At 35.9% G+C, this 71,050-nt stretch overlaps 7 protein-coding genes and 2 long non-coding RNA genes across 16 annotated transcripts in view; 5 read left to right on the forward strand and 4 right to left on the reverse strand.

Moving 5' to 3' along the window:
• The first annotated feature begins 5,578 nt into the window (after positions 1-5,578).
• On the forward strand, positions 5,579-18,949 carry LOC148174285 (nose resistant to fluoxetine protein 6-like). The gene is made up of 9 exons (XM_088037699.1): positions 5,579-5,863; positions 8,904-9,065; positions 9,118-9,341; positions 11,815-12,023; positions 12,073-12,331; positions 17,585-17,914; positions 17,961-18,154; positions 18,222-18,348; positions 18,397-18,949. Exons 1-9 carry the CDS (start codon positions 5,587-5,589, stop codon positions 18,877-18,879), a joined length of 2,265 nt encoding a protein of 754 aa, XP_087893825.1. The 5' UTR covers positions 5,579-5,586; the 3' UTR covers positions 18,880-18,949.
• Positions 18,950-19,131: 182 nt separating this feature from the next.
• On the reverse strand, positions 19,132-23,128 carry LOC148174286 (tumor protein D52). Its single transcript, XM_088037700.1, has 5 exons — positions 22,443-23,128; positions 19,827-20,079; positions 19,705-19,764; positions 19,388-19,517; positions 19,132-19,343 (listed from the first exon to the last, which is right to left on the reverse strand). The coding sequence occupies exons 1-5, from the start codon at positions 22,816-22,818 to the stop codon at positions 19,230-19,232; spliced, it is 933 nt and encodes a 310-aa protein (XP_087893826.1). The 5' UTR covers positions 22,819-23,128; the 3' UTR covers positions 19,132-19,229.
• Positions 20,142-23,634, reverse strand: Coq3 (ubiquinone biosynthesis protein COQ3, mitochondrial). 2 transcript variants are annotated; one of them, XM_088037702.1, is made up of 2 exons: positions 23,258-23,634; positions 20,142-21,049 (listed from the first exon to the last, which is right to left on the reverse strand). In XM_088037702.1, the coding sequence occupies exon 2, from the start codon at positions 20,966-20,968 to the stop codon at positions 20,183-20,185; it is 786 nt and encodes a 261-aa protein (XP_087893828.1). In that variant the 5' UTR covers positions 20,969-21,049; positions 23,258-23,634; the 3' UTR covers positions 20,142-20,182. The 2 variants fall into 2 exon arrangements, with proteins under 2 accessions (XP_087893828.1, XP_087893827.1); XM_088037701.1 differs by lacking the exon at positions 23,258-23,634 and adding an exon at positions 22,443-22,534.
• A 1,169-nt stretch (positions 23,635-24,803) lies between these two features.
• On the forward strand, positions 24,804-25,597 carry LOC148174288 (uncharacterized). The gene is made up of 2 exons (XM_088037704.1): positions 24,804-25,036; positions 25,090-25,597. The coding sequence occupies exons 1-2, from the start codon at positions 24,862-24,864 to the stop codon at positions 25,515-25,517; spliced, it is 603 nt and encodes a 200-aa protein (XP_087893830.1). The 5' UTR covers positions 24,804-24,861; the 3' UTR covers positions 25,518-25,597.
• mRpS26 (mitochondrial ribosomal protein S26) lies at positions 25,491-26,293 on the reverse strand. Its single transcript, XM_088037703.1, has one exon. The coding sequence runs from the start codon at positions 26,183-26,185 to the stop codon at positions 25,541-25,543; it is 645 nt and encodes a 214-aa protein (XP_087893829.1). The 5' UTR covers positions 26,186-26,293; the 3' UTR covers positions 25,491-25,540.
• Positions 26,294-27,482: 1,189 nt separating this feature from the next.
• On the forward strand, positions 27,483-46,028 carry Rim (Rab3 interacting molecule). 7 transcript variants are annotated; one of them, XM_088035318.1, is made up of 16 exons: positions 27,483-27,831; positions 35,355-35,559; positions 35,970-36,250; positions 36,327-36,601; positions 37,209-37,447; positions 38,908-39,121; positions 39,225-39,398; positions 39,750-40,046; positions 40,117-40,538; positions 40,585-41,129; positions 41,762-41,988; positions 42,099-42,269; positions 42,467-42,614; positions 43,992-44,206; positions 45,539-45,678; positions 45,730-46,028. In XM_088035318.1, the coding sequence occupies exons 1-16, from the start codon at positions 27,722-27,724 to the stop codon at positions 45,934-45,936; spliced, it is 3,870 nt and encodes a 1,289-aa protein (XP_087891444.1). In that variant the 5' UTR covers positions 27,483-27,721; the 3' UTR covers positions 45,937-46,028. The 7 variants fall into 7 exon arrangements, with proteins under 7 accessions (XP_087891444.1, XP_087891445.1, XP_087891448.1 ...); XM_088035319.1 differs by lacking the exon at positions 42,467-42,614 and adding an exon at positions 43,193-43,337; XM_088035320.1 differs by lacking the exon at positions 37,209-37,447 and adding an exon at positions 36,821-36,900 and having other exon boundaries at positions 27,484-27,831; positions 42,081-42,269.
• Positions 31,208-32,284, reverse strand: LOC148174291 (uncharacterized). Its single transcript, XR_015770190.1, has 2 exons — positions 31,758-32,284; positions 31,208-31,705 (listed from the first exon to the last, which is right to left on the reverse strand). It is a non-coding gene; the product is annotated as an uncharacterized LOC148174291 (long non-coding RNA).
• LOC148174292 (uncharacterized) lies at positions 45,920-47,875 on the forward strand. Its single transcript, XR_015770094.1, has 2 exons — positions 45,920-46,084; positions 46,179-47,875. It is a non-coding gene; the product is annotated as an uncharacterized LOC148174292 (long non-coding RNA).
• A 13,563-nt stretch (positions 47,876-61,438) lies between these two features.
• The window catches only part of Glut4EF (Glucose transporter 4 enhancer factor), a 16,958-nt gene continuing 7,346 nt past the window's right edge, over positions 61,439-71,050 (forward strand). Inside the window, exons 1-4 of the mRNA XM_088035588.1 lie at positions 61,439-62,079; positions 65,708-65,880; positions 66,724-66,848; positions 67,240-67,424. Coding sequence (XP_087891714.1) covers positions 61,690-62,079; positions 65,708-65,880; positions 66,724-66,848; positions 67,240-67,424 — 873 coding nt within the window. The 5' untranslated portion in view covers positions 61,439-61,689. The remainder of the gene's footprint in view (positions 62,080-65,707; positions 65,881-66,723; positions 66,849-67,239; positions 67,425-71,050) is intronic.

Here is a 71,050-nt window from a genome sequence, read left to right on the forward strand (position 1 = left end):
GTATTCAATTTATTGTTAGAAAGAACGAAATCAGTTTACGAAAAAAGTACCTTAGCAATATTTTTTTTAAGTCTTATTGACGAAATTGAAGAAAAAAATGTTTGATACACGTGAATAAACAAATTGTTTAGCTTACTCATACCGTAAATAACAACTCCAATGAAAAAATAAAAAGTCAGATGCGAAAGTCTGTTATGTTTCAAAGCTTGTCAATATAAGATTAATTAGAAATTGGCTATAAAATTTAAAAGAAAGTGGACATTGTTCTAAATTCACGAAAATGTTACCATAAGCAACATGCATATTTATCATTAAGAAATACTCAAATGCACCTGTAGCCAATTATGAAGTATCATAAATATCTCGATGGTAAAACGGAAACATTTTCCAATAGGTGAACTTGTTTAAAATTCCCATATTGTGAAACAATGAAATAATGAAGTGCAACAACTGCATGTAGATTTTTATCATTGTTCAAAAGGAGAAACTAATTGTAAGATTAACTACACTGCCGGAATTCCTTTTATCTACCATAAATTAAAAGTTTAAATGTTAGATAATCGATGCAGTTCTCAAGATTCGAGTTGGTGGACTAATCATAAAATCTCCAATGCAAAATTTCATTAATCTTTACCTTACAGATATAAATTTTATAATATTGTAATAGCATGAAAGTAGTCATCTTCATATGATTTCCTCATATCGTGTTTTCAGCGTTACAAACAGCGAAGTCAACAACCTTCAGTAGCCGAATTTTTGAACACCAAACATTGATTCTTATTTAACAAAAAAACAAAAAATTTACAAACGTGGAGGTCAAAACTAATGTGATTTTCTTATTGTCGACAGGCATGAATTTCAGCACCTTCTGTTGTTCCATTCAACAATTGTCACTCATGCAAATTAAGACCCATTAACACTGTGATAATGCGTCCAAACAAGCTAACAAACATCTTATTTTGTTAGTTTGATCACACCTACAATAGTGTGGTAATTTGAACAGGTTGAAAGTAAAGTAGTTACGTGATTGGTACGTTTGGCAATGTCCTTAGAATACAGAAACATGCAATTTAAATATCATCGATACATACATTTTCATTAGGTGATCTATCATCGTCATTTTTTTTAACGGGGAAGTTTAAATCAGGAAAAAGCTGCGAGGAAAATACGTTTTTCAAATGTGTAAAAGTCAAGGCAGAATATAAATCACATTTTTGTTGTATTGCTTTTGTTCGAATTTTTAATAACATTAGTTTTCAAATTTTCAGTAGGTTGTTATCTGAAAATCTGAAGAATGCAGGTTGAGTCGTGTTTGTCCACAGTCGCGTCTTATTTAAATATCATGGCTGTTTACATTACGGAAAAACTTGATGTACACAAACAAGTAATTCACAGTTATTTTTTTAAAAACTTCTGACTCATCCGCAGTGCAAAAATCCTGGTATGTGCACAATTATCCTTGATCCAACATATTTTATCTCAATTTGGTTGTAAGAATTATACGACTGTCCTTGGTCTTTGTAAAAATCAATGTTTACTATTCAGGTGTACTGTACTTTACCTGCTAATGACTTCAGCACGTGTGAATCGTTGACCTCTACCTTGCCCGTTAAAGTACTTTCAATTTCCATCCGATACAAGAAGAGACGACAGGAAATGACGTCTGATGATTATAAAAATTCAGGGCATTTGATGTTACAAGGCTGATTTGCTTCAGACATTCCAAAGTATTGCGACAAAGAATCTGACGTCTGACTAATTTTAACTGAAGAACTTTTAGGCGAGACCGTGCGTTCAACTTTTTTGGTCAAGGTGAGGTTCTTCTATTCTGACTCTACGGATCACTAAGTTAATTGATATCGGTTTATTTATAGATTATTAGTTATTTACGCATAGAGGACCGAAAGAGATAGATCACGCAAACAGAAGAAAGTTGAAGCCCGACGAAAAAAGCGTGATCGCTCTTTTGGTCAGAGGTGCGTACAACGTTTTATGCACAAAAACAATATTTTTCGAATCTGTGACACTTTGGACAGATGGGTCTAATTTGACAGTTATCAAGCGCTTTTCCTTATTGTTTTACGGTCCAGCCGGTTTTCGGTAGCTACCTCTTTATCTTCTTTCTCTCAAATTAACACACATCTGATTATCCAAGGTTGAAATCTGCCAAATATACTCTAAGAGTACAGTTTATGCTAATTTTTTAATTGTGTGTTGCGTGCCCATACTATTATTATATCTGTTAAATCTAACGGAAATCGGTGTAGATGTAAATGTTAATAACTTCGTACTAAACTTGTTAAATTTGGCATTTAAAAATAAGTTTTGACAAAATAAATTGAAATTCTTAGCAACAATTAAAAATGGTCGCCAGATAGGCCAACAATTTTTTTGAGTGTTTTAATGAAATTTGAATTGGATTTGATTGATATTTTCGCAAAAAATTTCTCACTATTTTCCATTGTTGTGACAACCGATTACCCTAATTATTAAAAAATTGAAATAATACGTAACGCAAAAATGTTCCAAGCCTGCATTTACGTAATCTTATTTTTTATTTTTTGAACGCAGCTATGCGTGTACACTTAGGCTACCTATTTTAATGAGCGTAAAACCCTAAAAAAATGTTTTCACTTGACCAAATTTTCGGCAAATTAAGCAATTTGCTCTATCTCTATTTATGTAGACATCCTGTTTGAATCTGAAGCAAGAATTTACTCTCATACTTATCAAAATAATCACGTAGCTAAATTCAAAGAGACAAGTAATTCACTTCACCAGAAACTACATATTCATGAGGAATAAAATAAGCAGATTGAGAGAATGGTATTGAATGGTACATACGCATTTTAGGAAAAAAATAACTAAAAACAAATATCGCACTAGTTCAGTGCCACAATTCAAAGTAACGATCGTTATTGTGACAAGAAATTAAAGAGATAAGATGGGAAAATTTGTGAATGACGTCATGATTAAAATATAGAACATCGATAAAATAGAATGAAATTAAAAGAACTAAGCATTTAGAATAAATTTTCTCGTGTGAAAATGTTTAACAAAATTTGTGCGATCAGGGTAAGTGCGTCATTTGGTTAGACTTGGCTAAACCCAAAAGAAAAATTTTGTTTCCCATTCACGAACTAACTAAAATTTACAATCTCGCCACGTTTACCAATAGGATTTTCTTGCATCCCCTTTATTTATTTATAATCGTAACATGTTTCTATCATTATTGGTAAAAAGATGGATTCACAACTTGTCTGTAGATCTAATCTTTCCTTGAAATAACTATGACAAAAAAAAGAGACAAAGGTCCAGCAAACCGCGACTTCAGCAGCTCCTGGAATTTCCTCTTGCTAACGTCCAACTCATACTGATCTGGGCAACGTGCTTTACATTTTGTGTAGGTACATAATGAGTAATGTACAACAAAAATTCCAAAGTGAAAAAAAGACTTAGAAAAACAAATATTGAAATTGTGTTTTAACGTTCAAAAGCAAGGGTACTTGAAGTATGTACAAACCTACTTATAAATACAAATTATAATTTCTAATTTGTTCTTGCGTGCTTGATCCAAGCTCTTTAATTGCAAGTAGTAATCTGATTTCCTTGAAGGTTCTTTTCCTTCTTTCATCATTTTGTTCAAGTTTTTCTACATATGCTCCTTGCTTTCTGGTTCAATACTTCTTTTTTTTTTTCGCCTTTTTGGTTCATTGAACCAATAGTGCTACTGTTTCCTCTTGATAATTTATCGAACTTTTTCCTGTTCCTGTACTTTTATTGTTTTATAAATTTTTTGTTTATTAAATATATACAACTTGCTGATACAAACATTGTCTGTTCGTAACATTCACGGGAAATAGAAACATAAAAATTTGCCTTATTTACATTTTTTACTGACTTGTTCGAGAAACCGTTTTCGCCATTGATTTTTTCGCGACTTTTTAACTAAGAATTCGTTCTAGATTTTCCGAAACTCAAAAATTTGATTTTGTCGAATAAAACTTTATGACTAAAAGTATGTTAAACTTCATCGGTCGATATCTCGCTTATTTTTGGAGTAATTATAGCTCATTTTACGCAGAATTTTGCGCAGACTTCAAGTCTGGGATTGAAATTCAGATCCAACAACAAATAACTGAGTTATGGCTGTTTGAATTTTTGATTTTCATTCTAATTTTTCCTAATTTTTAAAGTTAAATATGTGGGAAACTATTAGAGATATTGAGATGCGGTTTGCGCCATCGTTTTCCTCGGCTCATTCTACGTTAGAAAAAGTGCCCAAAAGCCCAAAATTCGATAGTCAATTTTTCACGAAAAAAAATTCAAACGATAAAAATTTTTCAATTTTTTAATTTTTGAACATAAGTGATTGAAAATCAACCCAAAATGACCTCTTTAAAACAGTTTTTGACAAATGTCTTGTTTATTTATTAAGCAAACTCAACAAACTTCGGCTTATTTAACACAGAATGTCACGCTCAATCCAAAGCCGCAAGAATTTTTAATTTTTGTCAACAAATAATTGAGTTATGGCCGTTTAAATATTTGGGTTGTCGCCAGAGGTCCACATTTTTGAAGGTTCGAAACAATCTGTATATTCAATCTGTATCTGTAGATATTGGGTATCTTGGAAACTGCGACCGATCGAAAGATACGGTTTTCACAATCGTTTTTCTCGCAATTTTTTAGTTCTTAAGAATTCGTTCTTAAATTTTTTGAAAGTCGAAAATTTTATTTCGTCGAAGAAAACTTGACTAAAAGACTAAAAGTGAACCAGAAAATTTGAGAACGAAGAAGCAAAATTTGAGTATTTTTGAAATTTGAGAAACAGACTGTGGAAGTATAAAAACTTTAAAACTTCAGAAGTTAAATTAAATTTTTGTTCCGAAAATCCTCATGTAACAACGTTCCCTGTCATTTTATCCGCACAAAAATCAAATTAATTTTCCTGCAATTGTCCAAACCATCAACTCGTATTTAAATTAGCACTTTAAGTAAATAACTATTAAAACTAGTCACATTTGAATTTGTTCAGCTCGAAAAAAATGTCTTTTAGTCCACCAGTTGGAAAAATAAGTCATTTTTATTAGCTAAACAATTTCGCTTCAGGATCAGTTAATGGGATTTTCCACAGGACAGTGACAAAGATTTAAGAGTAAATAATAGATAAGTAGCAGTTAACACTTTCAGTTTCATAAGTACTTGTATTCTTTTACTAATTATCGCGTAATTTAACCTTGCAACAAATAGATTGTTCTTAAAAACCACTACTTACATGTTTTAATTAACTGCATACATTAATTCTCTGTTATACGCATAAATTTGATTTCATTTTACTCGTTAGAAAAATTTTTATTTCCAAAGAAAATTGTATTGTAACGTAGAATGTAAAGTTATATCATTTTCTCTAAATTTACAAAGTACAATTATTATACTTTCATGGGAAAAATGGGTAGGATTTATAAATAAAAAATGTGTATAGATTCAACATTTTCATAAAATAAAAAAATCATTGCATTAACAATTAGATGTTGCGGTGTCGCGGTGGGGACCCATTGCCCAACTTCCCCTACCTACCGTCCCATGAAAACTCCTTACCAATTCTCCACACATTCACATGGTGTAGTGCCGCGAACGGGGTGTTCCAAAATGAAAAAATTGTTCGTTTGTCTAATCATCGGACTTCTGACAGTGCATTGTGATGTCAAATTCTACAAAAACAGGACTACCTACCCCAAACCGGGGAGCAATTCAAGCTCGGTGCCTTTTCTATGGAATTTAAACATCGACAAGACTTTGCCCAACACCGACGAAATCGGAAAAATGTGCCTAAATAACGTCGACAAATGCATGGAAGAAGGTAATGACCGGAAAAGTGTGCTGAAAAACTGATGAGCAGCGTAAAATTTGCGGAGTCGGAGTTTTACGTTGCCGGTGCAATTGTGCTTTATTAGTCGTTTGTTTATTTCATGCGTATTTTATGCTGTTATGGGATGAGATTTTCTTCTTTGTTACCATAATTAATATATCACAGGTGTCAATTTAGCATAAAATTAAAATAATTAATGGAGAGTCTTCACAAGGTTGTATTAGCGATTCTTCTCGTGTTTTAATCAATGTTGGTCATTATTTATTTTTTATGTACAACCAGAGATGGGATTACATAGTTCCGTATTTTTTCAAGGATCAAACTCGATGCCATAATTATCCTTGCATACGATCTCGGAAATCCTGAAAAAACTGTTCGGCTAAAAACTTTTACATGTTATTTATTAGATTAATCAAATAATAGCTTCAGGGTATAAATAAAAATATTGTTCTTTAAGTATACATAAGCCAATGAACTTAGCTTCATTATTTATGTAATTCATTTAAATGATTTGCAAATTATTAAGTGATAGGACAATTTAAAAAAACACTTGAAAAATCTCATTTTTTCTTAACAAGCATAAGGTAATCAAAATCTTGACAATTTAATACGTTAGTTTCGAAATTTGTTAACGAGTTACTTGTAGTCAATATCAGGGTTATTCCTATTCAAGGATTTTGTTATTCTTTAGAATGGCTATAATTATAATATAACTGTACTAAGAAGTTCAACACAGCTTTAAATGAGTGGAAAATTCTTGCTAAAAAATACGATATCGATGACACATGATAATTTAAAAAAACTAATTTAAATTTTGGTGGGCGATAGATGTTTGAAAATATTGGAAACTACAACATTAACGAAACTATGCGATTTTAACTAATCTAACTATTATCCATTTTCCAGAAGTTGAAAATTTTATTTTGGCAAAAATGACCAAAAGTATGTCAAAAAGTATCGGTCAATATCTCGCTTATTTTTAGAGTAAACTTTTTAGCTCACTTTTTGCGGAATTTTGCGCAGATTCCAAATCTAGAATTAAAATTCAGATCCGACAACAAATAACTGAATTATGGCCGATTAAAGTTTCGGATAGTTGATTTTCATTTTTCCAAATTTTTATTAATTTTAAAAGCTAAATATCTAGGAAACTGTCGCAGATATTGAAATGCGGTTTGCGCCATCGTTTTCCTCGGTTCATTTTACGTCAGAAAAGTTCTCAAAAGCCCAAAATTCGATAGTTAATTTTTCGCGAAAAAAAATTCCGACTCACACGATGAAAATTTTCAATTTTTTTTTGTTTTTGGTCATAACCGTAAACTATTTGTCCGATTGATTGATTGATTAATTTGACCAGTTAATAGATTTTGAGCTCCTCTTTCGATTCATGTAAACACAAAAATACTAAACAACGTTTTTACCTAGAAAACAGTGATTAAAAATCACCCCAAAAAGACCTCTTCAAAACAGTTTTTGACAAATGCCTTGTTTATTTTTGAAGCAAACTGAACTTATTTAGGCTCATTTAACGCAGAATGTTACGCTGATTCCAAAAACATAAAAAAAAATATTTTTCGTCAACAAATATAATTATAGTTATGGTCGTTTGAATTTTTGGCTTTTCGCCAGAGAGTCAAATTTTTGAAGGTTCGAAACAATCCGTGTTTAATATCTCAAAAACTTTAATAAACAAAAAATTGTTTTTAGATTATCCAAAAGTCGAAAGTTGCAGTTTTTCGCGAAAATGCATAACTAAAACTATGTAAACCTTCTTCGGTAGATTTTTCGCTTATTTTTGGAGCAAACTTTTATTATTGAGACTCATTTTACGCATAATTTCACGCAGATTCCAAATCTGGGGTTAAAATCACATACGACAACAAACAATTCACAATAAGTTATAGCCGAATAAAATTTCGGACAGTAAAGTTTAAGTTCCGAAATTTTTAATGCTCAAAATCTTTGAAACTACAACCGATAAAAAAACGGTTTGCGCAATAGTTTTTCTCGCGTTTCTTTCCTTAAGAATTCGCTCTCAAATATGCAAAATATTCACAATTCAAACTCCACAGTGCATGCAAATAATTGCAGAATTCTGATCTTATATCTTAGGATAGTATTTTACCACTTAGACTAATCATTACGCTTTCTTTAATTGCAAAACCGTAATTAAAACCATGAAAAATTCTTTAAATACTGTCCCGAGCGAAATCCGTTTAGAGAATTTGAACGTTGTTTCTCATTTGATGTTATATAATATTTAAAGGTTGGAATAACCTTTTGCTCTACATACTTGTACGCCTCGATATACATATGTTTGTTTACAAAGTTCTCACTCTATTTGCATTGTTTTCTACGTTTTTTACTAAATTTTCGCCCAAAACAAAATGTAAAGTCAGAAAAAATGAACTTTCGTCGCTCCGGTATAACGAGGTTAATAACATTTCTGCCATTTTCTCTCCACTAGTAAGTATTTCGTCAAAATCTGCTATGGTATAACAAGTTATATTAATAATGACGTAACAAAACCGAAGCCGAGATTCGAAATTTGAAAAATCCTCACGTTTTACGTTTGAAAAATTCAGTCCAATAAATCACTTTTTCGAATTGAAATTCAAATTTTCTTTCGATACAAAAGAAATCCTTGATACAAACTCCTTATCTTTATCAGCAGTATTTGAAATGAGACATGTGCACCGCATTAATTAACGTAAATGTGAACGTTTTATTCATATAAACAGCTCCCGCTCATGAAAGTGATAGTTGCAAGCGAGTAAAAACTAGACGCCATGAAAATAGTAAAAGCTAGACCTTGCATGCACTTGGTCAAGTTCAGATTCACTTACAATTAGTAAGAGTTTGTCAGCCTTGATGAAGTACCGGAACTTATGACATTAATACCGGAACCACACGCACTTTATGCGTTTCACCTTCAATTCAGACTGTAATAATCGAAACTACGAAGGTCATCCATGGCCTTAATTCACAATAATAAATGCTTTTGTTGTCTAATAAAAACTCTTTCTTACAGACTTGAATTACGACACGACGACAAATCGACTGTCGAATTTCATTTTTGGAATGACGCCACCGTTCGATTTAAGTCATGTTAATGGAGTCAGCCCTCTTTGTAAGAAGCAGAGCGAAAAATACGTCGAAGACCTGAAGAGATTCAAGCTGTGGGCGCTGAAAAGTGAGAATGACTTTACTGGGTCAGTTTGCTCTTTCAATGTTACCTTTTTCAGTGTATGACTCTTCAGCCAAGTTGCCATCAGGGATACTCAACGGCAATGTAAACCAGTTCGGCGACTTCGACATGTGCTTGCAGTCAAAAGAAGAAAACTTAAATATTAATGGACAGTACTGTCTAGCTTCCATGCAAGTGGAAACGAAAAAATCTAGTCCGTATATTCTAGCGCTTCACCGATTAACGCAATCGCATTTCCATTTCAAGAACGAAATGGATGACGTAAGTTTTTTGAACGAGGCAGTTATTAATGGTGTTTTCAGTTTTTATTTTATCTTCTTTGCATTATGTTAAAACAACAGGTGCAATCTTAATAAAATATAATATAAATAAATTAACTACAATAACTTTCTCATAATAACACACTAAAAGTTTGGGTGCACCTCATTCGTGTTTTTAAACCTACACGCATCCTTACAACTTAAACTGTTAAATTTGTATCGCAAGGTTGAAATTGTTTTGATCTTTCCCAAGTTGGTCCGAAATCTCTGAGGATTAGTCAAGGTTTTATTGAGCCCCCAGGCTTTGTCACGCTCTCTTATAAAAATTCTGCATAATATCAAATTCTTTATTGTTTTATTTAATTGCATTTTGTAGATGAGAAGTTATTTTGATATAAATAGGTATTATTCATTACATTAATTCATTTTGCAAAATGGTATATTTTATTGCAGAATAGTTTATGTATGAGTCTCTGCAACGAGTTTTAGATTAGACTAAACGTGAAATTATAAATGAAATAAGAACTAGTAACTTAATAATAATAGTAAGACCTAATTCTTGGCTTAAAAATTGCCAGGAAAAAAAGGTGGCGAAAACCGCATTTTTCTATCTGTCATAGTTCCGAAGATATGGACACCGGAAATTCCGGAGCTTAAGCATTTTTGCCGTTTCTACTTGAAATTTAAGTAGCTGTTAATTCGGTTATTTGTTGTACAAAAAAAATTGCCCTGATTTGGATTCTACGTGAAATTCTGTGTGAAATGAGTACCAAATTTGCTTCACAAATAAACTTTTTTGAAATGTTTAAGGTTTTTTTAGACCTTACACGACATTTAATACCTTTGAATTGTACCTATATCAATCGAAAGAGCAGCCCGAGATCATCACACTGCCAAATTTCAGATCGGGAGGTCAAATAGTATACGCGAGGCGGTCAAATAAACAAAATTTCAATATATTATCGTTTGAGTTAAAACATTTTAATTAAAAAAATCAACTTTCAAATGCGGGATATAAAAGACGGGATTCTTAGGAACGAGAGTACGATAAAAACGATGGTGAAAACCGCATCTTTCTATATGTCGTAGTTCCGGAGACATAGACATCGGAAAATCTGGAGCCAAAATTATTTTCCCTTTGATGACTACTCGAAAATTTATTCGCATTTAATTTAATGATATGTTAAAATCCGAAAAAAAATAGTTCAGTTTTGGTTTTGGCGACAGTAAAAAGCGTGCGGAAATGAGCCATTACTGCACGATTTTTAATGACTTCTCATTGCAGCAACATTCTTGGTATCAGAATTATAGTCACAAAATCGTCTGAGAATGAAGCCTGTTTTAATACGCATTAGAATAATATAGAAATAAAATTGAATATAATTTAAAATGCACGAAGAATTTATGTCATATTTGATTAGCATTCATGACATTTCTGAAATGACACTGTAGCCAACATAAAAAAAAAAGTTTTACCAATAGCATGTTATGTAAAGACAACTATTTTCATGTAATTCCAAGAGAAAGACTTCAAAATTGGTTTTTCAAGTGGCACATAAAAGTCATTCATATTTGTCCAAACCCAAAATTCCATGATTGCAGTACAACCGTGCAAAATTATTGGTTTATGAAGTACTTATTATAAATTGCCAATAAACATTTTCCAGTAACCGTTATCAATTTTTTCCGAAACTATGGAAAGTTTTAATCATAGACGTCATGTTGTGGTACATACACTACATGCGAAATGGAATCCTGATCCTAAAATTTCTTTCAAGCCAAAACCACTTTCATAACAACCATTTAGTTGACCCAAAGCTGAAGTCATCGGCTTGCAATACTCTTCAGAGTCGAGTCATCTGTCCTCTAGTTGTATGTATTATATAATTTATACACATGCAGTCAGAAGTAGCTTTTAAGCAAAAATTTCATGCAAGCATCTTCTTAGAAGATCTTTTAACACATTTTCTTGACCTCAAATTTTAAACAAACTCACAAAGTCTGCAAAATTATGGGTTATAATATCGATGGGTCATGGACAAAAATGTTTCTTTCACTTTTTATCTTCGATTATACATATTTTATTCCGTTTTTATTGTTGACATTGAACTTTTGTACACATTTATTTTAGAACCTTACACAAATCGTTTAACAATATTGCACAGTTCGAATTCAATTTTCAAGATAAATATTTGTCTGTTTGTCAAGTTCAGCTCGAGAAATACTTCACATGTTCCATTTGTAATGTCCGGTCTCCTCACACCAGTGCTAAAACAAAATAATAATAACACAATTTAAACTATTAACATTTCTACGAGAAAATTCTCTTCCAAACTAAAAAATATGATGTCCAAGGCCGCAGACATGATAATTTGACCGCATACCAATAGATCATCTTGACCTTTATCATTTTGACACCAGTAATTACGACGTTTTCAAATTTTCTTCATTAAAATTCTCAAATCTTCTTTTAGCCGGGTCATCGCATCCCCCGTTTTGCAACAACTAATTGGGCTGTATGCATCCCAAGCACCTGCACCCCGAACGACGTCCGACTAGGACTAACATCCACAATCGAAAAATTCTCGAAAAACACAGATCTTCAATTCAAAGTTCTGGTACGACCTGAAATGTGTCAATCTTCACAACCTCGGCCAGTTCCCGCATCTACAGTCATAGCTTCGTGAGTTCAACTCATTGTTTTATCTCATAATCTAAGGAAAATATTTCAGATTTACATTTGTCGGCATTGTTGCTCTTGCTATTATGGCAACAATGTACGACTACTATGCTATAGAAAAGAAGAATGAATGGATAATGGCGTTTTCGCTTAGAAGGAATTGGAATTCGTTAAAATCAACGAGGAGGCCACATGATGATTTAGAAGCCATACATGGGATTCGATTTATAAATGCGTTTTTGCTGCTGCTGTCGCATAAAAGTATGGCGATTTTTTTCACGCCGTATGTCAATAGGACGGAAATGGTCGAGGTGAGTTCTTAAAAATAGAATAAGTAAGAATAGTTGAATGTGTAATGTGGACATAGTGGCGAGTTGTGGTTTTACCTATCGGTGACGAAAATGACGAAATATGTGGGTCTAATTTATTATTGAAGATCAATATTTGGGTACTGAATAATCAAGAAAACCCCAAAACGTTTTTCTTAATAAGAATACAATCCCAGATCTAAAAGAACGCCTCTTTTGTGATTTCACTAAATAGCCATCAACAACCAAAGTGACACCTTTTTCCTTGGGAAAACTGCGAGATTTCAAGTTGGTGTGGAAATTATTACAATATTTTCTAGATTTTTTCTCGTTATTTTTTCCCCAACTACTTATGGGAAAATCCTCCACGTTAAGCCATTGGTTAATAATCAAATGCATACTGCTATCTTACACCGTAAAACTCATGTTGAAACATTATCAAGATCAGCACCGTCATAAACCTGTTTTTGGCTGATTTGCATTTTGCATAAAGCAACAAAAGTGACGTATCTTAATTAGGTACCACCTTATTACATAACGTTATGACGGGAAATTTAATTTTATATCAATTATGTATTTAGTACCTAATTTCATTTAAGAAGTACTCACCAGCAAATATTCCAAAGCACATCTGCAACAAGTCTAAAATGTAAACAAAGACGTATTGACAATCAATTAATAAATGCCACAATCGAGCGCATTACGCTTAATCACGACTGCCCGCCCGTTAGAGGAAGTACCGTTTTTCCATTTCATCCCCAAAAAAAAGCTCTTATGCAATTGATGACTACTGAAAGTTTAAGCAATCATACGTAAAAATATTATTAAATTTGATAATTATGGGTGACCCCAATTATTCTTGTTCGCAGACAAGGTCGGATACCATTCCGCATTTTCGAAATAATTGATCTAAATTAACGAAATTCTCTTGGGTGTCTGCAACTGCAACGAACTGTGCTCGAAGACATCACCCACTCCTGATCGTTTCATCAACTATATTTAGCAACTTATTCGCATTATTTCTTTACTGAATTATGAAAATCGTTACAACAATATAGCTATCTGGGTATTTCAATTAAGAAGATTTTTTTATTCACAGAATTTAAATATTTTCGTCACTGTTAATTTCGGTGACCATTTGTATTAAGTAGTAACATTTAACGACTTTCAGACTCGTTTGTGCTTCTTTTTTACATCTTCAATCTCATGAGAAATCAATTTTTTGCAACAGTCCACTTTCTTCGAACTCAAGGACGTCTGATTTTATATTCAAATTAGCATAATTACAAAATATTTTTCTCGACATTTTTACCGTTGATAATTTTTCTGCATGTTTGGTTCAAATAGCGCCTTTCACTGAATCAGTGTGCACTATACTGGAAATTAAACTAGCTTGCTATACCGCTTTAATTTGAATCAGTTATATAACAGTTTGGGTCGCATACAGTGACCTAAATTCGTTCGAATAACATCATTTTCTCAAGAGGTAATAAAACCATGTGTCTGTGACTCGGAAAAAAATAATGCAACTTCACTACATTTTATTGACTCTCTTTTAGTGGACTAGTAGAGCCGTTTATAACGCCTAATTTGTTACTCGATTGCTTGAATTTTTTCGCAACTTATCGAAAGTAATAGCCGGCTTTCGTCGCTGCATTCTTACAAAACAACTTTGTAAATGTAAAACGTAAGGTGGGTCCAATTTGACATTATTTATGTATCGGTATGTTCAAATAATACAACCACATTCCCTGAAGTAATGAAAACCATTGATGGAAACCTGCAGTTTCATCATTTCAAAAAATGGTTTCCGTGAATGCAGGCCACGATTTTCTTACAATACGGCCCTGCCCTTGCTTAGCAAACGGTACTTGTCCTGCTTGCGAGGTCACATCCTCTATCTTATGATGAAATGTAATTTTTAAAATGAAAAGTAATTAATTTACTTGGCCAAACTTGATGTAATCAAACGTGACTTACCTATAACAAGTTACTCAGGGTCTGTCTTACAATGTTGAAATGGAAAATGTAGAACATATTCCATTATGATTGTCGAAAAATCAAATTATTATTGCTCCAACTCAAATACCGTGGTTCCTTCCTCGTAGAAGACCTTGTACACTTAATATTACTGTTATTATGGCATTTCGTTATTTAATTCATTCTAAATGAAGGAATCTAATGACATGACAGTATTACTGATGTGTAAGGTTCCATTTTGATTATTTGCCTAAGGTTATTATTAGCGAAGAACAAGGTTGGGTATTCGGCATTATTTCAGATTTATTATACCACCGCTGAGGAGTTAATTAAACAACTTAAATAAGAGCTTAAATTATTATGTTTAAGTGTAAATATTCTGTAACTAGTGGGACTAACAGGCTAGTTAATACACATTCTTTCTGAATAAAAATAAAGATTGAGTGAGGGTGTATTAACCATGAATATCTCAGGGTGATTTTACATTTAAATTTTGTGTCAACTCTAAAAAACAAAAATATTTAGGATATTCAACAGACTTTTTGTTTTATTTAAAACGCTGTATAATACGTTTATCACAAATTGGTCAAAATGTGGTTCAAAAATTTTTGTTGGATCAAATACTATTAAAAATTAATTAAACCCGTTAAGAAATAATAAATTTGGAACCAGGAAAAGATTTTAATCCGCTCTTAAATCTGATATTCAAGCTGTAAAACATTAAAACACGGCCAGATTAGTTAAAAAAATATCCTTGTGTTTGGATTGAACAGACATTTAAAAAGTTTTACTGTAAAACTAAAAAACATTTCAATTTGATATTTTTTATTTTTCGTATTTGTGGGGATGTCGAAATTTCTTAACCCTGGAGAAAATTTAATGAGTTTAATGTTAATCACACACTGAATTTAAACGCATTTTTACAATTTTAATCTGACATGTGCGGTGGTTATTTGACATTTATTCCATCTTAGGTATGAAGAGTGCTAGACCTTCAAAATATGTTAAATAAAGTTCATTTTATTGTACCTCATTTAATGTCTTTTGCACTTCCTTATTGACGACCAGCGACCACATAAATAAATATTATGCCCATAATAATTTTTAAATGTCGAAATATATAATTTTATAGCCATATTTTGTCTATGAATGTTTGTTTTATACAAGGTGTTTATAAATGTTTCTAGCATCAAGAGTGACTATGAAATGTCAAATAAATTTGCCGCTCGTTACAAATGTGGGTTTAGATTTTTCAACTGACATTTGTAGTTAACCTCAGTCATTAAACAACGTTAGTTTTGAAAACAAACTGTTCAAGTTGTGGTTTGAAGACTGAAAATCTAAATTTTTGACACAAAACCGTAACTGAAAAGTCGTTGGCTTAAGTGACATTTGAAGTAATTGTAAATATAGTTATATTTACTATGCAAAACAAAGCGGCAAAATAGTGCATGACAGGAATTCCAGAGCTCCCCTTGATGGTAGAAACATTTATAAACACCTTGTAGCTGCTACTAAGCTTACGGCATTTTGAGTTCTTTTAAACGTGTGGTCATGCGGTAGGTTTGCTGTAAACCATTTTTATGAATTTATGAATCTTAGTTTGTTGCATAGCATAGGAGGTAGAAGAAGACATAACTACATTAATTCAACGTCTGATTCGATTACAAATTGCGTGTTATTTTTAATATGCACCTAGCTGCCTAGGCATATTGATAACCTTGTAATATTGTAATAAATCATTACAATATTTGACAAATTATGTGTCAACCGAGGCGTTCAACCATTCTTTGGAATTGGTAAATTGCTGCTAACGCATAGAAACACACATCAAAATAACCTCCGTTCTAAAACAGGTTCCCAAAACCAATCCTTAATAATTCCAAACTTTTTGACTAATTTTTAGCTAACGTGAAATGTTGTGAAAAACTATTTGCCCAAAAGAAACTCACTGTCGCTTACCTTACAGAAATGTTACCGTGCAAAACTGGTAACGACAAAGAATCCGGCGATATTCCTGCACTTCACCATCATTTCGACCGCACAAAAACCACTATAATCAGTTACGAATATCAGACAATTAATAGTAAAATTCTCGAGCGAAAGATTGCAATTTACGAAAGATGGTTGCGTAAATTCTGCGAGCAAAAAATCTGAACAAAGAAAACCAAAAAAGTGCTGAATTGAGTAATTTTCTGACCTGCAACACAAGCTAGACTCTTGGCCGAACGTTCATTTTTAATAACAAAAATAATAGTAGTAGACTTAAAGGCTGTAAATATTGTAAAATAGCATGTTGAGCCGTAAAAACTACCGAAAGCCTACTGGACAGTAAAGTAATGATGAAAAGCTCTTAGTAACTGTCAAGAGTCTCAAAAAGCTAGACAATTATATTTTTAGGGTTTTTTCTAGAATAGCGATGTGCATAAAACGTTATACACACCTCTGAGGATAAGATCAATTACGATTTCGGCTCTCTTAACTATTCTTCATGTCAAATATCAATTTTATCCCGAATTTGTTTTCGCAAATTTTTAATTTAATAATTTAATCGAGGATGTTGCAGTATGCAAATTCACGCGGACCAAGTATAAGAAAAAAATTGGAAAATTTTCAGTTTCGTGGTTCAAGTTTTAAAAGTCCTGTTATAACTGAAAACGCGCTGGCTAAAAATATAAACAAAATTAATTTGTTTACAAAATTTAACTAATTAAGAACCTTGAGACAGTTCAACGACTTAATTGATTTACCGTTGCCCATTGCCAAATTCAAATACATAATTTTGTTGCCTGCCAAAACAAATCTTGCACATTTCAATGTCAATGTCGCTACGCAGTCTGACACAGTAAAATTTCTCAACCTTTTCAAATTTCTACATCTCCTGTTCCTTTCACCCGTCTTTCACCAACCACTTGGCGCTTCAGACGCCAATCTCTTGATTTTGCTACCAGGAGCACATAAACACGCAGATAGAAGTTAGAACATGCGCTGATACCTTCCACTATCAATAATGCACCCGTTTACATCACACCTGGAGCACCAAGAACGTCGTGTTCATTGACCTTGGTCATGCGCGGCGTGGGTGATTGATTCCACCGGCCACAAGCGTCGAATTCGAGGGAAATTTCCCTATTTGTTATCAGGAACTTAGAATGTATGTGGAAGTATAACAGGCGGTAGCGCGTTTCTGAATGGAGAACGAATCACCTCTTCACGGAGAGTATCAGGAGCGCAACAAAACCACCATTCATCGAATTCAAATGATTTTTTTTGCAGTTTGTCGCGCGGCCTTGGACTGTTATCGGCCGTGCCGCAAGTCTCTACACCGATCCTTTTATCCTGATTTCTGGGACTTTAACAGCTTATTCGCTCTTCGGAAAATTAAAGAAAAATGGAAGGATTAACATTCTTGAAGAGTATATTTCGAGGCTGGTCCGGATTTTACCCACTTTTGGAGCACTTATTGCCTTTTGTACGCTGGTTCTACCGTGGATTAGCTCCGGGCCTATGTGGAACCAAGTGGTCACCCACCATTCCAATATTTGCAAGAAGTATTGGTGGAGGAACATGTTGTTTATTCACAATTATTTCGGATTCGGCGACATGGTCTGTTACTTGAATTGTCCGACAATGGACTAACTTTTAGTTTCAGTGCTTGACACATACGCATCATGTGGGTATTGATACCCAACTCTTCTTCCTTTCGCCGGTTTTGGTGCTTTTGCTATGGAAGTGGCCAAGGAAAGGAGCATGGGCTCTGGGAGTTTTGGCAGTTCTTTCAACAATCATGCGATATTATGTGACGTACACGATGAAACTGTCTAACTTCATCCACTTTGGAACATCGTAAGTATCGAACAAACCCATTTTTGCTAATGTAAAATCGGGTTAATCCAAGCGTTTTTTTCTTTAGAATTAAACAACTGTTCGCCACCGCCGACAACATGTACATCCTCCCCATCCACAGACTTACAGTTTACATAATGGGAATCTTTCTCGGATACTGCCTTCGGAGCTACGCGCATATTTCTCTATCAAAAGTGAGTGAAATCACGAAACTAAACCAGTTTCATAATTTTTTGTTTCAGCGTGTCTTTCAACTAGTCTCCTCGGTAGCCTTAGTAGGTAGCATCATCGCTTTTGTGGGCCCTGCTTTCATGGGAAGTATAGACTACTCGTACAACCCCACTGATGCAGCTTGGTACGCCGCCTTCTCCCCAATTCTCTGGGCTTTTGGTTGCGCTTGGGTCATTTTTACCACTCATTTGGGCTACAGAGGCCGTTTCCAACGGTTTTTCATGTGGCCACCGTTCGCGTTTTGGACCAAAATCTCGTACACTGTTTATTTGATCCAATTTCCTGTTTTCTTCTATAATGTTGGAGTGAACAGATCAGCCCAACATTATGGGTTCTTTACAATGTTATTGAATTTGCAGGAGCAATTTTGGATCTACCTTTTAGCCATTGTAATGACTCTATTTATAGAGATGCCATCCCAAAATATTAGAAATGTAATATTTAAGAAACAGAGGACGGTTAGCGAACCACCTCCTCATCGAAAGGTCAGTTAATACTCTAGAGCTAGTTATAATTTATTGTATTAGGTGTAATTAATAAAGTATTCCTTAATTATTAATAATATATTTCATGCGTATATTTAGAACCTAGTAAACACTTCAATAGAGCCATCAGTATGGAAAATAGTCTTTCATATAAATTGATTGATTATTAGAACTAAATTCTGTACAAAAACTAACCTAAATCCTTTTCAACCGGCAACGGTTCTCGAAGCTACAGTAAGAAAAGTTACAACCTATAGAACTAGAACGTAACTAACTCAAAAATTAGTAACGACCAATTCAATAGACAAGCAATGAAGGCATTGTTGGCCGGGACAGCATTGAGTTTGATTGTTGTTACACTACACCAAAGGTTTCTCTTCTGGAATCGTGGGACTTGTAACCACCGATCCAGATCGAGATCTACCAGCTTCGTCCAGACTCTGCTGGGAGTTTGAACGGGACACGACCTTTGTCTGAAAGAATATTTAAAAAAAACATCGCGGAAACAACGACCTACCTTCACGTTTTCATAAGCTGAGCCGACTTTCTCTTCTATGGACCGGAACGACTCCGAATGACGCATCTGGCCAATCTTATTTGTTAGATTTCCGGTGAATCCGCCGATGAGAGAAGTGGTCTTTTGATAGCTGAAATATATTAACTTGATCAAAAGATTCTAAATACAAATTAGTAGTTTTAGATTTACATGAATGGTAATCATCCATTGTGGAAAAGCGACTATTAGCCAAGCAATTAACACTGAACACAGTTAATTAAATGTAAGTCTGTTAATTAAAGCAATGGGATTCTCATAATCAACCATGCGATACTTACAGAGGTGCATCCGTAACGGCTTTGGTCACTTGACCAACTTTAGTTTCCACGGTCTGATATCTACTCGAACAAAAATTAAAATGCATTAACATGCAACTACAAAGCGTCAACTACATTCTTACACGTTGCTCTCTTTAACATTCTTGATCCCTTGGTTGATGTCCTCGGAGACTTCCTTCCAAACTGTTATGCCCAAGTTTTTCTTAAGTTCCGCGCTTCTTCTCATTTTTGAAGCCAAAACTGTTCTCAAAGTAGCAATCTCATCTTCGATTTGAGCCAGTTCCTCGTTCCACAAAGCTTGTTGGCGCTCTTTTTCTTCGGCGGATAAGTGGGAAAACTCATTAGCCACGTGGTTTTCGGCTGGGATTGCCTCTTCTAAAACAATTGTAGTTGTAAACTGTGCTAATATCAAAGTCAAGGTGAAGGAAACGCTAAGAGAAACAAAAACGGTCTATTTCATAACACTCAAATACAACGTTTATTTTTCTTTTATTTTAACAGCATGTATTGCGTAATTAATAGAATCATTAGAGCACCAAGACCACTCATTAGTAACAAAGTTGTAGAACATCCCCTGCACCAGCACTGTTCTGCAATTCAAGTCCTCCAACATCTTTTCCAAATGGTGCGGTTTGATAAACTTGTCAAACTGATGAGTGCCTTTGGGGAGGAGCTTCAAAATATTTTCCGCAACTACGACCCCCAAAATATTCGACGCGAGGGTTTTATTGATTGTTGTTACAAAAAGTGAGCCCCCAGGCTTTAAACATTGGACACAGGCCTCCAAGAACTCTTTTTTATAAGTAACATGTTCAAGTATCTCAGACGCTACCACTGCATCATGCTTTTCTTTATTGTTGCATGCGTAATCTTCGATGGACGAACAAACATAATCAACTTGAAGTTTCTTTGCTTTTGCCCGAACTTGTGCTTTGTCTACAATATCGCCATTTGCGTCAACACCTGTAACATTGCTTCCTATTCTCGCCAGAGGTTCGGTTAGAATTCCGCCACCACAACCAACATCGAGAATGGAGATTTCCTTTAATGGGGACGAATTATTTGTACTCTTGCTTTGCACGCTCAAAATACCGTCCCGAATCAAAGGAATTCGAAGTTTGTTGAGAGCATGGAGAGCTCTTAAATGACCAGTTTCATTCCACCAGTCGTCTGTGAACTGTTTGAAATGTTGCAATTCATTAGAGTCGATGGTACTTCCACTGCTTAGATTTCGGAGGGGGAGTTTCTTCAAGTTTCGCCACATTGCAAAATGAGATTCTTGGTCTAGCAATGCGATTAAAAGCTTCTCGACGATGGAGAATGTAACGTGATTATAACAGCAGCACTGAAATAAATAGGAGTGTTTTAACCGGCACTTTTTAAGGAAATTATGACTTTTTATGAAATTATGAAACAAAATCGGTTTTTTTACATGTTTCCTTTTAATCGCAATTGTTTTATAAGAACAATGCGTTCTACAACTCGATTGTTGAGTTAACTGTAATAAATAAGCAAAAAATAACGGGCCGATTAAAAGGTATGTAGTTAGGCGCAAAAGTTACGTTTTCTTTACCTTGAATAGGAACGAATCAAACATATGCAAATTATTATTTTTATTATTATCTATCACTCTTAAGTAATAGATGCAATATGTTTGTGGTAGTAGAAGTATTAAGTGACAGTCATATAACCACAGTTACGTTATCTGTAATCATAGCTTTTTTACGTTATGGTTACCATGTGAAACTGTTGTTGTAGATAAAGTATTGTATTTAATTCGGGTATAATGGCCATATTTCACTTGCTTGATTTTAAAGTTCGTGTAATATGGTTACCATTAAACCCTCATTAAATAATATACTGTTATCTACAATCGTTTAAAAAGTGGGCGTTTTGTAAATTATGCAAAAAACTGTCAAATGTACACTTTTTGCACAGATATGTCAAAGCAACTGCCAACATTTTTTGACATCTAATAGTTGATGATTCCTAATAAAATTTATAAATAGAAAACAATCGTAGATAAAACCTTGTAAAACACACGTGTATAAAGTCTTTTCATGCCATTTGCGATGGCTTTCAAAACACTCGTAAACTATTGTTTTAAATTGGTCACACACGCAATAAGAATAAGTTTTTAAAATTGTATTTTATGTAACTAAAACCTCATCAAAATTCACATAAAAACCATAAAATTTGGATCTTTTGTGAGCATTCACAAATAAAAATAAGTGACTCATATCACACATATTTTTACGTATTTTTTTTTTAAACAGTTCAAATGAAGAAACCTAAGAAATTAAAATATGTTGGTAGCACTGCCAATTATGTCAAAATCTCTCAGAGACAGTTTGTCCCTGTTGACATGGTCTGTCTAGGTATGGAAATATCCCAACGGAGCTGCCAACTTATTTCAGAATCCACAAACTGCTAAATAGAACAAATGAGTGCAAATAACTGAAATTGACACAAAATTGAGTTAAATAATCACCTAAATAACAAATTAATGATAAAAAGCCGAATCGTTAACTTGTCAAAAAACCATCTAATCCAAAACGAAGGTTAATAACCAGTACATCAATTTTATTTATAAAAACTCGTTTAAATTTACAATCGTTACGTGTTCTCCATGCAGAATGAAAGTCCTTGAAAAAGTTCATCACTAACTGTACAAGCACAACAAATAAACATGATAAAGAATAAAAACACTTTCTTGAAATGAACTGGGAAATACTCACCATCACCACTAATATCCAGATATTTTCTAAAATTATTATCTCTGGGCAGTTTGGCCAAGTAAGGCTTAGTCAAATCACAGTAAGTAACTCTCACTTGTCGCTTAAAATCCTTTTTAAAAAACGCTCTAATGATAGCATTCGCTCTTTTAACATTGAAAAATTCCGCTTCAACATTAACAGATTCATCTTGAGGTAAACTAGTGCAATTGGCTTCGTCAAAATCCAACTGTCTCAAATCAAAGAGCTCTAACTCGTTTTCTAGGACATCATAATCAAGAACATCTAAATCATCCAAACTTGGGGTGGCAGTGCTGGTATGAGGGTTGAAATAAGGGTCTTCGATATAATCCAAACTGTGTTCCTCGTCGGCGCTCATTTTCAAAGCTTTCGAGTGGCGTTCTCAGGCGACCAGCTGGAAGCCGTCATACGAGGCGTCGAGACGTTTCTTCCTTTTTGGTTTCACCCTCAGAGGAAGGGAAGTCGTCACTTCACTCAACACTATCATTCGAACTGTTTTTGATTGAAATTTTACGCTTCTTTGAAACGAGATTTACGATAAGTGTGCGTACACAAATAACAAGACTGAGAGGGGCGAAACGTCAAAAACTAACGGAATATTTGACACGTCATTCGAGAGAGAGTTTGTTGAGAGAAAAAACGCCGACATTGTGTACCCGTTACTGCGGTCCTTACATAAAACAATAAGTAATTAAATTAGGAGTTATCGATAAGAGTTGGGAAGTTCGAGGCGTTGAAATAGCTAACCAGCTTTGCTAGTACAGCTCATTGAATTAGCATAATAGTCGAAATCTCACCTGTTGGACTAATACTGGTCATATCTGCGAAACTCTTGCACAATCACTGGGTCCAAATCTAAATATAAAGGGTTTTCTGGAAAATTACCGATGGAAAACAGATTCGGTAAATGGCAATTGACAGATCAGAGCAAACAACACGAATTGGCACCACTGCTAGGTGACAGCAAACAACACGTGCGCCCTCTACGCAACAAGAAATTTGTTTTTTAATGCTTATTAAAAAACGATTTGGGTTTTGACACAACCTGATAAGATCATGGGATGGATCATGCATTGTTTATTGTTAAAACTGGTCGGTTTTTAATCAACAAACTAAAAAAATGATCAACTGAAAATTATAGGAAATTTCATCACAAACGTGCTGAACGTTGGCAACCATTAAATGCAGAGATAACTTCGAGATCGTCAAGTCTTATGGCAGAGTTTATCCCATTTTAAAGCAATCTCGTGTCTCTCTCTGATGCGTATTTTTCCCACTATATCGTACTCTGCCGTTTAGGTGGACTTAATTAATAGATGGCCCTACCATCGTGTTTAGTACCAGCGGATGATATTAGATGGACACCAATCGCTAAACTGTCAAAAGTCAGTCAAACAGGAAACTGTAGTAAAAATTTGCACAAATTTGCAACTAGTTCGCATGCGTATAAAGTTTAAAGAACTAACGGAATTTACAATTAACAACACGTTCTTCAAAATTTTCAAAATGTGGACTTAACGTAAGTTTTCAATTTTAATATCGCTAGTTAGATGTTTGTTTTCCAAGTGATCTTTACGTCTTTATCCTTTTAAAGGATACCATTCTAAAATTATAAGTCAAATTTAGCTGATTGAGGTGACCCCGTATAAAACGTTCTGATTCAGACAACTCAGATTCATTATTTCAGTTTTTATTGTTCACTTCTTGTCATATTTCTAGTTATCAAGATTTGCAAATCGCATTCTGGTTTTATGGCACTACTACTTGTACAAACGATAATTTCCTTCAATTCTCTCCGAGGGGTTCACCGTCAGGACACAAAGCCCCTAAAAACTCTGCCCATAATTCACAGTGAAAAATGCGAATCCCCTGAGTGTTTTTACTACGTAATGAAAATTCCAACCTGCGTACTATATTATTTATGTATATTAGTCTTAAAAATGTTATTACACAATCATATTGTAGTCTTAAGATCTCTAACTGTGTAATATATGATTTTTTATCAACAAGAAAATAGTCTGTACTTCCTTTGAAATTGAAAATAATTATGTAATAAATTATTTGTTAAACCAAAGAGTTTTATTTACATTAATCTGAATGCGAAGTGGTTAGAATTGCATTAAAATTACAATTTATGTTAATTATTATCATTTAGATAATAATCAACATAAATTGTGATTTTAATGTAATTCATAAAAATTACTTTGAATAATGAAACCCCAGTTCAGTTTTTAAATCGAGCGCCTTTTGACAAGTAGCGGCATCTACACGAACCAGGCCGCAAAGTCGACCAGACAAGTTCTCAGGAGTAGAAAAGTGCCCGTACTTGAGCATCTCTAAGTTATCTCTGATTAAATGTCACAAATATCAAGTCAACGAAAACACGTGCTAACCTAAAAAAATGGTCGAAGTAAACACGGAAGAGCCGTCATCTTCCAAAAAGTCTCTGAAAACTCCAAAACGAGGCATAATCTACTTGTCAACTATCCCTCCATATATGAATGTCACCAGAATTCGTGAATTCTTTCAAGATTTCGGAACAGTGGGCCGCGTTTATTTACAACTTGCAGAATCAGGTTTTTTATTTTTTTAATAAAAAGACGTTGAATCTAAAATCTAATTTTTACAGAAACTAAAAATGAAAAGAAATCAAAGAGGAAAGTGGCGAAGAAATTCACTGAAGGGTGGGTGGAGTTTGAGAGAAAATCTGTCGCGAAAAAGGTGGCTCTCTTACTGAACAGTAAACAAGTTAGCACTCGTAAAAAATCTAAACAATATGATTGTTTATGGAGCATAAAATATCTATCAAATTTTAAATGGACCCACTTACATGAACGTTTGGCGTATGAAAAAGCAGCGAGGAGACAAAAACTGAGAGCAGAAATTCAGTTAGCTAAGAAGAAAACCAACTTCTTCACAGCTAATTTGGGTAAACAGAAGAAAGGGAAGACGCAAGTTAACAAAGAACTGGAGAATATTGACACTAGTGAGACTGTAGCAATGGACACAAGTAAAGAAGAGGACAGAACAGAATTTTTGGAATCTTTATTTGCATAATTAAATAATTTTTATATTTAAAATTATTGCTTCACTTTAACTGCATCATCAGGTTTAGTTTCCCTCCCATAATATCTATTTCCTTCTAAGTCAACAGCAAAATTATAATCAACAGGATTATTAATCGCCTTCTCTATGGCCTCATCTAAATTCTCCATTGTAATGAAGTTGGCTACCGCCTCTTTTTCCTGTCGTACAATTTCTTCAGCAAAAGCCAATTCCTCTTCACGTTTCAACAATAATTCTTCTTTCCTTTTTTTGGCCCATTCTATTTCAGCTTCGTTTTCTTTAGCTAATCGTAACTCCCTGTGTCTTCTAATTTCATCATTCCACTCATTGTTTATACTAGAACATCTCGCAAAATCTTCCTCAAACGCCTTTTTCAGTAATGCCGTATCAGATTTAGCTTGCAAAAGCACACTGTAGCGATAGGTCAAAAATCGTCTAATAGACTTGATGGTCGTTCGATAATTATTATACAATCGTTTCATTTCTTCATCTTCTTCAACTGGCAGTTTGGGTCTCTGAGGAACCCTGAAGAGTTTACTTTTTGCAGTGGGCATCCAAAGAGGTTTTCGCGGTTTACGGCTCCATCGGACTGTTTGGTAGTTTTGCAGATGTTCAGAAAGAGTAAATAGCACTTTACTTTGGTGGGCAATTCGTAACATAATTATTTGTTTGAAAGTAGAAAATTCAAGTCACATAACCTACAATTTAAGAGTGAAGCGAAATCGGAGTGAAGTTAGTGTTGGTTTTCTTGCCAACGTCAACTATACCTACCTAAAGTTATTTGATGCTAAATATCCCTGCTAGAAATTTAAAATAATAATCACATCTGCAATGTTCATTTTTTAATAGCAAAAAACATGCTAAATTCTTAATTTTAAATAGACTATATAAATTGCGAACAATAAATTTTCATCATTGATCATTACAGTAAGTAGAAATATAATAGTATTTTAAGTGACGAGGAAAATAAAGAGCATCTTCGCGGCCGCATATTATTTAGCTCGAAACCATTTGCTTGGAAAAAATTAATTAATTGAATTTTGATGAAATACCTGAAGTTATTGAAAGTCTTCCTAGTTTATGAAATTATTGGGATTCTATTCAGATGTTAATTATCGATAGATTTTCTTTAAATTAGATTTGTCTAAAAAAACGACATTGGAAGATTAAATATTTAGCGTGTTTGTCACACTTGAAGCGATAAATAAACCGTTGTTTCATATAGTATTTGTATTTTATTCCTAAAATAAATAAGAATCAATGAGGGCAGAACTTTATAATTATAATAAAAAGATTTTGTGTACAAAGTAGAATTATTCTAACAATTTTGACGTTTTACTGCCAGTCCAAGTTTTTTCAGTTTTCCCAATTTTGTAAAAACTCTCGCAGAAAAATGTCAAATTTATTTGCTTAATAATAATTGGACCATTAAATTCAATTTGTTTCTAAACGGATTAAAAAGTAAGTAAATTAGTAACTTTTTAACTCTAGAAAAATAAAATTATAATAATTAATTTGTAGTCACTTTTAGTTAGATCTAAATGTTCGTACCCACATAAAAGCCGCGAATGCTATAAATAGACATTTTACACGTGTATCTACATTGTTTTATCTACGAATGTTCTCCATTTCTAATTAAAACAAAAAGTTAATAAGAAATCAACTGTCACAAAAAATAAAGTTTGAAAGCCAAATTTGTTCAAAACACGCCTACTTTTAAAAAATCGTAGATAAAAACTAACAGGAATAATCTTGTATTCAGTGGATTGATGCTGAGAAATAAGGATATGTAATCTTGGTGGAGGCGCCGGGCTAGACGTCTAAAATTATCCCAAATTTTTCCAAAAACCCGCTTCACAGAAAGCGCAGGCCCTTCTCCCGTCAACCTAAACAATCCTGCGCATCCTCCCTCATTGGGGCGCTTGTCCCCTGGCCCAAATCAATACCGCAATCTCGTGACGTCACCCGTCCACCGTCCTCCCATTGGCGCACCGTTAACTCATCCTATTATTTATTAAAGGTACATGAATGGGTAATTGCTGTGTGTGATATTTGGCCGGACGACGGCTGATCAAATCGCAAAATCAAATTTGTGAGTGCGGGTGTGAGCGAGTGCATGCTGCTGTTAAGATGAAGAAGCCGCGGCGCGACCGCGACCTAGGATAGTCGGTGCATTATGTCCGGAAAGGGCTAGGATGGAGGAAGGGCCGGATCTGTCTCACCTCACTCCCGAAGAGCGGGCCATCATCGAGTCCGTCATGGTCCGACAGAAGCAGGAGGAGGAACGCGAACAGGAAATCATGAGGTAAAACAGCAAACACGGGGGCACATCTAACATATGGTATGTGGTCGGAATTTAGATCACATGTCTAGGGCTGTGTGCCCCATGCGAGATTTTTTAGTTTCATCTTTTAATTCAAGTTTGGGAAATGTTAGAAATTAGAAATGTGACATGTTTTGAGATCGATAAAAGTAGACAGTAATCTACAACAAGATATATCCGCAAAGACTTTTTTTAGATGACACGAGGTGATTTTTTAAGCAGTTGGGTGACGTTGACGTAGACATTTCTTAAAGGTTTTTGGGACAATTCTAGTTAAAATCACCAAAAAAAATTGCCGGTAAAGTGACAGCTGTCAAAAGATTTTCAAATCAAATCACATACTTGTATTAGTTATTAATGATAAAATGATGCATGAATGCATTAAAAAAATATCATTTTTATTCATTTGTGCATAATTCTTTAGAGGAAGAGATTCTTTTATTACTATAAAATGTATCATGATGATGCAACACTAAATTTACGCTAATTATTGCATTCAAAATCAAATGTCATTCTGTCAGGCTGTAATGTAAACTTCTTGATATTTCTTAAATTAAAATTGTTGCTATGGTTCAAACTGTTGCAACAACAACATTCTCCATCATTTCCGTTCTGATCTTTTGACAACTGACATCTGTGCTAAAAATAGATTCAATAAAATACAGTTCTCTAAACTTATCTGAGCGTACTATAAACTGTAATATTATGATTTATAAACTAGATTATTGTGGTTATTATCCATAATTTTAAATTAAACACAAATTTATTTGCTGTGGGCTAAAATTATTTAAAGGTGGGATGGCGCATCACTGTGAGCCGGCATATTCTATAGTTGTCGGTGGACAAAATAAATACTTTAACCGAATACCATAAATAATAAATAAATTAATGAATAAATACAGGGTGGCCCATCTAAGACTTTCGGGCTCAATATCTTTGTTATTTATGAACGGATTTTTCCAAAATTTAAAATATAATTTCTTGAATAGGTAAGGATGATGTGACATTACCAGCGTCATCCTTGTCTTAAAAATGTTAATTTTACTTGTCTTATTTTAAATTTTAATTAGTTAAAAGTTATGTCATTTTATAAAACAGCAATAATTATACGCGTGTGCCAAAAATCAACCGTCTAGCAAGTCAAGTTGCCGAGAAAAAGACAAAAAAGGACCTCAACATTTCCAAAAGATACTAACTGATAGTCGGCTATGAAACAATTGACTTCTACAGCGAGTTTAGATTTTGGACATCCCTGACTTGTTGATGAATCCGTGACATTCATGACATTTGTGACATTCATTTGAGGTTATGTTTATTTTTGAGCATTATGATGAGGACTATTGATTTAAACATGCACATTCACGATTTTTTATCTCGATCTTTTAGTAACTAATCACAATGCATTGAACCGAGCATCGTTTCTGGACATTTGTGATATTTCTCGTTTGAGGTTATGTTTACTTTTAAGCATGATGATGAATATCATTCATTTAAACTTGCGCAGAACGATTTATCCCGATCTTTTGAAATTGAAAACTAATAACAATGCATCAGACAGCGTTTTGGTGCAAAAATTTCATAGGCACAAGGAAATGTGAGCGAAAAACTTGTTGAAAGTTGGTCGTCACCAGAAAAATGATTGCAGAATGGTTCGTTATGAGGTGCAACTAGTATTTACGACTTCTTTAGCACTGTCACAGGTTTATTGGAAATGGAAATTCAGTGACACGTATGCAGTGAAGCGATTTGACTCATTTATGATTGCATTTGCGTTAAAACAGTAATCTCATTTATGATGAAGACAGAATTAGATGATCACAAGATTTCGTCCTTTTTCAGGAAACTACTTTACTTTGATTAACAAATAATTTGTTACAAGGTATTTTATTGTAAGGTACAAAGTTTTAACAGTGAATAAACTATACCAGTGACAATTATGGCAATGTAACACCATATTTTCTACAATAGTAATGAACGAATGTACAAAAATTTACAAATGTATCAGATATTTACACTGTTACAACATGTGTCTGTACTTTGAACATTTATAACAAGTGCAAATAATGCTGGAATATTGTAAGCGTTTGGTCACTGCCATTTTGCTTGTTGGCGATGCGATGAGATTTGGCTTTTTTTTACTAGCAACTCATTTCTTGAACTTTCTTGTAACGAAATGGACACAAACAATTAGGGGCAGCATAAGTTTTTGGATATGTTCTGTGATGGCGAAGAATGAATTTGAGGCCCCTTGGTCCGAGCAAATCGCTTGTCGCTTTCAACTGGAACAATTGCTTCGATGATACTAGTCATTTTCCTTCGCTGAACACTTACCATATAATGTTGCGGCGACTCTTCATCGAATTCATCAACAAGCAGGGTTTTGCACTTTTAGCAGCTTGGTTACTGTCCGTCAAACATATCCACCCATGTTAGAAGAATCCAAGTGGCATAGTCGTTCATGGTGGTCAACAACACCGTCCAGAACGTTCTGCAATCGTTCTTAATGCTTGCAGCAGGGTACGATAGGGTGTCAATAAGAGTCCTTTACATGTTTGCATCTTTTGGCGGTTCATTGAGAAAAAACAGGTTCAATATTGAAAGTAACAGTCCGTGTTGAAGTATCATTTTCAGTGTGTTGAAAGCAACACTTTTCACTCTTTTTTCACTCGTCCAAGTTATTAATTGGTTGTTTAAAGAATTATCCCATTGAAAGAGTCGACCGACGATACTTTGTTAGAAATATCATGTGTGCAATTTTCATTAGAACGCAATTATAAATGATGTTCATTGTCATTTTGTTTCATTTTTTTCTTGCACTACTTCTTTGACTCGTTATTCTTTCTTAGTGAGAAATTGTCTTGATACCGTGCAAGCACATTTTTCATATGATAATAGAAGGGGTATAGTGGTCCTAGATCGTTAGGTAGTTCGCAAGGTTTGTTGAAGCAACAAATACAACTCGCAACATCATGCACCATATTCAGTTCAAAAACACGAATCTGAAATATCAGATGTAAACAGTGTTCCTACAATTTGCAATAACCTTAGAAAATGTAACTCACTATTATGCGTTTTTGGTGATCCAAAACCGCTTAGTTGTCGGTAAGTACATGTATCTGATTTCCATATTACTTATACGTCTTGGTATCATTAGTTGGTTTCCTATTCAAAGTTTCCTATTCAAATATTAATGGTACTGTACGACCAATTTGGACTTGAAAAAACTTTCATGATAACACCTTTTAGCATGGCGGTCTTGAAAGTGTGCAGAATTGTGCCTACATTTGTCGATTCGACTTTGTTTCTACAAATCATAATTGAAACATACGAATTTATTAGTCGCATAGCCACTAAATACCACAAAACTCCGTTTTGACATGGGTAAGCTTGTCTTTGCCGTTGCTCTTGTAGGTTCTAAGCCACTCAACGATACAGCATTCTTCGTTACTTTTGCATACCAACTATACCGACTGCACCAGCATTTTTCGATAGCAGCACTACGTCCTAGATTTCATACGTATTGTGAACCAATTTTGACTTCTTGACTACGGCAGTTCACATATTGGAGCTTCGAGCTTAATCTACTTTGGATTAATGACATGATTAAACAAAAGAAAAATGTTAAAAGTATCTAGTACCATACATTTTATAAGCGCAGTAAAGAAGTTTACCGAAAAAGGATGAAATCAGTTAATTCTGTCTCCATCATAATTGAAATAACTGTTTTAACGTAAATGCAATCATAAATGAGTCAAATCGCTTCACTGCATACGTGTCACTGAATTTCCATTTCCAATAAACCAGTGACATTTCTAAAGAAGTCGTGAATTCTAGTTGCACCTCATAGCAAACCAATCTGCAATCATTTTTCTGGTGATAACCAACTTTCAACAAGTTTTTTTACTCACATTTCCTTGTGCCTACGCATTTTTTGCACCAAAACGTTGCCTGATGCATTGTGATTAGTTTGCAATTTCAAAAGATCGAGATAAATCGTTCTGCGCAAGTTTAAATCAATGATTTTCATCATCATGCTCAAAAGTAAACATAACCTCAAATGAGAAATATTACAAATGTCAAGAACGTCACTGACGTCAGCGATTATTGACAGACCGAACGCAGGGATGTCCAAAATTGGGCGTGGGAAATTATTTTTTTCATAGCCGACTATGATTTTGCATCTTTTGGAAATGTTGAGGGTCTTTTTTCTCTTTTTCTCAGCAACTTGACTAGCTAGACGGTTGAGTTTTGGCACACTCGGATAATTATTGATGTTTTATAAAATGACATAAATCTTAACTAATTAAAATTTAAAATAAGACAAGTAAAATTAACATTTTTAAGACAAGGATGACGCTGGTAATGTCACATCATCCTTACCTATTCAAGAAATTATATTTTAAATTTTAGAAAAATCCGTTCATAAATGACAAAGATATTGAGCCCGAAAGTCTTAGATGGGCCACCCTGTATAACAAAATTAAAAAATAAAATTATAAAATTTGAAAATAAACATCCTAAATTCGAAACTAAATAACAATGGCAAATAAAAAAAATAATATATGTATAGATTTTCTTTCCAAATATGTGCTATCAAATTAAAAAATTATTAATACTAGTGTTTAACAATTCGTACCTAATAAAAATAATGTATTTGGATCACGCTACAAATTGAATTAGTGAAAAAATATTTCAGTTTTTTAATAAAACGAAAAAGTGAAAAAATTTCGGTGAAGGATAATTTTAATAAAATAGTTTATGTCTTTAATGCGTAAAACGATTCAATTACCCTCAAACTTTTTATTACTTTTAGATAATACTAAATACATTCACAAATGTGTAATATGAAACTAGTTCTATAGAAAACATATTTTCATAGAAAGTTGACAGATAATAAAAAGATAAGCACTTAATTTTTACTGAAAGCTAAGAAATAAATTAATCAACCATTTATCGCGTGAGAACGAATAAATCATAAAACTGTAATTTTTCGGTTTATGAAGTTTATTAAATCTGTTACGCATGATTAAAATTTTATACACAAGAATATATCTTGTAAATATGTAATTTACCCACATCGCCGTTAAAGACAACTTATTATTTTATTAATCAATTTACAGAATAAATACCGGAATGTTTTATTAAAATATTTTGGCATTTTATGACTCTAAATAGAGTTTAAAATGAATTTATTGTAACCAGATTGTAGGGTGTTCTTAACAACATAAACAGTCATTTATGAATGATATTGTCTCATACAGAAAGGAGAAGAAGTGTCAAATACCGCTTTAAATTGTTTGTTTTATGGTTGTCACTTTATCTTTAATTGTGTCTTTACACGAGTTGTGTGTTATGTTATAAAGAACCATCATTGCTCTTTATTGCAGATAGTTTGGCTTCAGGACGCCTAAGAAATGTCTTTCTTAGCAATTGAGTTCTTGTAGAAATTCATTTTTTTTTTCAATATAATCAGTTTATAATCTCAGTTTTCATTTTAAATTATATGCAAATTGTGTTTAAAATTTGAGGAAAAAATGATGTTTTTTAGAATTAGTTTCCAAATTCATGATGTGAAAATTGGAAACTACGTTTATAGAACAAACCTATCAAGAACTTGTGTCAAGAATATTATCTATCCATTAGTTAAGTCTTATTTGGTGAAATAGTCGTTTTTTCGATGTTGATTAACGATTTTTAGTGTCCAAAAACGAAACATTTTGAAAAACCGCAAAGGAAAATTCTAACAAGATCTACCACCAGTTTAATTTAATGTACTCATTTCTGTTACACCCTGTATAGAAGATTTGCTACTAAAAACTGTTCGTAGTTTAGATGTTAAAAAACCTTTGCAAAAACCAATAAATTGATTTCAATCGGGCAGTTTTAATAAAGATGGCATAAATTTGAATTGATTTAAACCAAATTTCTGCAACATGAAGTATAAATAGATAATCACTGATATTGTTCAAAGTGTTTTATCATGAATTACTACCGAAAATATCTAAATTCTAATCGAATAAAAATAAGATTATTCACCTCACTCATAATTCATAAAGCAATGTTTTTTGTTCTTCTTTTGAAAGTTCAAATTCGGTCGTGGCGGCGAGCAATTCATCAAAATATAAACAGGAAAAAAATAAGTTTTAAGAAATGCGGATACAAAAAAAATTATTAAGAAAAATTCACCAGCCGCGACTGCCCACAGGGACATGGATTCTTATGCAGTCTGTTCTTGCCATGCTTTATCAACAAATTAAAAATGATGAAAAATGACGCTCTTTTATTTTGTTTAATGAAACATTTAAAAAACACAGCAAATTAGTTAAATAAATAAGTAAATATTATTGACTTATTCTTCGATATATTAACATCATGTCAAAAAGACAACATGACGATAAAATTATAAATGACAAGAAGTCTGCAACTAACACATTCAGGTGTCACACTTTCTTTTAATAAGAAATTTTGGATTAAAATCCCACAAAGTTCAAGCATTTGTAGTATTTAAATTGCAAGCTTTCTAAGTTGACGAATCACAACAAACTTGCTTGAAATGGAAGAAAAAATGTTGGAGGTCACTTGACAACAAAATATTTACTATTTTTATAGCGGTTTATTAAAAAAATGCACTCTAATAATAATTATTCAACTTAAAAGTGCAGCGTGCGCATTCTGAGATATCTATATGTATTAGAAAGAATACTTTTTAAAGAATTATTTTGAAATAGTTTTTGGAAACTTACTCTGCAATATGTCTGAAATAAAGAGAAAAACTTTGTTATTTTTTAAATTTTAAAGCAGAGGTAAAACCCAAATTCCCGACCAAATCAGGCGCCACTGATTATCTCAAAATTACTTTAGTTACAATTCAGAATAATAGCACATAATTATTACAATTTATTATCATAAAAATTAACGATTTTTTTTTAAATTAAATCCTTAATTTAAGATAAATATGTACAATCATGTTGAAATGGCATGTGAGTTTTTTCCGCCCGCCAAAAAAATGTCAGTTAGCGTCAAATTAATAGCAAGATTAATTTAATTTGAATTATTTATGTAAACTGGCCAAAATCTGCCAAATATTTTGATTTTTTGAACTCGTACCGAAGCAGTTTCACTGAGAATAAAGTAGTACATAATACACAGAAATAAATCAGCCAATTTACTATCTTTGGTTAATAACATTTATTATTATTATTACCACGTTTATCAATAAATTTCGACGATATCATGTTTATCAAAAACATACAAAATATTTGCATGGACTACTTTATGCTCCGCGATTGTTATTTACTAAAGTGGGCAACAACCTTTTGGTAGTGCACGTCGAATGTCATTTGTTTATCAAACTTCAATAAACCGCAGAAGAGCATAAATAAGTAAGCAAATAAATAACAAAGCAATAAAGCTCTAGATTTTTTTGCATCCGCAACCCGGCGCATCCACCATTTTTCAAAAAGTTAGATATTGCCACATGCGCTCATATTCCATTCTTTTCACAGACGAAAAGCTGACGAAGTTCATATCCTTGAGGAGACGATACGCGCCCGCAACGAACAACACAAGAAAGCTGGCATCGAGCTGGACGCCACTTGCCACATCTGCCTCAAGACCAAGTTCGCTGATGGTGTCGGCCACCTGTGTAACTACTGCTCGATCCGGTGCTGTGCCCGATGCGGAGGGAAGGTTACTCTTAGATCGAACAAGGTCAGTTTAGCCTGTTACCGTCTGGACAATGTATTTACACCCATTGACGGAAGACCCGGGCCGGGAACGCGTGGGTAGCCCATTGTGTGGGGGACTTACGTCATGCTTACCGGACGTGACGCGACGTATTGATTCATCCCCACTAAGAAAGAAATTTCGCGCTTTTTCACATGCACATATCAATCGGTTTGGGATTTTTGAATTGTTCAGCGGGAAGAGCAGTGACGCAAAATTAAAAACCTAAACACCTCATTTTACAAAGTTTTATTAATTTATTAATTATTGTCTGTTATCATATAACTGAAATGAACTAAAATTTATGTTTAAAATACGCGCACGAACGTTGCCCGTGGTGCAGATAACAGAATTAATAAAAGATACCACAAGTGAATGCGTCATTATGCTTTTAGGTGGTCTGGGTTTGTATCTTATGTCGGAAAAAACAAGAACTCTTGAGTAAAACAGGCCAATGGATGTTGGGGGGACCTAACGCCGACTCGGATATCGCACCAATTCAGCAAGCACCCTCTGATAAGAGACCTAAGTTGGAGAGGGCACATTCGGCCGCCGAGAAAGAAAACCAACCTTTACAAAGGTCCGGAAGTGTGTTAAGGAGGCAGTATTCCGAGCAAGAACAACGCACCCCATCGTGCGAGCGATACAACCAACAGTACAACGAGGACGATCCTCGGTATAGTCCCTTTTTGTATTTATAGAAACTTGATTGGTGATGTTAATTTGGTACTAAATAATGAGTTTTTGTGCAGATTCTACCAAGGCGAGCTTGAAAGTCTCATGCGAACCCATCCGCATCTGGTACCGCGGCGGTTCCCGGACCCAGAACCCGAACCATTGCCCATGGACATCCCGCAGCGGATGCCATCGACGACAAGTGCCAACAAAAAACACAAACGAAGCGGCTCGACCAAAAAACACCACCAGCACAACCCTCAACCGCAACTGCAACGATCGTTCTCGAGTTCCGAAGAAGATTTGAAATCGACCCCGGAATACGGCAGCGACGACCGGGACAGCGAGAAAGGTAAGAAGTAGGCTCTGTACAAACGAAAACTTGAGGGTCATCGTAAGGTTGTTGCTCCCATGATTTTAGACTCGACAGCTGTTTTCCGATCTTCCTGTAGATGTTTAGTGATTTTATTTAAAATTGTTAGTTAAGGAAGCACTGATGTAAGTTGTGCCGCTGCTGCTACTCGTGTTTGTCTTTGTGTTTTGACAGGATTTCATCTGTTTGCATTTGCAGGCATTGCTGACAGAGATAAAGTCTCAGATAGATTGAGCCGACAAGCGATTCTCGACGAGAAAATCAAAAAATTTTTGGCGGTGAGACATCAGACATCTTCATTCAGAGTTGGTCGATGTTGTTTCTCTGCATGGTCGTGTTCACGCAGCTTGCGCACTTTTCTTCTTGCATCCGACAGTTTTTTATTTTTAAATAGTGAGTCACTGGTCTCGTCGACGCCGATCTGGAGATATCCGAGCCCAAAAATCCGACGAAAAATACTCGCAAACATCATATTTTAATGTAGCGACTATTTTTCACTTCTTTGACAAAACGGCTCTTTTCTGAAGTGCCACCGGTAAATTGTTGAGAGCACGTGGCGATTTTTGAGCAGTACGCAACTGTTTAGGAGGCAACGGTGACTGGCCTCCCCTAAGCCACTATATCGTCGCACCCCAACACAGACCTCTGCAAGACGTAACCGCCGACAATAGATGTTTCACCGAGAGGAGAAAGAAGACGGTGAGATTTGACCAGCACGAGAACTGGGATAGGCAGGGATCACAGGACTCTCACAGGGACTCAGGCATTGACACTTCTTCCACCTTCACCTCCAGCGAGGATTCCACTCGCGGAGATGTGCCCAAGGTGCCTATTCGATTCACAATTGTGTTGTTTGCCTATTAGACACATAGAGTAGACCCTTGGCAGTAGACAAACCCAAACTCTTTCATTTCTTCCAAAAATGGACAACAAAAATGATAACCTTTATTATACCACCGATATTTGTTATCAGGTTATCACTTTTGTACCCATTTTTCTTGGCAAATGTGGAAGAATTAAATAATGCTACGATCACCGACAAAATTCTTAAGCAAACTTGTAAGTACTTGCTACCTGTCTTTCCTTTTTTCTTTGGAGAATCTGCAAAGCATGGTTCAATTTTGATTCTGTAACGAAATTTGTAAATTTCTTGGATCTTCGAAGTTATTTTTCTCTTTCACTATAATCTGCGATGCATGGCTTTGCATTGTTCAATGAAGTTCTGTGTTTTTTTCTGTTGGTAATCTTATTGATCCACAAACATAAAACAGACAGCACCTTTGGCCACAAAAATGGATCCTTTGCCCCCAAAATTAACAAAAAATTATGTAATATCACAATTAATACAGATTTACCGCAATTTTATGCGAATCAAGTTTTAAATAGACAATTTAGAGCTGATTCAAAATCTGCATCATTTAATTTTCTTTTAACACCTCAAACTGTTGGGTTATTTGCAAAGAAAAGCTATAAAACATTATAAAAAATTATCTGTGCCCAATTACAAACTTTTAAAACACAAGGGACCAATTTCAGCAATTTTTATTTAAAGATCAACGTATATTCTTCAGTAAAAAATGGCGATTGTGATTGAAATCGAACTAATTCCGCAAAAGAATTTGTTCATTGGTTCGCATTGTCTTTATCAAAGCAGTTTTTATAGCAAAAAACGCACCTAAACAACCAACTCGATCGTAACTTCATTCATTGTAAAGGTATCCAAAACTGATGTTTATTTCTATGCTAATTAAGTCCGAAACAAAAAGGAATCAATTCATTGAATGTTGATAACAAAAAATTTGTTTATTGGACAGAAATGTCAAAAAATGTGCCCAATTACAAAATTGCTCAACAAAAGAGAATTTTAATTTAGCCGACTTTCAAAATTTGTCTAGTTTTTTTTCGTTTATTCTTAAAAAGATTGTTTTTTTCGTGTGAAATCAAGCGAATTTAAGACATCAGTATTTGTTATTAATTAAAAAAATTAGTCGCATTATTGTACGCATTTAGCACGGATTTCGTGGAACGGTAAAACAATCCAGCGAATTTCCCTTCCTTAAAGTAATATTTTTGAACAAAACGATCCACATAATAAATATCCGAAAGTAGAACAAGTCCTTGTATGCGTGCAGTCCGTCACTTTGTTCTTATAAAAGTTGGAATAGTCCCAAAAACTCTTGGCAGTTTGGCCGTAGTCACATTTCCACTTTCATAATGAAATTTATCGTTGCAGTAGCTATCGAACTTAATTTTCCAGAAACATAACTTTTTTTTTTCTTAATTAGCACCCCTTATCCTGGCAAGTATCCGCCGATGGTAGTCGAATGATCGGTCACATGATTCTGCGGAGAAGTTCCAGGGAAACCACCGGATCCAGCGCCGCCATTTTGGGATTGAAGGTGGTGGGGGGCAGGATCTTGGAGAACGGTCTCAAAGGAGCTGTTATTGAGAAAGTCAAGAAAGGAAGCATCGCCGACATAGAAGGGCAGTTAAGGCCGGGTAGGTCATCTATTTTTGATATGTGGAACCGTAAACCAGTTCTCTGGTTCCGCATAATGTAAATAAATAGACAAGTTGTTGGATTTGGGATGTTTTGGCGTAGGTGACGAGGTAATCGAATGGAACGGCCGTGTTCTCCAGGGTAAAACATATCAAGAGGTGGCCGACATCATTGCGGAGAGCAAACAAGAAGCGAACGTAGAACTGATAGTTTCTCGTAGTATGGGTAGTAGACGAGCCGCCCAAGCGACATGGAGGCAATCAGTAGCTCATAGAGGTACGATCGAGTCTAGAAAATTTAAAATCTGTTCACGTTCAGCTCCAAAGCTGAATTTGAACAGAAGAGTAGTGCCACCGGTTTAGCGTAAGTGGCGTGAGCTTAAGCACCAAACACACCAGAAACCATATTTGACACTATAGCACTTACAAACCACCCAACACGACTTTTCTTCTCTCTATGTGTGAATGTCCTGTACCCTTAGCGTAGTTAACTGTAATGGGAGCAACAACTGTGTGTGTTTACGACTTATGGTGTTGAAATATGGTTTAGTGATCGATGAGGAAGCGATTGAATTTGCGGTTTACTGTGATGGTGCGACGTGTTTACGTTTCATCTCCCCTATCTTAGGTCAGAGTGGCCAGTGGCAACAAGAAGTGGAAGGATACGAACGGCCGCACGTTCTTGTTACATCGCCCGGAAGTCCAGAACGACCGAGACCTAGCCCGGCTTTGGCGCCGAGCGTCGGAGGGAGGATACAGATCAGATTGGGATTCGACCCCACCACTTTGCAGTTGTTGGTCACGATAGTCTGTGCGGCAGGATTAACGCCGAGGTCGCCACATCAACCTAGAAATCCGTACTGTAAGCTCTTCCTGCTACCGGACCGATCAGAGAAATCCAAGCGGCGGACCCGCACCCTCGCAGGTAAACATTATTCCATCGACACTTTTTATACATTCCTCCATTTCTTTTAAATCGGGTTTTATTATATTAGGGACAACCGAACCGATGTGGAACCAAACTTTCGTCTACTCTGGTCTTCGTCGAGCAGACCTTCGTCAACGAGCGCTAGAAATTACAGTGTGGGATTACGTACGCTATGGAGCCAACGATTTTTTAGGCGAAAGCATAGTTGAATTGTGGCCTTTGGATGAACAACCGACTTGGCGTACGTTAGGGCCTCACGAAGAAGTTGCCTTAACGCCAAGCGAACATCTTTCGCCCCCCAGCACCGGTTCTAGATTCTCCGACTCAGATACGCCGTCTGAGTGCGAAATCGACGGGGGCAGAGAACGGCGCGGCGCCGACGGGGCCAGCGTCAGCAGTGTAGGCAGCTCCACGTCACCACCGAACGAAAGAAAATCCAGGAGAGACCAAGAGACGATGCACACCTACGTCACTCAAGGATATCGACGGGTAAGAATTAATAATTTTCAAAGACTTTATAATAATTTCTTTGCAGAGCGCCATGGCGGGCCAGCGGTCGCACTCCGCGGCGCCTTGCGACTCTCCCAGTGCCCACATGTCGCGTTCTCGTTCAAAGTCGCCGCGACGCTCCGCCACCGACCACCGTTCCCTTTCACCGCCCATCGCCATCGCCGACTACCAGCCATCAAACTACGTCGTGCCTCGTTTCCAATCACGTTCGGCGACGGCCACCCCAACTGGCTCGCCGAAGAAACGCCAACTACCCCAAGTGCCCCAAGCGCTGGCACGTGCCCTGCAAGAACGCGTCGCCCAAGATCTCGACCAAGACAGGAGGCACAGGATGCGTTACGTTCACACCTATAGAAGCACGGGGCCGGGATGGGAGAGACGGTGCAGTGGACTGAGTGACAGTGATTTGGCGAACCATACGCGGGTCTCCAGAAGGGGACATTCTCCCGATAGGGATAGAGACCCGTTGGGGTTAGGGGACTTTGACAGCGATATGGAATCAGTCGCGTCAGTGACGAGTAGTGCGTTTTCCACACAATCCGAAAGACCTAGAGGCACCAAAACAATCAGGTGAGACAAAATCCAACTCTTTGATGTTTAAAAATTTTGAATTGTGACACCTTCAAAAGAAACGTATTTTACAGAAGCAATGACCTCATCGACGTTTTTAAAGTCACCCCTTTAAACAAACGTAACGCTTTGAATTATAAACGCCTTAACCGCCATAAAACCATAAATGTTCTTCTCTATTGCACTTCTTTCAAGCCCATAAAAGAAAAACATAATCAGCCAAAGTCGAAACCGCGCTTATTGCCAAACCCGCTTGATTTATTGTTGAACAAGACTCGCCCCGACGCTCTGATTAACCACGCCGACCTCCCAACCTGTCAATCCGTTGAATCTTTAGCAGACACAAACGTTAAAGAAGCTCCGCCGCTTAAATCCCTTATAGAAAAAGTCCACACGGAGATGATAAACGATTGCGAGTATTCAGATCCGTTGGCACAGTGTCAAAATTCCGAATCCGAGGACACGACAGACAAAGAAAAAAGTCCGGAACGACGCCAGAGCGTCGGTTCTATTGAAAAACTGTTCAATTTTGTAAAGATTCCCAAAAACAAAAAGTCCGTGTCGTTTCTTGTCCGGGATGGTGTAGATTTAGATGATGCTAGTGATGATTCTAATGCTTGTATTCCTGCTAGTGCTGATTATGGTGGAGGTAGCGACCGGTATAGCTATACGACAAGTCATCGGACGGTGCCTAGGAACTCGAGAGATAGAAGTCAAGAAATGAGGGATCCCATCGAACCTATCGACCAACGTCACAATCATCACCATCATCATCACCACAACAGGGAGAGTAGTATAAAAAGAGGACAGTTTACTAGGAGTTTGTCCAATACGGAGCCGCCGCCAGACGAAAAAGCAGGTGAGAATGAAAAACTCTTCGGAAGATCAACGCAATTTAGTGGATAGTTTCGTTGTGCAATAATCATGATAACTGATCTTTAAATTCTTTAGATTTTCACGCAATTGCAGATGGTAGTTTGAGCGACACGGCTGTTAGTCAAATGCATGGCCTAGAGGTGCCTCAAAAAGAAATAACGAGGAAAGAAAGTCAAAGAGAACGAGAACGAGCGGATCGTCAAGCAGCGCAATTTGTCGGACTCAGTAAAAAGAGTAATTCGACTAGTCAGTTATCGGCAACAGGTAAGCACGACGATCATTTCGTCAAACCCATCACTTTCTCTACTTACTCTCTTCCGATTTCAGTCGAGACAACTCTCTAATCGGTGTAGTTTAGTTAAACGTTTAGACTAGTTTAAGTGTGTAAATAATCGAACAAAACAATAAGTAACAACGCGTGTAAGCTCTTCCTTTTTTCCTTCCTATCTTTGTTCTTAAAGGTCGCAAGCGGAGGATGGGGTTCGGACGTAGAGGGAAGACTTCTTTTACTGTCCATCGATCGGAAGAGGTTCTTCCTGGAGATGTTAGATTGTCCAAACAAGGTTCCTCAGCTTCCAGTGACGGAGAGGGTTCGGCCGACGGCGACAGGTTCTTTAATTTTTTCTTTTGAAAGTTCCTTCTCCTTTCCTTCCTTAAAGAGCAAACACGTGGATAGGTACATAGAGAGATGAATAGTAACAAATGTAATCTTGGAGTTTTCAGGGATGTTATGTAGTTAACATAGTGTTTCACTTTTACACACTACTTGGTTGCTGAGGACCAACTGTGGACAATTTATGTCGAGCAAATTTTTTGGTATTTGGCTTTTTAGGATTCAATTGGAAAACACTCAATGTAAACTAGCTACTAGAACGTAATGATATAGTGTAGCGTGCATAAGTAGAATAGACTAATTCTAGTCTTTTTTTATTACTTAAAATGTTCTGCTTGTCAAACTTTGTAGTTTTAGATCAGCTATGCTTGCTGTTGGCCCTTGGGGCTAGACGTCGATGTTGTCTCCTGTTGTCTGACGGGTTCTGAAGTTTCTTTAATTTGTGTGTCTTTCTGAAGCGGGGGATAGTTAAAATCGCGCAATGCGTTTTCACTAACCCTAATTTTGAAATGAACCTTCAAGTTACGATTCCGAGCCTGTTGTTATCATGACTGACGCAATTTTGTGGCTGCAGACAGCGGATACAATAGAAAGCGCGTATCCACCAGTAGCAGTATACAGCGCTCCCAGGAAGTCGTCCCTAGTTTCCCTTCGCGCTCAACAGATTGCAGCCAAAGAGCGTCCAGCCTCAACTCCATTTCGAGCTCCGAGGGATCGTCGTAAGTACTCCTATCCCTACCGTCTCCACAACTGCCTCTTCGTCGACCACCCTTGGCTCTTGGCTGCTGTGTTGCATTGAGACGGACTTGGGATTGTCCATCAATCGTTCCCTTTTTCACAGAGCACAGAAAAGGGAATAATTGACGGACAAAAGCACAATGAAGCATGATTAAATGGTACCTTGATATTGTCTCCCATAACACAGCTTTTGCGTAAGATTGATGGTCGTGTTTGCTCCTCCTGGTCTGGTATGTATTTATTGAATCTTCAGCATGCTATAGATCGGTCAGTCACACCTCATACACACCACAACGAAAGGATCTACCTGTTTTTAACTGAAAGCTTGTTCTGCATGCGATGGCACCACCGTCCGACGGCACGGTTTCAACCATTTTCTCAATTATCACTAAAATTCACACACGTAGTCCAGCTAATTGGCCCGGTTTCTTTAACTCTCTCTATGTACATTCTTTGTGTTCTGCTCTTTAAGCTCTGATACCGATTACCGAAACGAAACCATAGAGTTCAAGTTTATGTGTGTATGTTGGGTAGCTTTTTGTATATCGATTCGGAACGTTTTTCTTCCTTCAAACGGCTTCCCACTCATTGCTGAATTTTTCAAAAGTCAGCATCTTAGATTTTCTTCGATGTAGGTGGTCACCTTCTTTGAGACTGGCGGGTGAGAGTGGACAACTCGCGGACTTCATCGACGGCTTGGGACCAGGACAACTCGTTGGACGACAAGTTCTTGGAGCTCCAGCTTTGGGAGACATACAATTATCTCTGTGTTATCAAAAAGGATTCCTCGAGGTCGAAGTGATACGAGCGAGAGGACTGCAATCTAGACCCGGATCCAAAGTATTACCAGGTAAATCCAACATTTGTAAAAACTTAATTAGGGTAAAACTCCCAATAATCGGCACCATTAGCAGATTTCTCAACATCAAAACGCTGTATAAAATTGAATTTTTATTGAACGTCTGTATGATTATTGTCGTTTTCCTTAGAAAAACTTTAATTTGTTGTAAAAATAGTTGTAAACCTCCAGATAATGTTAAAAACTCGTAAATCTTCAAAATTCACAAGACACAGCATTAAGCTAATTATGGGCACCTTTTTCGCCAATAGTCGGCACCGCTCTCGACTAATAGTAGGCACCATTTTAAAACACTCTAGGGAATTATCAAAATTGCAAAAATTGTAAATTGGTATAATAATAGTTATTATTCTAACAAAAATTCTTTATTGTAAAAGTCTTTTTTTCCTATTTTTTTATTTTTGGCTAAGGATAGCACATTTGCTTTCGTTTTTTTTTTCTCTTAATTTCCTTTGTCTTTTTTGACTCTTAGACAATTTTCTATTTCGCTTTCTTTTCGAAATGGATTTTTTTTATATCTGTGGTAGTAACCTTATTTTGGTATGAAATATAAAAACATTACTGAGGAGAAATGGATTTTGAGAGGACGTTTCTTATATTTTTATCATTCTTTTTTTAAGAATTCAAATTACATACAAACAGTGTTGAATAAATGTTAAATGTTAATTTTTATTTGGGAATTTTATCATAAGTAGGCATGCTGGATGTTCAATAATCGGCACTGCCCATTATTAGTTATGCGGTGTGGAAGAACACGTGGGAAAACAAAATAGTTTTTGCAAGTGATTTAGTAAACAAAAGTTAACTGAAAGAAAACTAAAAACTTCAAAACGGAGCGAAAAACATTGTCATCCAATAGTGGGCACTTCTATATCAACAATAGAAAAATGAGTTAGATTTTATCTAATACTGGGCACCAAATACTAACACTACTATTTTATAAATTTAATTAAAAAGTATCTGAATGGAAAGCTAGAACCTAAAGTAACACGTTGTTACAAAAGGCCCAAAAAAAATACGCATTGCAGGTCAAAAAAAAAGAAGAAAAAAGCAAGCAATTTCTTAGCAAACAATTAAAGACAGCTCACTTTTGGAAACGTATGATAACCATCGAGTAAAATATTTTTTTTAGCTAGCGTCATACTTTTTAGAGATGTCTTAAAGTACCAAAGGGCTTCCAAAAAAGTAAAATTACCGTTTAGAATGTTCGTTAGGCTTTTACAATCACTCAGCTCTTATTTTCGGAAAAAACGTATGGCGGGTGCCGAGTATTGAGAGGGTGCCGACTATTAGTAGTTTTACCCTTTGACTGTTTTTTTCCAGCACCTTACGTCAAAGTTTATCTAGTCAACGGCAAAAAATGTATAGCGAAAGCAAAAACGTCGACGGCGCGTCGGACGCTGGATCCGCTCTACCAACAACAACTGGCGTTCAGAGAAAACTTCCAAGGCTGTATTCTTCAGGTCTGTTAATTCTTGTGCACGTTGGATTGAGGTTTGAGACTATTTTTTTAGGTGACCGTCTGGGGTGATTACGGGCGAATCGAAGGCAAGAAGGTGTTCATGGGTGTCGCCCAAATAATGCTCGACGACTTAAACCTCAGCAATATCGTCATCGGATGGTACAAACTATTTGGCACCACATCCCTGGTTAGTGGACCTCCTTCGCTCGGTCTCTCTCGACGCAGCTCCATGGCTAGCTTAGATTCCCTCAAGTTCTAACACATTCCATCGTATCACGCAACACACTGTATTTTCTATTTCTTTCACACACACTTGTCACTCTCTCCTCCATTATGTATCATCATCATGTCACCGATCCTCGTAGTCTACGCATAGCTGCCAACGTTAGTATCCTCCACTTCACTAGGTACGAATGGCCTCTCTTTAGCTCGCTCACTCTGTATAGTAGTTTTGCCTGACGATGTTTTTGGTATTCCGTCGTTGATGAGTTTTCTTTACAGTGAGAGCGATTTCCCATTGCCTGTTCGATCGAGGATACTTGACGGCGACTCGAAGGAGGAAAATCGCCAGAATATTCGCCGAGAGTGCTCGAGATTCCTCTCGGAACATATACATGAGACTATATAATAAATTTTAAAATAATTGAGGCGCATTTTCGGCGAATATTTGTTCTACTTTTCAAAACATAACAACAAATATTGTACTTATCAGAGTATTATTTACCTAATACGGTATGGTGCGAAAATTAGATATGACAGTAGTAGCAAATTTAAAATAGATACATATAGTGTAAATGAAGTGAAAAAAAGATATATAAGTGTAGATATCGCGCACACATATAAATATAGTATCACATAACATCATATCTAAAATATTTGTTATGACGTATGAGGCGGCTCAAAAAACTACCACCGTTTAGCGACTCATGTGTTACACAACGATCCAACCAAATAAACACGACTCGTAGTTTTCTGGGACGTCTCGTTCAAAGAACAAAAATGCTTGATTGGAATTGATAAATTGCTTTTTTACTTGAAACTTAAGTAATGACATGAATTAGGTCGTGTTAATGAACTATGTAAATTATGATAATGACATTGTAGAACTGTATATGAACGTTTAATTGTACCATATAATTTATTCTTGATTGTTGAATTGCATGTGATATACTTGAAATTTTATGTTGGCTGTTCAAATTTCCCGCTTTAACAAAATAATCTCCGTTCTGAAGCACAGATGTCGCCACGTTTCCGTTGTGTGTGTAAAACAAAATAACATCGAAAACTGTAATGTAATCGAATTCTCCGCGATTCTCTCATTTTTGTAAGGTTTGTATGAATTTTTAGAAAAAGAAGAGAGGAGGCGTTTTGCGGGGATTTCGGTCTCTTTCAACTGATAGGGATGTGGGGGCGAAACGTCTCCTTTTTTTAAAGTTTAGAAATGAAACAATCCAAAATAATGCTTCTAAAGCTTTAATCCGCTTAAATCCCAAAATATATCATACGTAACAACAAGAATAAAGTTTTCCAAATTGTATATAAGTTTGAATTTTCGGTTCAATCTAAATTGTAATACACTGCATACAGTTCAGATGGTTGATTTACATTATATAAATATCAATAGTTAGTTTTTCTACGCTGTTCTTTAATAAAATAAGACATCCACTTCATGGATCATGTATAAACAACTCCCAATGATTACCAAGGTCCGTCAACAGTGTACTAAACCTAGTCATACTGTCTATCATTAAGATATTCCCATCTTATCAATTAATAATAACTACTGTATTGTGTAGATATGCGCCTTTATTATATACAAAACTAGTTACTGTTCGCACCAGCCAGCCCCGTCCCTCGGTACTTTTCAAAAGAAAGAACGTGTAAATTGCATCAATTGGACTTAAATACGGTTAGTAAGGTGGCGGGCTGGCTTGTATGTAAATAACGATTTTGTATTATCGACTGTATCGGACCTTGACAGAGAGAAAGACGAGGAGAGGAACAGACAGCTGTCAAAAGAGCGCTTGAGACACTTCGGCTACTGAACTGTATTTTAGTGTACGGTCCATTGACAATTGCGCATATCACTGGAAGTGTCAGAAGCGTCCACTGTATGTCCGTCTTGATATGTTCACTCTTGACTGATGTATCCATTTTATCCAAGCCCATGGGCAAGACAATAAATGAATGATCTATCATTTGCTTTTTCATTTCGCATTCCATTTCGGCGGGTCAATTATGGCGTCCTAGATGGGAGGTTTTTTGTTCAAGAAGATGCCGAACCGGTGAATCAGTGTCGCGTTGTAGGCTTAATTGTAAGGTTGATGTGCCACGAAAATTGGACAAATTTGGGAGTGGTGCTAACTGTGAATTTTAGATAAACCGGGCGACCGACAACAATGTAATGACAAAACCGGTTTTAATTTGTTTAAAGGAAACTTTGAGTTATTTGTTGAATGATAAATGTTATCGCCATGATTTGGGTTATAAAGACCACTTTTAATTAATAACCTTCGGTGAAATTGGGCACAATAAATAGAACGAAACCTTTCCTACAAAACCCAGACGATTTCATTGTACCAAGAAACGAATTCCGCAAAACTAAATTCCTTTAATTGCTCATTTCGATATTTAAACGCAAATAATTAACGTTTATTACAATCTCCGGATTTTACGGTAACATTTTACAGTTGTCAAGACTATTAACCTTTTCACTGCGCAATGTTTTTTGGAAAATTTTGTAACTCTGCGCGGTTTGTTAGCTCCTGCGACAATATACGTTCCGAGCAGTTGATCGGTGATCTGCCTTAGCGCATATTAACGTCTTGAGCACTTGGCCGATTAACTAGTTTTACAAATGTTCATAGAGATTTTAATTTTCCATAACGTCAATATATTAAACAAGGTAACATTGAGATGAGAGCTGATTATTATGGTAATATTACCTGGCCCTTAGTTCGTATCTACTTTTAAACTGCGTGGATAAAAAGATGCATGGAATAGATTTCAAATGAATTTTAGTCGTAGACGGATATATACGCTCTGAGCAGGGAACGGTAAAAAAAATGTATTTAAAAAAATTAAAGCCATTGTGACTATGTATTCCTCTGAGGTAGATAACCATACTTGCGTCTTCAAAAAATTACGTTTTGAGCAGTTGACCACTTGTTAATCAATGCGAATATATCCGCTCGGAGCAGTTTGAGCGAATTATTATTTTGCGGATTTTTCCGGGCCGAGCAGTGTAAAGGTTAAGAAACAATTAAATATTCACTAATTTGTTCATTTTACTTACGTAGAAAAACGGGTTTACTAATTACCTTTGTTTCTAAAGATTTTTTCAAACATTGCGAAAACCCAATCGATCTGGTTTTTATGAGTTTGATAAGAAACGCAGTTTTTCTGGAAATTAATCACAATTCCTCAACGTAAACGAACATTGGGAAATCAACATTTGTGAAGTTGTTCGTCATTGTTGGTACTCCGTGCACTTCGATAAATACAAATTTTTAAACAATTCACCGTATCACATTGCGTCATTTAGCAAGCAATAAAAATCTGCAGGTAGCTATCTAAACGTAGCTTACAGAAGTGATAATAAGTTGTTGAATGTTACGTCATTCTGTTATATTTATACAAAGCTATTGTTTAAATTTAATTCACTCTTTTCCATGTTGTTGCCCTTTCAATTTACATAAATTTTTGTGAAAGACTCATCAATATGCATGTTATACTTGATGCTGTACCTATTATGCTAATATACCGAAAAATTGGTGTTTTAAAGGAAGTAGCCGTTTTCCTAGAGATTTGATTAAACTTTCAGAAGTAATGTTTAGAAGTACATTAGGATTACCACTAAATTACAAATCGATTTACCGGTTTTTGCAAAGTTTAGATTAGAATGTCAATTTCACAGATATTAAGGATGCACATGCGAATTTCTTCTGATCGTCTGTTTTTTTTAAATAAAATAGTTATGTACAGTTTGGGGAATTGATACCCGATGAATGGGAACAATTTTAATAAGAAGTGGGAGAGGAGTAGTGTCGGTGGGTGGTATTACTCCCCTCAACGCATCTTAGTGACAAAGTTCTCGAAATTTATAACTCAAATTCATTGAGAAAGACAATGCCTATCATTACTCATAAAAAAATAAAATTGTTGCATTTTGCATTTGAACAACCAAATCTCTGTAACAGCGAAGAATTACCAAAGGAGCAATCATGTTAACACCTCGTCTTACCAAAAATCATAAAACAATGCCACGACGCATGCATTCGCGCTGATGGGGGTAAATTATTTTTATCTTCCTCGCTCCAATAGCAATTATTGTTTTCTTTGTTGCGCTCATCTATTTGTCCATTAATCGGTCTTGGACTCACCAAAAATTCATGTTTCTTAATGTGTGTGAGAATGAAAGAATGCAAGAATCTCTTTCTCGCTCGGTGTCCCCCACTTTCTATTAAATTTAATTCCATGCATCGGGTGGCAATTCCCCAAACTGTATAAAGAGTTGAAAGAGACGAAGAATGGCCTTAGTTCGTTTGGACTAGGAACACGTTCTATGCGTAACATCCATTTCGCACCAGTAGCACACAAGATTTTTTCTACAATCGCCGCAAAATGCTAAATTTAGCCATAAATACTTCAAGTGACAGTGCTGGCAATTATTTTAAAATTGACATTTCACTTGATACTGTTTTTGAGTTCGGATTTATAAATCAGGAAAATCCTGAGTTTTACGCAGATTAGAATTTTGGAATTTGAGAAATCGGCGCCAATTTGCGTGAAATCTAACAAAACTCCATAAATCATCCAGAAATCTGGCTACAAAACGATTGTGTACTTATAATGTCAATTCCTGTCAAAGTGACATACTTTTATATTTTTTTTATCTCTTTTACGCACTTTTATATCACTTTTACGCACTTCGGTATAAAAGAATGTCATTTCAAAATTAAAATGGCTATTAAAATGTCCACTTTATATGGCAATTGTAGAAAAAATAATTTTCCAATCTTTGTCACTTTTAACACATGAAATTTCACAATTACATAGCACTTTTCATCGTCTTCCTGGTCAGTAGGCTTTAGGTGGTTTTGCCTCGTGCAATTAGCTCTGAAATGCAGCAAACTTCAAAGCGCGGGTGCTTTTAAAGGAAGACTTGACATTTTTCAAGTACGGCGTGAAAATTTAGCAAATTTCAATGCCACTAGCTGAAAATTATCAATTTTTCGAGCAAGAGATGTCAAGAATGATTACGTCTCAATTAAAATTGCCGAAGAAACATTTTGACGTACAAGATGTTTATAAATGTTTGTAGCATCAAGGGTGGTTATGAAATGTCAAAGAAATTTGCCGCTCATTATAAATGTGAGATTTTTAAACTGACATTTACAGTTAACCTCAATTATAGAGCAAAGTAAGTTTTGAGAAGAAAACTGTTCTAGTTGTGGTTTAAAACCTAAAAATCAAAAACTTGGACACAAAACCGTAACTTAAACTTAATTTTCAAGATAACTACCTAGTTATATTCACTATGAAAACAAAGCGGCAAAATAGTGCACAACGGGAATTCCAGAGCCACCCTTGATGTTAGAAACATTATACACCTTGTACAAAGCAGGACTGCCAACAGATTCCATATTCCAAAGACACCGTTTTATTTGATCATGTCATATTTTTGTTTAAAGTAGATACATTATTAATAAACTAAATAAAACTGAACAAACACGTGGATACAACCCAATTATTTGTGTATTATTTATTCATACGCGGCAATTAAGATTTTAAACGTTCTCTTATTCCACATTTCTAAGTTTTCATATACAAAATGAAGCAATTTTTGCTGCGCCACCACTTTTCTTTACTTTCTAGTTTTTCAGTGGGTGGATCATTTCCCGAATTCTTTCACGGTGGAATTTTTGCATGTCTAAGCATTTTGTGAAGTTCATTGTTCTTTCACCGGATTTGAGTTTTATAGATAAAATAGTTAATCTAAAGCTCATAATTATTGATAATAACGAACAAATTAATGCCTGGTTATAAGGTCAATGAAACAATGACATCACCTGAAAATTCATGGCCATCTTTGTTCACTTTTTCTATAATATCCCAAGTTTAGCGTTTTGACCGAAGATAAAAAATAAGATCAAAATTATGATGTTATAATTGAACTGTCTACATTGATGCAAACTGCAAAAAAGAATCTATTTGTGTTTACCAATAAACATCAAACTCATTTGCTTACAAATTGACGTAGGTAAGTACATAAATAAAACGTACCCACTAACAAATAAGAACAAATAATGTAAGATAATTCGTACGATTACAATGCAAATGTACCTCGGCAGGAAAAAACAAATCGAAGTCATAAACAAAAATAAGTTCCTTAACAAAATCATCTCCGAACTTTAGGTTAATAGTCTGACAAGTATGAGAGTCATTAGAAACATCTTATCTGTTTCTTTTTGCCAGCGATTAGCAAGCTTAAAATTTATGACTGTCAAGTCAGCTTTTACTTCAACTTTTGATAACTTTTAGAGATTCTTGTAACCACTCATTTAGCAATAAAATAATAAATATTCGATGGCACTTTTTGTTTAGATATATCTATTTATGATAGTTCGAGAATGTCAATGCTATCGGAAAATGATCAGTTCTTATTTTAGCTCTACTGATAAGTGATAATAATTATCCAGTCGCCGTCATATAAATTGAAGCAGGCAAGGATGGCTTCTTGAACCTGCGCATTGCAATTCTTCAGTACTGTCTAGTGCGAAAATCGCGATTGTTATTCAAGTTGACTAAGAATGTACCGTGAACTCACCTTTAGAAACTGAATTTCAATTCGACACACTTAAGAAATTCCGTGCATAATTGGCAAGGTGACGGCTTTAGTCTAATGCGTTCTCTTCAAATATTACTTTCATCTGCAAGAATCGATTGTCGAAACTGCAATGTGCATTATCGCAATAACGATTACGAAAGCAACCAATGGAATATGCAAAGTGTGCACATTTTTTAACTTGTCCTAATAAAGCGGACTTTTCGAGAGGAATCCGTTGCACAATCAACAGGTTCTCCTACTTTTGGCTTAATGCCAATTAAGTAACTGATTGTAATTATTTGGCGTACCAACCATAACCGTCACATTTTTCGGTTCTATATTTCGCGATTATTACTAAACGGACTTTCTTTGAAAGAATTTCGCATAACCACAGTTCACTGAGCGGCGGTAATCAGAAGAAATAATTATGGCGAAAAAGCCACTGATGGTTCCGGATCCGGGCAGGGACGTGTTGGGAAAACGCGCTTTCACTGTGCTAATTTTTGCAGTGTTGATGTGGAAAAACCTCTGAGAAAAGTTTTTCGAATTCTATCACTCACAATAATTATTACGATTCCGTTTCTTTAGATGGCCTCGAAACACGTTTAAAGGTAAATGAGTGAATGAAATGTGGCTTTCACCAAAGACCATCGGTTGCTAGAGATAGCGCGTTTCGTAATCATTTGCAAATTCTACCAATATGATCATCACAGTTTTCATGAATTTAGACTTCTGTCCACTGACGTGAACGCGAGTGACCTTTCGCCTTCCTTCAATTTGTTATTTAAATACAATACAGTTTGTTGAATTATGTTGTTTCAGTTCAAATACAGAAATGTCACGTTTTGTGGTTGTCCCAAATCAATACAACGACACAAACCTTCGATAAAAGTTCAGTTCTGAAGATTTCTAGATTCGTTGCGGTTACCCGGAAGATCCTTGAAAATATTGACAACTTGCTTATCGCGCAAGGAAATTTAAAAATCAACTGTGGTTGCTGGGAACTTCGTATCAGAAATTATTGGTGGTTAAACAACAAAAACATCCCTAGGAAATAACAAAACATTGTTCGCTCTCATGACTCTGAGAAAGAACGTTTCGAGCCTATACACTTTCCTTTTTTAAATAGCGGGAAATTAATAGTAAATTATACATAATTAAATGTACTTTCGTAATTGACTACACAAAGTAAAAGGTGTTTGTTGAAAACCAATCTCGAGGCGGTTTATTAGTAGTAGTCTGAATGATTTATAAATCAATCTCACTCTATACCCAACTAGTCACATATCGATTTAAACTTACGAACAAGCTAATCTCGTGTAACGTAATTAAAAACAAGTTCTGATGAGTACAAAAATACCAAATTAATTCTCTTTGGTTTAAAAATCTCCCTATGACTGAACTGAACTTCAGATCATTGAATACCGTTTTACACCCCTGCTATGTAGGCGTACGTGTGCTTAAAATATTTTTTTAAATTTGCCGGAATAAATTGTTCACTGATTTGCCTAATTCGGATGTGTGGTGGATAAAGGCACAGGCTTTGGAAACTGAAATGTGGTGGTAACCCTGGCTAACGTCACTTTGACAGATTTAGGTTAAAAGCCATGTTGTTATTATTGCCAATTAATTTGATGGTAAATGTCAGAACTGTCAACACTGTTGCCAATAAAAAACTCCAAGGCTTTGAAATTTTTGTTTTTATAAATAGTAGGAGTATAATATTCTACAGAAGTTATAAGGGTCACTGTCCTACAAATAAATATTTAAAATAGTTTATTGGCCACAAAAATTTTAAAAATCATTAAATTGTCATTAACTACTAGAAAGCCAGCAAAAACGTTTGACCACACTTACTATCTCTTTCAAGACAAAAGTTCTTTCACCCTTTAATTCAGTCGATACACTTTTGAGCCATATTTAGGTAAATAAAATTCAATGGTAGTCTTGGATTAAATAAAAAATATTAATATGATGTCAAGGTTAATTTATCATCTAATCATTTCGAGAAAATGTCGAAAACTTCCACTTTAACAATAAAATAAATTGAAAGGATCCAAATTTAAAGATTCTGAGTCTTCATGGATTCAAACTCAAAGGCAAGAAAAATTTGAAAAAAATTAAAAGCACAGTCAAAAGTTTTCGTAAGTTGTTTTTGTTTCTGTAATTTCTATAATCTACTTAGATTGCGGTTATTGAAGTCGCAGAAAGAAAAACTGTGCAAATGTGTACGCGAACTACCTCTGTAAAATGGTTTGTTCGAAATCAATAAATTCAAAAATCGTGCAGTTTCTACAATTTTTCATTAATTTGATGTGGTTTTGTGCCTCCTGGTTGGCAAACACGCTTTATTTTTGTATGTAAATTAAATAGCATTTACAATTTTATGATCAATATAATTTATTATTGTTCTAATGTTTTAAACCATAATCGTATTTTAATAACATTGCTTTTGAACAAACAATATTATCGTATGATTTTAAAGTATTATTTTAAACATAGTAATTATAAAAACACAAAACAGAACCAGAAAACAAAACAGTGATCTAGTTTTGTTTGTTTCCAATGTTGTCTACTCTAAACAGTTTATGCCTACTGAAAAACCCTGAACTTAATACCAGTGGTGGAAACAACAACAAACAGTGTAAAATAATACCTACTTGTAAGTACTTGAGGACTTATAAATAATGTGACAAAGAATCAAATGTGACGTGTAAAAGTTTAAGTATAATTGACAATATGACCGTAAAAGATTAAAGTAAATTTAATGGTATGACACACCTGAGCAGTTGGCAACACGTTCTTTTTTTAGTCACAATTTGCATTAAACTTAAAGTTCAATGTTGAAAGCAAGAACTATTAATAAAAAAAAATATAATTAAAGTCAATGATAATAAACGAAAAGAAAATGAATTAAAGCAAATGATCAAAATTACATCTCTGTTTTATCTTCTGGTTACTATTGTGTATACCAACTAAAGAAACAATCTAAATTTGTGGCAAACAAAAAATAGTTACAACTGAAATTCACACATTTCGAATGTCAAAAAAGATTAATGAAAGAAAACAAAAACACATCAAAAAGAAAAAAAATAATTAGAACATCACACTTGATTACAAACATCATCTCGGCTACTTCACAGGAGTTTATTTACCGTAAACCATTTCGAAACTAGCCAAATGAAAGATCGTCTTATTTCAGAACTGCAAGTGAGGAACTGATGAGATTTTTGTCAATAAAAGAGTTAAACAATTTTGCTCGCGATGTCTTTAAATCGTCTCTACTTACCTGAAACATTTGTGATCATTTTGCTCTTAACACTGAAATTATCTTGAGCAAGAGAAAAAGAGAATTGTTCCTTTATCGGGAGCGTGGACTAAATACGAACGCCGGAAGGATATCATTTAGGCTATTTTTTCCGGTTAGGTACTGTCAGCAGCAAAAGAAATGAGCTCATGTGCGGGATGGTCTTCTTCGGTCGATATCTCGCTTATTTTTGGAGAAAACTTACGTTATTGGGGCTCATTTTATGCATAATTTTTCGCAGATTCCAAATCCGGGCCCAAAATACACGTACGGCAACAAATAATCAAGTTATGGCCGTTTATAATTTCGAATAGTTGATTTTTATTTTTCAAATTTTTAATGCTCAATACCTTTGAAAGTACAAGAAATAAGAAAGAAACGGTTTGCACCATCGTTTTTGTAGCGCTTTTCTCCTTTAGAATTCACCCTCAAAAACCCAAAATTTGATGGTCAATTTTTTCGCAAAAAAAATTTTCAACTCAATCGATAAAAATTGTTAATTTTTTTGTGGTTTGGCCGCCATTCGTAAACTATTGAATTTACAGATTTAAGATTTGGCCCGTTCATAGAATTTCAAGCTGCTCTTTCGATTGATGTATAACTCAAACTTATTAAACGTCGTTTTCGCCACGAAACGAATGATAAAAAATCACCCTCAAAAAGACCTCTTGAAAACAGATATTGATCAATGTCTCGTTTATTTGTGAAGCAAACTCAAATTGTTTATGCTCATTTAACGCAAAATCCAAAACCGGACGAGTTTTTAACGTACGTCAACAATAACTAAAAAATGGCCGTTTGAATTTTTGGATTGTTGAAAGAGGACCAAATTTTTCAAGGGTTCAAACCATTTGTGCTCAATATCTCGGAAACTGTGACTGATCGAAAGAAACGGTTTTCACCATTGTTTGTCCCGCGGTTTTTTAGCTAAGAATTCATAATTAGATTTTAAGAAAGTCAAAAATCTGATTTTTCCAAAAAAAAATGTATGAGTAAAACTATGCGGCAGATATCTCGCTCATGTTTGGAGCAAACTAACGTTATTGAGGCTCATTTTACGCAGAATTTCACGCCTAACCGAAAAAAATAGCCTAAATGATGATGTTCTTCCGGCGTTCGTATTTAGTCCACGCTACCGATAGAAGGAACAATTCTCTTTTTCTCAAGCTCAAGATAATTTTAGTGTCGAGAGCAAAATGACCACAAATGCTTCAGGTAAATAGTGAAGAGTGAAAGACTTTGGAGGCGGAGTATGGAGTCATTATTGCATCTGTTTTTACTCGTTTTTGTTGTTTTGGGGCAACATTTATTATTATTAAGACCTTGAAATACAAAATTTATTTACATGTTTGTTAAATGGCGCAGGGGTTAGGACAAGGTAATGTTGTTAATAGCAGTTTACAATGTACAGTCACCAGTGCTAACTTTTTCAGATGTGCATACAAAACAGGTTAGATAACATACCAATATGTTAATGTAATAGTATGTCGACAGGATTCATTTTTACAGAAATAAGTGAAGAAATTGAAGCATACTGTGACTAGAATAAAGTTAACAGACCAGCATAATCTCATTATGTAAAGTGTCCTTGTGATATAATTTATAGACAGTCTCTGTGTTTCGGTTTTTACAAGCTAGATAGTATTTGTGCCATCTACACTGTTATCTACGATCTACGTCTCCATACACCGTTATAAATTTCAGTCATCGAAAGTCGAACAATAGTGTAGCTTTCAGTTTCCAGAGCAAGTTAGTAAACAATAATTTTCACAGTATAAATGTCATTCACAAGTCCACCAACACGATGAGTATTGATTTTGAAAGATTTTAAAATGTCACAAGAGACAACATGTCCAATTAAAAAGCCAGCTCCTTGCAAAACTAGTTCACCTGCCATTAAACCACATTTGTCGACACATATATCTGTGCTAAATTCATAAAAAACCCGCCAAATTGTTTACAAAATTGAAGAAGCGTAACGATCTTACCACATCGACATTACACTCTCTCAAATAACTCGGCTCCAAACGAATTTGCAATAAAACAAGGTCGGCGTACACAAGGACAAAACAGATAACAATATCCTGGTTCCAACCCATAATACTAGATCCGTTGTCATGAATCCACGTGTGGTCGTACTGGCCCGACCCAATTATTAAAATAACCCTCGCGAACATATAAATAATAAAATTTTTGGAACGGGAGTGTTAAGGTTGTGGCTGGCACACGAATTAGCGACGTCGACAGCGTCATTTAGGTCAGAATTTAGCTGTTTTGCCCATCGTGACATCAGACATTTAACGCGCGTGCAGCAGCGGCACACGAAGGCTATGATCTTGATAAAAATACTCCTGCAACAAAATAACACTTCGATTATGCTGCTGTACTGCTGTACGGAAAAATTCTTGAACTTCACAGAACGCGAACACGTTTAGATCGAAAAAAGGCGTCCAGGAATTTTCAATCCGATAGCATTGTTTATTTCTTTATTTACGTTTGTAGGCTCATCGTTTTCATTATCAGTACTTTTTTCAATGTAGAAGTTAACCTGCCTTTCAGTCTCTAATTCACACTCGTTCGCTATCTCGCTAATTTATGGAGCTTAACTTATTTTACGCAGAATTTCGCGTGGAATCCAAAAACGCAAGATCGGCCCAGAAATGACTGAGTTATGAGCGATCAAAGTTTTGGATATTGAATTTTGAGTTGGAAAAATTTCAAGCTCGATATCTACGAAGCTAAAATAGATTTTGAGAAACGGTTTGCGCCATCGATTTTCTCGGCTCATTCTACTTAAAATAAGCCATCAAAAGTCGAAAATTCGATGTTCAATTTTTTGGGCAAAAAAATTTTGCTACTGAATCGATTAAAATTTTCGTTTTTCGTTTTTCGATCGCCCCTCGTAAACTATTCGCCCTATCGATCTGATATTTGGCCTGTAGATAGATCTGGAGCTCTTCTTTCGATCGATACATAACTCAATAATACTAAACGCAGTTTTCGCTCCGAAACAGCCTCTTGAAAATAACCCTAAATCACCCTCTGAAAATCTAATTCGGTCGATATCTCGGTTATTTGTTAAGGAAAAATATTTGTAAAGACTGAATGGGCTCATTTAACGTAGAATTTCGCGCTGAATCCAAAAATATCCTTATTTTTCTCGTATGTTAACAAATCACTGAGTTAGGGGTCAATTTTAAGTTATTTAGCGACGTCGCTAAAGGTGTTTGCGACGTAGCAATGCCAATCATATCACGGTTACCTCAGCAACGTCGCTAAATAGCGACATCGCAAACGACTTGAAATTGACCCCTTCGAAGCGTTTGAAATTTTGGGTTGTCGCCAAAGAGCCAAAATTTTGAAGGTCCAAAAACGGTTTTGCTCGATATCTTCGGAATTATGGCAAATATCAAACAACCCTTTTCAGAATCGTTTTCCTTGCAATTTTTTACCTTAGAAATCGATCTTAGATAGTTCGAACTCAAAATTTTCATTTTTTCAATATATGTAAAAGTTAGCAGCCTTTCAGACTCGAATGCTATCTTGCTTATTTATGAAGCAATCTTAATGTAATGGTGCTCATTTTACGCAGAATTTCATGCAGAATTTCACGCAGAATCCAAAAACGTGAGATTCGCTGAGATCGGCCCACAAATAAGTTATAAGCGACCAAAGTTTCGGATATTGAAATGATCAGAATCAACAAAAAGACAAGGACAGAAACAGGTGGTGAGTATTTAAAATCTGCAAACAAAATAAATTGAAAATAAATTGAACTCTCAAAATATGGGGGGGCACCTTGAATAAATAAATTTGAAATTCTTCATACTCCGACACAAAATTGGGTACAATAAATCGTAGTAATTGAACAATTTTTTGCATTTTGGTAATTGCAATGACATTTAAATGCCAGCGGAGTTGCTTAAGTGATCAGTTCGCCCCAACTTTCCCCGGAAAAAATTAGCTTTCAAAAAACTTTGGTGCATCAGTCTGCATCACATACGAAAATTGTTGGTTAGTTAACCGAAATATCTTATCCCACCGTTTTGGGACTGAAATACGCCTTCTTGGTTAATTTTCTGGTAAACATTTAACCATGGTTTGTTAACCTTGTTTTTAACCAAGTACTGAAATACCGGGCCTAAGCGCGTAGTTCCTTTAGGCCTTTTAAAAGACGCTGGACGATCAATCGGATTGCCAATTTAATAAGATCACTATTTAGAATGGCGTCAGGATCCAAAACTGTGACGATTTGATCAATTTCCATTTATTTTAAATAGGAACGACATGTTGAATAAAAAACATCTTTGATGTGTCAATTTTATTTGCCATATTTTCAAATCAACAAAATTCGGACGTAAACAAAACTCATGATTGAAAATTTCCAATTAGTGCTTAACCAGAATCGTTTGAACCATAAAGCTGAACCGTCAACTCGTTTTGAATTTTTCGTCTTTTTGGAGCAGAAGGAAGGCGTATTTACCAAGATAAAACAGAAGCATATGTAGATAAGTTTATTTACGTGCATTTTAAATACACAGTAATGTTTACATACTTGAAAAAACAGCATATTTGCATGTCAAACTGCCAAAAAGTAAACTATTGATACCAATATAATGCAAAAATGTTTGTCATTGCATTCATTTGGAGCCAATTCGTCAAAGATTGTGTCCATTATACTATTGCTATTCTTTTTTTTAATTTTCGAGTTGGTAGTGATCGATTTTCCATAGAAATGATAAATTTAGCAACAGAGTTTTCGCTATCAGTTTATCAGATTTTTGATTAAAGGCCAACAAAGCTTTTGTTTCAGACTAGTGCCCCTTCCCCCTTTAGTTCTTGACGTTATCGCGTACGCAATGAAGGTCACCGAACAAAAACCAATCTAAGGTTTAATTATGACTCTAGCACCTATTCGTGGAAGTTGAAACAAATGATGCGAACCAATTAAATTTATCTCGAGTGCTTCCATTATTAATGGTGCATGTCGGGAAGCGATTGTCGGATTGTTCGCATATGCAACATAATTTTAGCGATAAGAGGCCAGTGACGTCACAACCGTACACGTACCGGCCGGCTTATTAAAACCGTTGGCTTCCTACACGTGCAGTAAAAATAAAATAGGACGACAGTTAATATTTAGCACGAGTGCGTTGTCGTTGTGGAAAATTGGTATACTTGAGTACCGTTTGCCGGTCTTACCGTTACCTAATTTCGTGAAGAAACCACGCAATTATCGCTCTTCATTTCGCGATGAAGAAGTAATGGATTTCTATGCTTTTAATTTGTGACGTCCTTGATGTAAATTGACGAATTTTTGCCAAATTGCAGCAATTGGAACCGGACCACCGGAATTCTTCGGTGTCAGAGAGAGAGCCGCGGATTAGATCGGACTTCGTGACCTTTCCCCCACCCCTCGTGTTAACCAATAGTCGTATGTAGGTCACACCGGTCGACCAATCACGAGGTGCACGCTTCGTCACGTGGTTTTGTTGTTATCATCAGCTGTGGCCGGGCCGCTATGTGCACGTCAAGACAGCCTAGTCCTACGTAGATTTTCCTTCTCGTTTGCCGTCACAATATTCGAAGGAGATGGAGATAGAGTGGAAGGTATACCACGATCAGCTGTTGTTACGCTAGCCGGCCGGCACCAGTCGGCATTCAACTGTTTACAGTGACGCTGCCTTGATCACACCGTTTGATCCTTATTATGAGTATGTGTATTTACGATCAAGTGATTGAATTTGGGCGTAACGTTTCGGTCGAGTGTTTTAATTATCATCAGGAATCAGTACAGAGGGTGCTCGTCAGGAGGCTGTATTTTATTGATGACTGTGTTTTGTGAACTTTGAGCGAATTTTTCGATTTTTGTTAAAATGTCCACTGGTAAGAGGCTAGCGAAACGTTCCATCATCGGAACTCGGGTGTGCGCTCCGGGTGAGGATGGAAAGTATTATTCCGGAGTAATCCAGGCGGTTAAGACTCCTGCCAACTTTGTTGAAAACAACAATTGCATCAATCTCACCCCGAACACGCGATATACCGTGCGTTTCGATTCTCGGCAAGGAAATCTCGGCCGAACCACTGCCGAATTTTTCGAAACCGACCTGATTGGCCCCGGATTCCAGTCAGTCCTCGGCCTGGAATTGGTTCCGGAACAGAAGTGCTATGTAACATACAACGGACGCGAAGTTTCCGGGGAATTATGCAGTCATAATCTGGAACTGGACGAGGTCATCATCAGGATACACCCCCCAGGTTCTGAAGTAAGTTCGAAAATCCAAACTGAAATCTTTGTTTTCTTTTTGTTGCGCCGCCAAATGCGTAGATGTTTGTAAGAAGAAGATCGTCCGCTCCGGGAATCAGCTGGAACCATTCCGGTTGTCACTTAGTGTAATGTTTGGTCGGCTGTAATCCGTTCTCTGTTAGGATAGAGGTGCGTGAGAGCGCATGCACGGAAATCTGCCCCCCGCGCCGTCCCCACTCGATGGTATTAATAATTGCATCCTTGTGACGTCACTCGTATAAACAACTCGCTCACGGTCGATTTTTTGAACGGTTGTAGGATGAAAAACAATAATAAAATTACAAAACGAGGTGGGGACGCGTATTTCCCAAGTCGTGGAGAGAGATGAGCAAAACTCGTTTACCGCCGCTGCAGGGCAGAAAAAGAATTCGTGTGTACGGTTATTGGCCGATATTACATTGCGGGATTCTGGCCATTTAGGGTCAGGTTGATGAGAGGTCACAGTTTTTCTCTCCTGTGACCACACTCTTTGTTATTCAAATACAGAAGCAAGAAACGCTCCCACTTGACTGGCCTCGAGCTCCCTTTAAATCACAACTTTAATATGTTAAACATGTAAGGATGGCTCTCAGATGGGACATTCGGAAACCACAAGCAAAGGCCTTTGTTACTGAACACAATTAATCGTTTGGTCATGGCGTCACCTTCGTAGATTCTCCAGGATATGATTTTTCTCACCCAACAAAAACTGACGAAAACAGACTTCATAATAAATTCGCGCAACATTTCGGTTTTTGTCACTTTCACTTTCACCTTATTTTATTATTCTAATAGTTTTTATTGAAAAGCAAACATTGCGAAGTGGGCTCGTTCCCACTTTTAAAGCTTCATTCAAGTGTAGTAATGATCATCAGTTATACAATTTTTTTGTAACGAATAGACGTTTTGCAAAATTTTTTTTTCTTTGCTGCACGTTCTTCCTAGGAATGTAAATTACAAATATTCATTTCTATTAAAATTGTAGATTTTTTGCATGTTCCGTCTCCGCCCAACTTTCGACTTTCCTTTTTGTCGTTAACCGCTCGCTTGGAATTCCATTATTTCTAAAGGATTTTTTAATTAACTCTTTGATTTCTTATCCTAATTTGATCAATTGGCATATCCGTATGCTCATTCTCCATTTGGCCGTGATTCGATAAGGATGTTAAATAGCAGAGGTCCCAAGCCAGTCCCCTGCGTAACTCCCTATCACCATGTGAACCGGAACAAGAGCGGAAGCATTCGGTTTTAGCCCCATCATCGAGATAAGTGTCAGCGACGTGTGAGCGATCTCTCGCAACTCTCACTCATCCATCCATCGTCCTTGGGAAGTTGTGTAACACGAGAGAATTGTAATCCGAATATATCTCGCCAACGCCAACCGCGACATAGCTCTGTAATAACAACAACAAACACCATGGTCGGTGTTGTTGCCAATTATAAACCGTGTCAGTGTGCCGGCGGTAAACAAATATGGCGTCCGCAGATAAATGCTGAACTTGCACCACGTGTGCCCAACCAGTAACTAGGTCACGGGTCGATGCGGAATGGGGTCGAACGCGCGGCCGCTCCCGGGTTTCTGGGGCACTCGATGGCCCGTTTTAGATTGCAGGGGCACGTGAACGAAAAAGGGAGAAAATGACATCGGCTTGCGTCATTGGAAAGTTGTTGTGAAGATGGTACAACCCATTGTTGGATGGGAAACGAGAGTGAAGGTGGTGGATGATGAAACGATGAAACGATGAGAGATTGGGGAAAACGAATTTGAAGTTCTTAACGTAACGCTGTCAATGTCGTGGCCTAGTTTGCCGTTATTTGCGAAAATTTATGCTGACAGCACAGTGGAAGGTTTCAATGGGGTTTCGTCATGGAGAAAAATGCCAGCGCGAGCGGTTTCAGCGTTTCGTTAGTTGAATAATTTATGCGATAATTGGGCCACACGTGTGTGCAATTCTACAATGGGAAAGATAAAAAGATGAATTGTGGAAAGTACAACGCCCAAAGCGGGGCTAACAGCCACATGACTTGCTGTTATTTACGCGGATTCATGACAAGTGGACAGCTTCATTACAAGCAACCTTTGCAACGGGAAAATGAAAGTTACCAAATTTCGGTTTTTGCCACCTATATTTCAGTAGAAATCGCTCAATCTAAGGGCTTCTAAATCCAAAGAATTGCAATGTTTTCGACGCATTTCGCGTCTTTGTTGGGCATATTGTGGGTTAGCTTCGACGCCGTCGAAAATCGATTTTGCTCGTCGATGTCATATCACCGTTTGTTAATATTGCACCTAGATACTCAGTACCGGCGCGACGTTCTAAATAAACTCACCGAGTCGACCTATCTGGATACTCATTAGCGGTATCAATAATCCGGCATTGTAAATACTGCTAATGATTAATTTTAACAGCTAATTAAAATTCCTTAGAAATCAAATTTTCAAAAACTAATAATGAAACCATAATCTTGCAACGAATGAAGAATCTGAGTGGACTTTTGACCTCTTGAATTCCCATTTTCTGCTGCTTTGTTATCTGATTCCTTTATGTATTTGTAAATTAAAAAATGTTGAAATGGCCTTTGGCGCGGCGATAAATTCCGGTAGCTTCGTCCGAGAAACAGCTTTACCGGTTGAGGGAAGGTTCGTGCTTTAATCATCGGTTAATTAAATCGAAAACATTTCGCGATTCGGAGATCGAGTGTCCCGCTCAGTAGCCCGTTCCCGTTGTATTTTGTGAAAGTAAGAGGGAAAGTTGTGAAAGTCAACAACTACCTTTACCTCTCTAAACACGAGTCCGCAACAAGTGAAATAATACGTAACCTAATTAGTTTTCCATCAAAAAACACTCATTTACGTAAGAATCGTTTAGCAACTTTCGAGTTTCCATCGCGGTTTGGTGGTGGTGGTATCTATCCAACAGGAGCTCGCTTCTAGTAACTGTAAACACAGTGCGAAAAATTTGTTACGAAACCTCAAACAGCAACGTGCGCAAAATCCGCTATTTCCACTAGCTGAGAGAGAAAGGTATCACATAATCGACCTCAAGACAGGTTGCTGTTGCTTGCGAAACGTTTCTCAATCATAATGCTATGAAGTACTACATTCACCGGCTACGGCAACCCAATTAAAAGTATGCCAAGCTCTCTGTTTGATTTAGAAACTGGAACTCGATAAGCCGTTTCAGACACTTGCGTTTTCTTCGTGACATTTGCGAAATGATTTCCTTCTGTAACTCCACCGGTTGGCATTAATTAAAAAAAGACCTTGTCCTCGGATTTGCGTATTTACCGCATAACGGTCAAGAAAAGTGGAATTCGGTGCCAAACATGGAATAACAGTAAACTCGAGGTCCGCTTTGACTATTTTCCTTTTAATTACGAAGGTTCCGACCTTTTCGACGACCTTGCAAATTGGTGAAATCTCCAGCTTTTATTACCTACACGTCTTCTAAATTGATCATCAAGGTCGCATACTAATCGCACTTTGCAAAATTTCGCGAAAATGCGCGACCTTGCTAATCAGCGCTGCAGTCAGCATGGCGACAAGCAACCTTTGAACCGGCATATTATTATATTTGAGATTACAATGCAATTTTTCCTTGTTTCAGGGACCATTTGAAGTGCAGAAGCGACTTGACGAAGTGCGGTTGTTGGAGTCGCGTAAATCCGCCAGGTTGGCAGATGTTGACACGGATTTCGCCAGATTGGCCGACATGGGCAGTGACAGGAAACGCACGGGCTCTCATACCATCGACGTCCCAGCGCCCTCCACGAATCTTGGGTATGTCGCCGACCTTGGCCATAATTGAGGCCATTATGCGACATTTGCAATTTGACATTGCTTCCTAATCGAAAATAAATTGAGGTGTTCCCACTGAATACCAAATGATGCAGATGGAGATACCGCGCTAATCTATGACTGATAAAGAGATAATACATCTCAAACAAACGTCGACTTCTTATCTGCGATCTTGAAGAAGATTTTGCAACTGTCGCATACTCAAAATACGCTCATTATAGTTTCACACAATTTTCTTTAATTTGATTGAACCTTCGAACCACTTTTTCCATTTTTCTTCATTGTTTAATTAAAATAAATTATCGGTGATCATTTTCACCTCTAATTAAAGATGGTGCAAAAAAGAGAAAAAATCTGTGCACGAACCAACAAAATTCGGTAATTTTTTCCTCCAGTTATGTTGTCGGTAATGACGATAATGGTGGCCGTTGTGAGGCAATTACGGCTGACCTTCACATTGATCAATCTTTTGTCGTTTCGTATTATTAATGTAAACAATTTTCCCGAAAAGCAGACAGGTTTTTCCCCTGCAATTACGGATTCCGGTATCTGTCGGGTCAAATGCGTCATTGTCGAGTTGTGTACCAAAAAAGACGAAATTTTCCAATCTTATCAAAGACGTCATAGCTAGTCAAACCCCATTATTACCGGACATGATGTCACAACGAGGATAGGGTTTTCACAATCGTTTAAACGACACTGATTACGTTATCAGTTGTCAAAGTTGTTTGCTCGAGTCATTATGGGCGTCGTTAAATCCCCATTTACAAATTGTCATCGAATTACATTTTAATTAGTCAACTTCAGAGATGTCTTTGTTGGCAGGTCCCGTAAGAGGCGTCCGAGCAGCAGCCAGGATGACCTTTCCAGAGACTCCCAGATGGACGAATGCAGCGCTGCTCTGGTTCTCATGAGCCTTTCGTGTTCACCACATTCGCCAAACATCAATGGTAGGACTTTCGAAATGTCAAAGACACGCCTCCAACGTAACGACTTTTAATTTCCTCTCATTGTGTTTCGATGGCATCGAAAGTGCTAAAAAAGTTGCACACCCAGATTAGCTCAATGCGTCCTAGTTACCTTCAGACGTCTTGCCAACTCTAGGTGAATGGCAGATGCGTCATCTCTTACGAAACCAAAATCGTGATAATGAATTTTCGATTTGTCCGTCGAAAATGTTCAATTTCAAGGTTTCACGTTTATCACTGCATTTCTTATCAAAAAAACCGCAACAAAGCTTAACGACCAATTCATACCTTGCACTTGCCAAGGTAAAGTCCATGGTCACCTCATCTTTTCGCTAATCGTTGCCACGTGCTGATGAGATGCGCTTTTATGCAGGTTTTCCATGGCTGAGTACATCCCCGGACAGTAGTATAAGTAGCAGTTCGGCGTCGTATCGTTCCACCCCTTCGCCGCCACCACGAGCCTACTCCCCACAATACGCCCCCTTGTCCTCGAGTTCCGTGTCCGACGAGGGGATCGTCATTGACTACTATCCAGACGAACTTCCTAGGAAGAAAAAGGTAAAGTATTGATCAGTCTAATCACTTGGGGACATTTTTATAATCAATCGTGTGCCTTTCCAATTCATGCAATATTCACCAGTTCTTGTCTACCTTCTAATTGGAACCTTGAACGCTTTCTAATAAGATAAAGCGAACGGTTTTGTGGAATTTTTATGTTTTGGGCACTTTTTTCGTGAGGGTGGAGAGCCTTGACGTATGCCTGGGGCAACATTGACGTATTTTGTCTATTTTAATCCTGCTTTACTCACGAGACTATAAAAAGTGTGGATCTTATTGACTACGCTGCGTTGTGCCAAGAACAATGCATGTGTTTACGTTTCGGAATTACATCATCTGTTAGTATGCGAAAGATATTTCGTATTAATTAGCGACTGTCATGAGATAAACCTTAGATAAACTACGTATTTCTTTAATTATTATTAAAACTCTTACTAATTATTATTTGTTTACGAATTCGCCAAGGATGTCTCATTCCCCCAACGGTGAATTCCCAAATAAGTTCCTGAGAATCGCAGAATTTGTTGTTTTATTTGAAAGTGAAACAATTATTATCTCTGTTGAAACATTAATTAATTTTATTACCCAATTGAATAAAGTAAAAGTTGGTGTAAAATGTTACAATGACGAAAATAAAACCTCGTTGACAACCATAAATAGTAATTTATATGCATAGACGTTACAAGGTGTATTTGTTTTATATCAACAAGGTAAATTGGAACATTAAGATTAAAATAAAATTGCTAATTATCCAAAAAGTGAAATCAGGTCTTTAATGAATTATGTATTATAGCCGTTAGTATAAGCACCAGCGAGCATAACTGTAGCATGTAAATCATATTCACAAATTGGTGTTTTTATCAATTAGGAAGTCTTGTATTTAACAGTATTTTATATTTATGGGATGTATAATTTTTCAGGTTAAAAATAAACGTGTGTGTAATTAAACAAATTTGCAGGGTCTAGTAGGCCTTGTGTTTTTTTTAAATGTTGGTGGCATCCTTACCTGTCTATATTTAGACATTTCAGAACTGTCATGAGACAGATAACCTCTTTACATCTAAAGACGTATTTTTTAACATTAATAACATTAGGGAACACAGGTTTGCCTCCAAGAATGAAACTAGTCCAATTATTTTTAAATAGTGTTCCTATCAACATTTTCACAAGTAGATCAAACTCTCCACGTCAATTTTTTTAGTTACAGGGTAAAACAAAACAATATTATCACATTGTTATTATTATTATTATTATTAAATTAAAATTATTTGCAGAGACAATTTTACTAAAGTTTAAAAAAAAAATTCGCTATATTTTTTCAAGAAAACCCTGTATACATATTTAAAATTTAAAAAAGTTTGGCCGTCAAATACAGAATTAAATTATCTTTCAAAAGAGATGTCACATGACTATATTTTATATTTAACATTTTTCAGTAGATAGTGCCTTTGGCGACACCTATAATTTTTTAATTGCAATATTTATCTTAAAATGTAGTATAAATGTTACGATTTTTAACAAATTATTCTTTTTTAATTTATTCTAAAAAATGTAAAAGCTACAGCGGAAAGAAGATCTGTATAAATTGCCTTTCTGTGCTTTTTCGTAGAAAAAAATCTGTACGTGCTGGACTTATTCTATGTTGATATTCAAATTCATGGCACTCAAATTAATAGAAATTCATCGAAATTAGTCGTGGAGACAATTTTTTTTCCATTTTGTTCCCTAGTGTAATTGATATAAAATTGCATCATTGTCTAGGAACAGACTTTTCAAATTTCCAAATGATTTACTGTGTGCGATATCTGTTAAATTTTTTTTATTTTTCATCACGCGCCAATATAATGATAATGATATATTGATATAAGATATTTTTATAGAATGTGTTTTAATTGCGACGGCTGATTAAATATAAGTATTTTTCGTTCAGCCAATGGTGAATGCCTTTGTTTCCTTTCTTTGTTCGCACTTACGTCGCTTATCATGACAGGAAACAGTGTAACTCCTATAAGGCGGAAAATCCGTGTCATGGCCGTCTTCGATGCAATTTTCGCGTAATTCTTGAGTCATGACATCACGTAATCCAGAGCAGAACAATTAGAATCTGAAATCAAGCACTTCATGTCATTCCGTTCCTTCTTCAGACACTCCCGATCGAAATTAGCAGTATTAGAAAGCGTGAAGACCCCAAGCGTCCATCTGTTGTCCGTTGTCCGATTTCTAAATAAACGCAGCAACGATTCTAATAAATTTCCTGTTCGGTGAAAGTGTTTGCAAACGGGGAAAAAACGCGACAAATCTGTTAAACAAAGAAATAGCAGCACCTTTGTTTTGTGATCGAGCGGATTACGTAACATTTTGACGAATAGGTTAGGTGCAGCAAATGCCGGCCGGCGTAATCCAAGCCTCCATACGCGTTTTGTGCTGATATGTTAACAAGGACGAAACTATTTACGTCGAGGTTAATAAAGCGCACGAACAAGCGCCATTATTACGTCAATCGCTGTCAAATTGACAGTCAAGGCTGTGAAATCCACCCGAAATTGACAAATTCGCGAATTGAGAAAGAATAGAACGCATAGTTGGCTGCGCGAGTTGTGCACGTGTCAGCTCGCCAAGGACGCCTTGGCGGTGAAATTTCATTTGTCGCGAAATGTCATTTATACAACGCTTGCTTGTTTTCTAAATTTTGAAACTCTGATCTTGTTCTTTCGCTTTCACTACGCCGGATTTGTGAAGGTCGCTGACTTTATGGATTCATCATCCCGGTGTGCTGGGCGTGGGTTGATGACCTTACCAAGGGTAACTCTGCGCTCTTCGCGCGACGAGAACAAAAAATAAACGTTGCGCCGACCTTGACGAAAGCGAGTTTGTGATAACAACGGAACAGCTGATTGGAGATGACATTGGCTTTGCGATTACGATAAGATTAGGAATGTCTTTGTTTTCGATCATCTTTGTTAACGTCAAACAAAGAACTGATTAATGCGCTACGAGGATATGAAAAACATTCATTGTTTGCGGTTCTTCAAGACGCACTTTTCTAGCGGCGTTTTCATTAGCTGAATTATGTTAATTTTCTTTTATCACAAGTGTTAACTAACCGGACCCGATTTACTTACCGGATTCTGAAATGCAATGACAAGTCAATTAACGACGGACGTCATTTGAACTTGAAATCTGACACAGTTCTAGTAACTTGATTAATGCATTTTGTCACTTGACGTGGATAGTCTTTAACGTCAACTGTCAACGTTCAACGTTTAAATTTTTTATGTTCCAAGGGTCTTCCGTTGTTGGACCGACGAATTAATGATTTCACTTTCAGTTGCGTGGGTCGAAATTAAATAGCTAATTATTAAAATCAAATCGATACGACAACATCCCAAAACGTCGATCTTTCGTCGGACGAATTTGAGCTCTACGGCAATGACAACGTTTAAAAAACAATCAGATTTCAAATGCAATCAAAATCAATGAATTGTTAATAAAATTACCAATGCTGATGATAACACTGTGTAACAAAATAAAAGCCATATTTATGTGATTTTTTTTATTAATATAGTTGCAATTTGGCTTTCTTTTAAAGAATATAAATACCATTTGTGTGAGTTATCCCCAAGAAA

Source organism: Gnatocerus cornutus, chromosome 5, assembly GCF_029298725.1.
Source record: "Gnatocerus cornutus isolate USDA-ARS CGAHR chromosome 5, icGnaCorn1.1, whole genome shotgun sequence".
Classification (NCBI taxonomy): domain Eukaryota; kingdom Metazoa; phylum Arthropoda; class Insecta; order Coleoptera; family Tenebrionidae; genus Gnatocerus; species Gnatocerus cornutus.

What these genes read in the sequence shown, in the direction of transcription:
- mRpS26 (XM_088037703.1), bottom strand. Translation starts at nt 26,185, where the DNA reads ATGTTACGAATTGCCCACCAAAGTAAAGTGCTATTTACTCTTTCTGAA.
- LOC148174286 (XM_088037700.1), bottom strand. Translation starts at nt 22,818, where the DNA reads ATGAGCGCCGACGAGGAACACAGTTTGGATTATATCGAAGACCCTTAT. An exon ending in GCCGTTACGGATGCACCTCT is followed by an intron (nt 19,518 to 19,704) that starts GTAAGTATCGCA and finishes AATATATTTCAG; the next exon opens with CTATCAAAAGACCACTTCTC. An exon ending in CAGCTTATGAAAACGTGAAG is followed by an intron (nt 19,344 to 19,387) that starts GTAGGTCGTTGT and finishes ATATTCTTTCAG; the next exon opens with ACAAAGGTCGTGTCCCGTTC.
- LOC148174288 (XM_088037704.1), top strand. Translation starts at nt 24,862, where the DNA reads ATGGTCGAAGTAAACACGGAAGAGCCGTCATCTTCCAAAAAGTCTCTG. An exon ending in TTTACAACTTGCAGAATCAG is followed by an intron (nt 25,037 to 25,089) that starts GTTTTTTATTTT and finishes TAATTTTTACAG; the next exon opens with AAACTAAAAATGAAAAGAAA.
- LOC148174285 (XM_088037699.1), top strand. Translation starts at nt 5,587, where the DNA reads ATGAAAACTCCTTACCAATTCTCCACACATTCACATGGTGTAGTGCCG. An exon ending in CAAGCTGTGGGCGCTGAAAA is followed by an intron (nt 9,066 to 9,117) that starts GTGAGAATGACT and finishes TACCTTTTTCAG; the next exon opens with TGTATGACTCTTCAGCCAAG. An exon ending in ATAGGACGGAAATGGTCGAG is followed by an intron (nt 12,332 to 17,584) that starts GTGAGTTCTTAA and finishes TTTTTTTTGCAG; the next exon opens with TTTGTCGCGCGGCCTTGGAC.
- Rim (XM_088035316.1), top strand. Translation starts at nt 27,722, where the DNA reads ATGGAGGAAGGGCCGGATCTGTCTCACCTCACTCCCGAAGAGCGGGCC. An exon ending in TAGTCAGTTATCGGCAACAG is followed by an intron (nt 42,270 to 42,466) that starts GTAAGCACGACG and finishes TTGTTCTTAAAG; the next exon opens with GTCGCAAGCGGAGGATGGGG. An exon ending in TCCAAGGCTGTATTCTTCAG is followed by an intron (nt 45,679 to 45,729) that starts GTCTGTTAATTC and finishes CTATTTTTTTAG; the next exon opens with GTGACCGTCTGGGGTGATTA.